Source organism: Oryctolagus cuniculus, chromosome X (genome assembly GCF_964237555.1).
Source record: "Oryctolagus cuniculus chromosome X, mOryCun1.1, whole genome shotgun sequence".
In the NCBI taxonomy this organism is placed as follows: domain Eukaryota; kingdom Metazoa; phylum Chordata; class Mammalia; order Lagomorpha; family Leporidae; genus Oryctolagus; species Oryctolagus cuniculus.
In genome coordinates, this window is record NC_091453.1 from 67,045,561 (window position 1) to 67,117,649 (window position 72,089).

Genomic DNA, 72,089 nt, shown 5'->3' on the forward strand with positions numbered 1-72,089 from the left:
TAACCCTACTAAACAGACAGGTTCTCTCCTTTTGAAATTGTTTGTGGGCGCCCTCCCCCTATAGACAAGTAAGTAGCAGGGATTTAAAGGAAATAGGCAGTCTTACCCTGAGACAACAGATGAAGGCTCTTGGTTCAGCCCTGACTTCCATCAGTCACTGGGTTAGGGAGCAACCAGGGCCTATGGTATGGCTGAAAGAGTGGAATGTGCAGCCCCTAAAGCCACTTTGGAGAGGTCCATTTATTGTTGTTCTGTCCATCCCTTCCATAGTCAGAGTGGCCGAAATAGCTCCCGGGATCCACCACAGCAAAATGAAGCTGGCAGCCTGAGACTTGGAGTGCATCTTCAATCCAGTGACACCATGCAAGCTGACCATCCGAAACAAGCAAGCCAGCCCTAAAGAGGTCACGAGGGATGGCAGCAGCAGAGAAATTCCAGCAGACAGCAGCCCTGTTGCAATCACTCTGGGGGCTGACTGATCTATGTCTTATGTACGGCTGAAGCTTGAGGAATCCCCTGCCTGATAAATTCAATGGACTGAGTATTATTAATTATTATTATTATTGCCTCTGGATGTTGGTTTTCTCTTGAAATGCACTGTAACCCCTTTTTCTCTCTTGATTGCAGTCTTAGACTTTGTTTTAGCAACAGTACTGGTGGCCACTGCTCCAGCTGATTGTGACTATGCTAAGTTTCTCTTAGCAGTTTTTACCTCTTGTGGACAGAAAGCCTTGTTGCCATTGGTTGTTTCTAATTTGGCTTCTTTTTATTCTGAGCCCCTCATCTCATGACTCGTGTATATACACAGGACCTGATCAGGCCAAGGTGTCACCACAACTCCACCATACCCATTTCTCCTGCAAGGGAATGATCTCAGGAACCTGTAAATATAATGATATTCTATCTGCCAACATGGAATCTGTCCACTTTTTTTGACCAGCAGTATTCCTCAAGTGAGGTGTGGCTAGAGGTCAGAAGTTGCAACAATAAAAGGCAGGGTGCAGGCAAAACTGCACTCCCTTCGAAAGGGCATTGCTACCTCAGAATGTCATTTGGGGTCCTGTAACCCAGTTAATTTCACCATCCTCAACCTGCGTGGGGAGATAATTGGCAAGTTGGGATGTATATTAATGGATAAGGCCAAGATCCTGGGGTCTTACTAGACTTCTAAGAGTTAAGGCCACTCACCAGGCCTCCTTCTCATGAGGTTTTTTGTTCCTTCTATGAAGAAATGAAAAAAAGATATCCCTCCCATAGCTGTCACCACAAAAAACCTGCTTCTGGCTCAATCACTAAATATCTCTTCTTGTTATGTCTTTTAGGGGACAAATATGGGAGACCAATCTCCCTGGGAAGCTAGAGAGCTAAACCCCCTCAAACTCTACTATGAGACAAAGTTTGCCTGCTCATCAAATGGTGTTTGGCTTCTAAAAAATCTCAATTATTGGAAGATACTGTCTTGCCTGATTAGGAGAATAGCTTAAAGTTCCAGTTGGAAATTTGGCATGTCTGGGGCAAAAGTTCTACGATGAAAGCTCTAGAGAGACTCAGTGGTGGAGGTCGCCAAATCACACAAAGCCTAAGCCCCACCCCTTGTCAAGCTTTCCCCATCTCCATCAAGCCTGAAATGATGTCACTGTTAACACTGAGTGGTGGGCCCCAGAAGGATTATAATGGATATGTGAGAGGACTCCTTAAATAAAACTGCTCCCACATTGGACCAGATCTTGTGTACTAGGGACTATTTGCCCCTGCTTTGTCCTACTCTCACTAGCTAAGAGAGAGCATTTGGGTGTCCTGGTATATGAGGACCAGGGAGACCAGAGAAAAAGACAAGCTGTACCCCTACAGATTGGTGACTGGAGTGATGATCAATGGTCCCCTGAAAGAATAATCCATTATTTTTTAAAAAAGATTTACTTAAAAAAGAAAATTACAGACCAAGAGGGGGAGAGACAGAGAGGTCTTCCATCTGTTGGTTCACTCCCCAACTGGCCACAATTCCTAGAGCTGAGCTGATCAGGAACCAGGAGCCAGGAGCTTCTTTTGGGTCTTCCATGTGGGTGCAGGGTCAAAGCAATTGGGCCATCTTCTACCGCTTTCCCAGGGCACAGTAGAGAGCTGGATCAGAAATGGAGCAGCTGGGACATGAACCAGTGCCCATATGGATGCTGGCACTGCAGGCGGCAGCTTTACCTGCCATAGCATTGGTCCCAAATAATCCATTATTATGGTCCTTCCATCTAGGCAGAATATGGGTCCTGGGGATATCGTGCTCCTATTTACATGTTAAATCATACCATTAGATTACAAGGTCTTGTTGAGATTATAACTAATAGAACTGCAAGGGCTCTCAGTATATCGGCCAAACAATATACTCAAATGTGCCATGCTATCTACCAAAACCATCTGGCCCTAGATTATTTACTTGCTTCAGAGGGTGGAGTTTGTAGAAAATTCAATCTAAGTAACTGTTGTTTACAAATAGATGATAAAGGAAAGGTCGTACATAAGATTACTGATCAAATGAAAAAGGTGACCCTTGTTCCAGTCCGAACCTGGAGAGGCTGGGAACCCAGAGATTTGTTTGGAGGATAGTTTTCAACTTTCGGTGGATTCAAATCCTTCATAGGTGTGGTGCTTGTAATGTTAGGGGAATGATTTTATCTTGTCTTTTGTCATTGTTTATAAAAACTATCTCTAGCCACATACAGACCCTACATGAGAGAAAAATTGCTGCCCATGTCATGATGCTGTGTAAATATAAGTTCTTAGACCAGGATGATGCTCTCTGATCCAGAGGGGTTCCAAGAATCAAAGCCAGGAAATGTGGCAGAGGCCTTTGTCTTGTAATTAAACTTGTTTCTACCTGATATGTGGTAGAAACCTTCTTAACGTTAGAAGAAAAAGGGTGGCATCTGTCCTGGGAATGATATGTGGCTGTTATCTGCTTGTCTATGAATGCTTCAACTGTAGTCCCTAACTACTTGTTAGTACAGAGCAATGATGTTAACCCTTGTCAGACAGGATACAGCTCAGTATATGTGTGGAGAAAAACATCATTAACAACTATGTACCCTTGTATAGTACTGTACTAATTCCTGCAGCTGCCATGTAACATTAGAGTATCTAATCAAATGTATGCATGTGACCATATAAGGGAGACAAAGAGGCTAAAGCCATATATAAGGGAAAGCCCTTCTTTGTTTGGGGCTCAGGATTTTGGATAAGAAATTCAGCCTGGGCCTTATGCCAGTATAATAAAAGACTACCTCCTGTTAAAAGGCCTTGGTGTCTTATCTCAGTACATGAATCCTGCTACAGGTTCACTCCCAAAATGGCTTCAACAATGAGGTCTGGTCTAGGCTGAAGCTAGAAGAGAGGAACTCCCTCTTTGTCACCAACATGAGTGGCAAAGGCCTAAGTACTTGGGTGATCTTGTGCTGCCTTCCCAGTCACATTCGTAGGAAGCTGGATGGGAAGCAAAACAGATGGGACTTGAGCCTATACTCCTATGTAGGATGCTGTCATTGTAAAGAGTGGCTTAGCAGGCGCTGTGGCTCAGTAGGCTAATCCTCTGCCTGCAGCACCGGCACCCCGGGGGTTCTAGTCCTGGTCGGGTCGCCGGATTCTGTCCCGGTTGCTCCTCTTCCAGTCCAGCTCTCTGCTATGGCCTGGGAGTGCAGTGGAGGATGGCCCAAGTCCTTGGGCTCTGCACCCGCATGGGAGACCAGGAGAGGCACCTGGCTCCTGGCTTCGGATCAGCGCGGTGCGCCGGCCGCAGTGTGTTGGCCGCAGTGGCCACTGGGGGGTGAACCAACTGTAAAGGAAGACCTTTCTCACTGTCTCTCTCTCTCACTGTCCACTCTGCCTGTAAAAAAAAAAATAAATAAAAAAATAGAGTGGCTTAACTTGCTGTGCCACAACACCAGCACCTGTATCATAATTTTTAAATAAGTCTTCTATTGGTGGTTATTTGGACTGTTTCTGATAATGTTTGACCTAATAAACTTTTTCTATTTTTCATATTGCCTGTGAATATATTTGTAGGATAAATCGCAGCAGTAAGCTTGCTGATTCCAAGGATGTAAGCATCTGTAATTTTAATAGGCATTGCTGAAGCGTCCTTTTTTGTAGATATACCAATTCCTATTCCCACCAACAGTGTATGAAAATGCCTGTACCCCAACAACTAACAATTTTTTGTGCTTTCAAACTTGGGATTTTTGTCAAAATTATTCTTTTTTTAAAATGGCATTTTGATGTAATTATAATTTGTACTTGTTTAATGAGTTACATCTTTCCATGTGTTACAAGGACATTCATATATTATTTTTGCAAACCATCTTTCCATATATTATGCTTATTTTCATTGTTATTGCCCTTCAGAAATCCATGCTTCAGAGCTCTTTCCTAGGTTGGCTTTTTAATTTTAATGTGTTGAATAATAATGATCTTTTCACAGTTTGGCAATTGTGATTTGACTCTACCACGTTTGAGAAGTATTTTTGCTTTACTTATTATATAATAATAATAAGTAAGCATATAAATTCCCAGAAAGCTTAAAAAATAGTACAGATATCTCATGTGACCTTCTCCTAGGTTTACCTAATGGTTACATCTTACTTAACTATGTTACAATATCAAAACTAGGAAACTTACATTGACACAATGTGTGTGGATAGTTCTGTGCAATTTTGTCACATTGTGTGGATTTATAAAATGGTGCCTCATTAATTCTGGTCAAGGGTGGTAGTTCATTCTCCCTATTAGACCTCCTCCCAACATTTTTATTTCTTTTTTCAAGCTGTATTGTTTGGGCTGTGTTATTGTCACTTTGCTAGGCAACCCTAGAAAACTCATAAAGGTTGACAGGGAGTAAGAGTACTGGTTATAGTTCAGCTTACAGTGGGTCTAATGGGTCTGCAAACCTACCTGGAGGCCATTTTATCAATCTCTGATATATAATTTCAAATCACATGCAGATGCTGTCCTGCTTATGATAGGATTATATTCTGATAAATCTACCATATACTAAAAACATGATAAACACAAAATGATGTGGGATAAACAAGCAGGCATCTATTTGGATCTGCAGAGCCAGACGTCATAAGCCATTACCCCCCTTACCCCATGTACCCCATTTATCAATCAAAAACATCCACCTTCTCACAATGTATCTGTTACTTCCGGGATGTGAGGGCATAGATGATAAAAGGAATTGGAACCTGGGAGAGTGCCCCCCTTTTTTCCATTGTGGACCGTGCTTGAAGGTACTGCACCCATCTTTTCAGTGATTGCACTGAGCATTTCCACTCTCTTGTCCTCCTCTTGTTAGACAGATCTTCCCTATCCCAGCCACCATTTTTGATTTCCCTTACCTCCTTAGTTTATGGGCTACTCTGACCCACTCATGTTGTGTATTTCTCTGTGAGGGGGACCCACACTTGCATGTGGATGTGTGTTTATTCTCCCACTGCCAAATAAACTGTTTCTATTTGTGCAGGATACCAATCTCTGCTTAGTATTTCTATCTCTGCAGGAGACAAGAGCCTGGATTAAAAATTAATAAATTCATTGCCCTCATCACAAATGCATTCAATATATCTGCAGGACATTATAGCTTAGCAACACAGTACACTGTAGAGTATTGGTTATTTACCCTTGTGACCACATGGTTGACTGGAAGAAGCAGCTAATTGCCAATGCCACTGCCTAACATCATGAGAGAGCATTCTACTGTATACCACTAGTCTGAAATAAGAACAACATTTAACATTTGAGACATGGGTTCTTATTGAGTATTGCTTTTGTACTATCCTAAAGTCAAATTACTGTGCAGTCCTTTGGACTTTACAGACTTTTCAGAGTCCAGAAACCCCTGAAACTTCCTCTCTCCCTTCTAGGAGAGAAACAAAAATATAATATAGCAGCCCTCGAGGTAGATGATGATTGTTTGTACCACCCTGAAAGATCTGAAGGATGTGGCGCTGACAATCCCATTCATATCTCTGCTTAATGTGCTGGTCTGATCACTGAAAACAAGTGGATGTGTCTTGGAGAATGGACTACAGACTACCATGAAGCCACCTACTTAGTAGCCACAACTGCAACTGTTGGGCTGGATTTTACATTATTGATTCATTAGACGATACACACACTGATCCGGATAGTGCTTTCTTTTCTATTCCAATCATAAAAGAGGAAGAGAAACAGTACACATTCACATAGGCAGAAAACAATATTCATTTGCAATTTTGATTTATGTTAATCCTCCTGCTTTCACAATGAAATCCAAAAATATATGGAATTCATAGGAACATGAGAAAAACAACTTGATCTATTTCATCAATGATATCACACTGATCAGGCAGGATAGTCAAAAGTTGACTTGTATGCTGGAAGGCCTTATTAAGACACATGCAGTACAGAGAGTAGAAGATAATCCCTAAAAAGATTCAGGAACTTTCAAATACAGTAAGATTTTAGGAGTCAAATAGGCAAGGTCATGTTGAGCTGATTGTCCCTTCTGAAGAAAACAAGAACTGCTACTGTATCTTGTATTCAGTACTACAGAGAAGGAAGCATAATGCCTGGTGCTTGTGTCATATAATCATACAGACACATTGTCATTTGTGGTTTCACTAGTGGGGAAAAGAAATATGGTGGAGATTATGGCAGACTTCAGTGTGAGCATCTTAATACAGGCTCCTGGGATTCTGAAGCAAGGCCATGCCATCCAATACAGAGAATTATGTGCCATTTGATAGACAACTCCTTACGTGACATGGGACATGCTAGAGAGACAAAATACTATATCATAGGACACCAAATGGCCATAATCCAGAGATGCCAATTGTAACCCAGGTTCTATTGGATCTACCAAGTCAAAACAATAAGACAGGCTCAGCAATTTTCCTTCACAAAACAGACACAATCATTCTGGGATCAAGTCCAAACAGTATTAGAGTAAATAAATAAGTTGCATAAGCATGCGGCACAGACCTCCATGTCATCTACCATACTTGCATCAGCGCCCCCCTTTAGCTTGTAGCTGTGACCATCAATGAGCAAAAGTATCTGATCTGGTTTATGAATACCAGTTCAACCTGAAAATGGATGGTACCTACATCACAGAAACACATGGGGGTGTCCTTGAAGGAGTATAGCATCTGACTAGGGGACCCACCTCACAGTAAAGGAGGTATGCGAGTGGATCTGCTACCATGAGATCCACTAGTTAGTCATATTACATACTGCACTGTCCAAAAGCATCTGACTTCATAGAAAACGTAAATGACTCACTGAAGGCACTGTTGACTTAAATGCTATGCTCTGCAAGATGGAGTGCTATCCTTTATGATTTGTTTCATGCATTAAATCAAAGATTCCTATATCATGTGTCCTCAATGGAAAAATACACATTTCAAAGAAGGTAGAATCAGATGACCACACTTGCCAGCACTCCCAATGACTCACGGTGGAGGGTAGGGCACATGTTTCATGTCATATCAGCTCTGGACTGCGGAAAGTTACAGGCTCTGTCTCAGAAGGGGAACATACACTTGTCAAGGAGCACAGAAACAGTCCCACTGAAATACAAGTTATAGGTGTAGGCACTGTGATTCAGTGGGCGAAGCCACCTCTTGGGATGCTTGCATTCCATATCAGAGAGCTGGTTTGAGTCCCAGCTCCGCTGCTTCTCATCCTGCTTCCTCGTAATGCATCCTGGGAGGCATCAGACATTGGACCAAGTGCTTGCACTCTTGAACCCACATGAGAGACCTAAATAGCTTTGAGAGCCTGGCTTTGTCTTGGCCCTGCCCTGATTGTTGTGGGCATGTGAAGGATGAGTCAGCAAATGAAAGATCTCTCTCTCTCTCTCTCTCAATCTCTCTCTAAACACACACACACACACACACACACACACACACACACACAGTTGTTCTGCCTTTCAAGTAGATTAAAATCAATAATTGTTTGAAAAACAAGTAGAAGTTGTGGCTGCTGCCAGGACACTTTAGACTCCATATGCCTGTTGTAACGTTGCCATCTCGACAAATGTAATTTAATCTGAGAAGGAGGAGGCAGATTTACTTTTCACAATGTGGGAATGAAGGAATATAGGTGGAAACTACAGGATCTACATAGGCATCTCTTGGTACCCCCTCGCACAATTTGAAATGTGAATGGAATATGAGAAGCATATACTTACTCTGGTCTCAGACTTCTCAGGAATAAATTCAGGGATCATACTACCAGGTAAGACACTAAGACTTGTAGAAGTGATAGGGCAGGATGAAGGGAATTTAGAATGGGCAGTGTAAGAGGAAACAGACTAATTGTGGTCCCAAGATTGACTGGGGTGATAAGGCAATAGTTTTTCTATCATATTTTCTTTTTTAATAAAAAATTTTAGTTATTACATAAAATTACACATATTTATGGGGTACCATTATCTTACCTGTTTCAGATTTCTCCTACAGAGGAGAAGTCCTTGGTACCTTTGCAGAAGTGAACCTGGAGAAGTGCATTTATGCTGTGACAGTCATGGGAGTGTCTACTTAGATCTCACTTCAAGAGAGTGCCTGCTATGAGGAGTGTAGTCAGCTGGTATCCTCTAGCTTCTGCTCATTTGAGGCTCACACATATTCAAGCTGAGACTATGTTTGCACTAGAATACTTTCAGTGATTGAGCACCTTGGGAGTCCATTTTAAAAGATAAATCTTTGGTTTGGGCTGCCTATAGACCAGGCTGAGATTTTCTATGAGCTTCAGTGTACCAGAGGATCTTCCTGTCCTGTCTTTTTATTCCTTTCTCTTTTCATAAGTGTCTGACCTGTGTGGAAGTCTAAAGACTCTGCCAACATACCCTTCACAAATGTTTACCTGAATAGGTATTTTCTTTATTTGTAATTATATCTTGTCTTTTGATTCTTGGAAGATGTTTGGTGTTTTAAGGGAGAAGGCCAGAGTAGCATTCAAGATTGGGGGTAAACAACATAGCTGCCATTGATCAACTATTTGGAAGACATTTTAGTATTTTAGCAATCATTACTGGCTGGATATCTGGATGGGGTATAAACATCATCTCTTTCCCTCATTGACTTGTTTCTCTCAACACTGTTTTTAGGTAATCACTTTTACTCTTTTATATTCTGAGTTCCTTTATGTACATACGGGCAAATGCTAGTATATATTCTCTTTTCTTTTAAAAACATTATAGTTAGTATAGCATATTACCCTCTTACACATTGTGATTTTTCCTTCACTTATTATTTTATTTTATTTATTTTATTTTTTTGGACAGGCAGAGTGGACAGTGAGAGAGAGACAGAGAGAAAGGTCTTCCTTTTGCCGTTGGTTCACCCTCCAATGGCCGCTGTGGCCGGCGCGCTGCGGCTGGCGCACCGCGCTGATCCAATGGCAGGAGCCAGGAGCCAGGTGCTTTTCCTGGTCTCCCATGGGGTGCAGGGCCCAAGCACTTAGGCCATCCTCCACTGCACTCCTAGGCCACAGCAGAGAGCTGGCCTGGAAGAGGGGCAACCGGGACAGAATCCGGCACCCCGACCGGGACTAGAACCTGGTGTGCCGGCGCCCCAAGGTGGAGGATTAGCCTATTGAGCCGCGGTGCTAGCTACACTTATTTTTTCTTTTTTAATTTGAGAGGTAGAGTTATAGACAGTGCGAGAGAGAGACAGAGAGAAAGTTCCTTCCTCCGTTGGCTCACTCCCCAAATGGTGGCCACAGCCAGCACTGCGCTGATCCGAAGCCAGGAGCCAGGTGCCTCCTTTTGGTCTCCCATGCAGATGCAGGGGCCCAAGGACCTGGGCCATCCTCCACTGCCCTCCCGGGCCACAGTACAGAGCTGGACTAGAAGAGGAACAATCGGAACCAGAACTGCTGCCCATATGGGATGCCGGCACCGCAGGCGGAGGATTAACTAAGTGAGCCCTGGCGCTGGCCCCTGATTTTTTCTTCACTAAAAATTTTTACTGGGGGGCTGACATTGTGCATAGCAGGTTACACCTCCGCCTGTGACACCAGCATCTCAGTTCGAGAACTGGTTGCTCAACTTCCAATCCAGCTCCCTGCTAATGTGTCTGGGATAGCAGCAGAAGATGGCCCAAGTGCTTGGGCCCATGCACCCACGTGGGAGACCAGTAGGTGGCTCTGGAATCCTGGCTCCAGCCTGGCCCAAGCCTGGCTGTTGTAGCCATTTGGGGAGTGAACCAGCAGATGGAAGACCTCTCTCTTTCTCTCTATATCTCTCTTTCTCCTCTCCCCCTCCTCCCATGCCTCCTCCTCTCTGATTTTCAAATAAAAAATAAATCTTTAAATAGTAAGTTTTTTTTTTATTTTTATTTTTTTATTTTTTGACAGGCAGAGTGGACAGTGAGAGAGAGAGACAGAGAGAAAGGTCTTCCTTTTGCCGTTGGTTCATCCTCCAATGGCCGCCGCGGCCGGCGCGCTGCAGCCGGCGCACCGCGCTGATCCGATGGCAGGAGCCAGGAGCCAGGTGCTTTTCCTGGTCTCCCATGGGGTGCAGGGCCCAAGCACCTGGGCCATCCTCCACTGCCTTCCCCGGCCACAGCAGAGAGCTGGCCTGGAAGAGGGGCAACTGGGACAGAATCCAGCGCCCCAACCAGGACTAGAACCCGGTGTGCCGGCGCCGCTAGGTGGAGGATTAGCCTAGTGAGCCACGGCGCCGGCCTTAAATAGTAAGTTTTTATTGAGGATCTTTCCATCTCACTGTATAGATTCTTTATTGTTTTCCACATGTACCATCATTCAATTGTATTGTAGTACTATTATATAGAAAACCAATCACTTATTTAAAGTTGGATTATTTCTAAGTGGCACCAATTTACACTGTTTGAATAAAAACCCTTTTGTGTGTCATTTAGATATGTGTATGAATATCATTTGACTTGGAAAAACAAAACCTCTAAGAATTGAGCCTAGAATCTAATCATTTATGAGAGGAAACTGAAGTGAAGATTATAAGAAAAAGGCAGAAACCAGACTGAGTGATGCCACTATTCTGTTCTCAAGAAAGAATGTGACAAGTATATTCATAGAAATATATAAAATAATTGATAAACTGTTATTCTCTTCCTGGCATTTGCAATTCATGAGTAAATAAAGAAATAAGCAAAAGGGGAAGGGTCTAAATGTAAATGATTATGTATAGAATTCTCAATGTGTGTGTAGGGAAAGCAGTGTTAAAGAAAAACTTATTAAATGACACTTGTTGACAATGTTAAACAGACTTTATTTTAAGGGGAACGAGGACCATAACAATGATATCCTTGCAATGGGTGGAGAGAGAGAGAGGGGTCCACTCTGATACAGCATGGGCAGGTGAGAATGCATAACCAAGGGGCAGGTTTCAATGGATCGATAATTGCTGAGCGGTCAGGAGTAAGAGGGGGGTAATTCTCACTACATTGACTTAAATGGAATTCTAGGGGTATCAGATATCACCTCTGAGGTGATGGAGGATAAAAAAACTGATCATGTAGAGAGGGTGATCAGATATCATGAGTGAGTATTTGAAGGCTGGCATTGTGATGGAGAGGATTAAGCCACTGCTTTCAATGTCAACATCCTATATTGTGGCGCTGGTTGGAGACTTGGCTATTCTAATCCAACTTCCTGCTAGTATGCCTAGGAAGGCAGCAGAAGCTGGCCCAAGTACTTGAGCCCTTGCTGCCCTAATGGGGATTCCTAGACCGAGATGGCTCCTGGTTTCTGCCTGGACCATTCCTGGCTGCTACAGTCATTTGGGGAGTGAAGCTGTGGATGCAAGATTCTCTCTCTCTCTCTCGCTCTCGCTCTTGCTCTTACTCTGTCTATCCCTCTCTCTCTGTCATTTTGCCTTTGAAATAAATGAACAAATAAATCTTTACAAATGTCAGAGTTGGGGCTGACACTGTAGTACAATGGGTAAAGCTGCTGTCTGCAGCACCAACTGGGATCGTGTCTCGACTGCTCTACTTCCTACCCAGTTCCCTGCTAAAGTGCCTGGGAGAGCAGTGGAGGATGACCCAAGTTCTTGGGTCCCTGCAGTTAAGAGACCTAGAAGAATTTCCTGGCTCCTGACTTTGGACTGGCCCAGCTCAGCCTGTTTCAGCCATTTGGGGAGTGAACCAGCTGATGGAAGATCTCTGTGTCTCTCCTCCATTCTCTCTGTAAATCTGCCTTTCAAATAATTATTCTTTTTTAAAGCCACAGTAGATATTCTTGCTAAACTGCAAAAACTGAATTTTATAAGTACCCAGCTAGGCCTAGGAGAAAGTTCAGGAGCCTGACTAAAATTTGATCAAGCAGACTCTTTGTGGAGGCTTACTATCTATACACAATTTTTTTTATTTTTTAAGGATGTGGATGATCCGGTTCCTTCCTTCCATTCTCTGTTTATATCTTTTGAATGCTAAATAAAAGAGAAGTTCAACTAAACATAATAAGGACATTCCAAGGAAGATTGCTACACTTCAACCAAAACTCAGAAATGGTTAAATAGAGTGAAACTTCAGAACATGAGATAAAATGCTAGATAATTTTGGTTTGAGTAGTTCAGACATATAATAAATAAAGAACAGATCTCTATAAATTATGTCTATAAGTACACAAAAAGAAGCTCATGATAGTCATGGAAGACTTGTTTTTATTCGTTACAGTTCCACAGAAGTTGAAATGTTCATTTGAGAGTGATTAGTGCTTACTGCGGTAAGGCCATTCTGTGAAACCAAGTGCTCGGTTGCCCTTTAGAGCAGCTTACGAATCCACTCTGCTTCAGGCTGAAAATGAAGTAAAAAATGAAAATTAGAAATAAAATTATTTGTTAATTATAGCAAATCCCTGGTGTGTTAAGGACCACATAAAAGCACAGATGTCATAGGTGGAAGAGAACTTGGGTATCATTTTTATTATTTCTTTTTTATAATGCAGGTCCTTGGAATCCACTCTACCCCAGAATTATCAATTCAAAGTCTCTGAAGATAGTGTCTATTAGTGTGTTTGCTCAGCAAGCTTCCTGGGTAATGTTAATGAACCCTGAAGGGGAAGAAGTACTGAAGTACTGAATGCTCACCCAGTCACCAGTGCTTGCAGAGGAATTGAGGGTCAGCAATCAGCAATATTGCATTATTAGTCTAGCTCTCATGAGCATTTTAATGGACTAGAGCTTTTAAAATTGAAAATGTAATGTAAGAACACAAATTGTATTAAAAATAACTGATAGTCATTCAAAATTCCACCACACTAATACAACTATTTTCACATTGGGATATTACTGTGTACTCTTTGTGAACCAACATGCAGATTTTTGTTTAGTTGCATCCCACACAATTTTTCTCTGCTTTTTTCTCTTGATATTGCAGTATTCACTTTGCTTTCTAATAATTTTTAAATATTTATTTATTAATTCACTTGAAAGGGAGGGAGAGAAGGAGAGAGGGAGAGAGGGAGAGAGGGAGAGAGGGAGAGAGGGAGAGAGGGAGAGAGAATCTCTCATCTACTAGCTTACTACTCAAATGATTGTAATAGTAGAGGCTAGGCCAGGCTGAAGCCAGGAGCCCATAATTCCTTATTTTGGGTATATCATGTGGGTGACAGGGACCAAAGCCACCATTTGCTGCCTCCATAGGTTCACATCAGCAAAAATCTGCAATTAAGTGTTTGTTTTTCAAAGAATGTTATAGCAATGCTTTTTTGCAACATTGTGATTAAAGACCAGACCATCACAAACAAGGAAAGCTACAAGAAATCACCTTGAGTCAGAGTTTCGACAAAAAATATATGAAGATGTATATTGCAAACATGAAGTACCCTCCTGCTTCTCTTTTCCATATCCTGTACACACCCCAAACTCTTGCTAGAAAATCCATGGTAAAATACTTCTTAAGGAGGCAGTTAACTATACCTTTCCTCTGTAACCTTTTCTTGTTACAAGTAAATTTTTTTTCTGAGTAATTCCTGCTTGAGTGTGATTATTCAGTGACATCTCAAGCAAAATGACCCCTTCATGTTCACTACAAACCCTGTTGACTACTTAGCAATTGACTCAACCCTGAAGGTGTGGAGAAGATATCCCATAGAACAAGGTGGATTTGAGTCTCACAGTGGACTTCTTAAATCTTCTGGGAGAAGAATGGCCTTGAAACCAAGTCTTTCTGAGAAAGATAAAATGTACTTCTTGTTTCAAAATTATTAACATTTGAAAAGTAAATGGAGATCTGTACATAAAATTTTATTATAAACTGTTTGCAGAAAAACCCTTAGAATGGAAGGTAAAGGAGTCCCAACTGATGAAGAAATAGAAGTGGAGGATTTGGAGGAGGAGGAGAAGGAAAAGTATAGAAAGGAGGCGATTAATGAAAATGAAAAGCTTAAGGTTACGACTTAGCCATAGCTATAGGTGCTCTATGCTTATCAGGATGAAGGACATTAGCCCTACCCTGCTGAGAACACACAATACAGTAAAAACAGAAGAAACACAAATTGATGCCCAGAAACCATGAAAATGAGTTTCACATCAAGCAAAGATCAAAGAGAGCCAGAAACGGAGAAGAACGTGTGGCATGGCAACTCTTCTGTCTATTTATGCTTCTCCTCAAAAAGTGATTATTTGGGGAATTAAGGTGAAAGGGGTGATATTTTGGAAGAGAAAAATTAAAACTTAATGGACAGAATATTGACAGAATATTTACTCTTTCAGAGAGGGAGTTAATGTGAGAGGGATTGTTAGAAACCAGAGGAGATCTAGTAATTTCTGGTAAATGAACAGTTTTTTTTTATATAAGTAAAAATAGACTCATAAAAATTTAACTCAGATATGGGTTAAATAACTTACTTCTTTGTACAACAAAATCTTGGTACATTATATTTCCATCTGCTAAGGCTGAATTTTCATTAATTGAGCTACTATTGTGTTAAGCAATTTCCCTAGAAACACCTTTATGTCTCAGTTAAATCTGCCCTGTAAAAGTTTTAGTCAATTTTTATTTTTGTTCTTTCCTAAGCATAGAAAAGTTAACAACTTTTGTAAAATGACCCTATTTACAAATACTTTAAAAAGTTTTCTGCTCTAGTCTAAGTAATATTTATTCTCATAATTTTTAAACATTTTTCTTGCAAATCTTTTGGTTCTTTTTGAAGTAGTATTCATTTTTCTCAAACCTACAACTATTATAGTAAAAGAGAACTATTCTTCAGGGAAAATATAAATTCAAACCTTTAATGTATTTTCCCTTTTAAAAATACAATTTGGCCTAAAAGTAAGACAAAAGTAAACATACCAAAGGAGCATATCTTGGTTTTGGTGGTGGAGGAGTTGTCTTGCACCGATAGAGACGTTTGACCTTAGGTGATGGCAGTAAAGGCTCACAAGGAGGAAGTGGTGGTCTTTGTCTTGATGGAGGCACTCTACCTGTACTTGTTTTTTTCCCCTTTTCTTTGAATGTTGTCTTTTTGGATGACATTCTGAATCCTTTCTTTGGTTCTCCTCCCTTCTTGGAATCTACAGATGTAGCATCTGATTCATCAGCTTTCTTTTTAGCTGCAGGTTTACCTAGTGAGTCTTCAGATTCGGCATCTGAACTTTTGGCCTTCTCACCCTTCTTAGGGCCTGCCTTGGAAGACGCATCAGATTCCATATCAGTAGACTCTGATTCCTTCTTTGCACCATCCTTCTTGGAATCTTTCTTTTCCTTCTTTGAAGGCTTCTTACCTTTCTTTGAATCCAAATCAGATTCAGTTTCAGTAGACTCTGCAGCCTTCTTTGCATCCTTTTTGTCCTCTTTCTTTGAACCTTTCTTCTTGTCATCTTTTTTACCCTTTTTTGAATCGCCTTCAGATTCAGAATCAGCATCAGTAGATTTGGAATCCAAAACGACCGACTTTCGTTTGCCATCTTTCTTTGAATCTTTCTTATCCTTCTTGTCATCTTTCTTGCCCTTTGCTTCTGCTTCAGATTCAGAATCAGTGGAGACTGCATCCTTCTTTGCATCCTTCTTCTTGTCGTCTTTCTTGGAAGCTTTCTTTGTGTCCTTCTTTGCATCTTTCTTCGCATCCTTTGAGTCTCCAGATTCAGCATCTGTAGACTCTGCATCCTTCTTCGAATCCTTCTTCTTGTCGTCTTTCTTGGAAGCTTTCTTTGTGTCCTTCTTTGCATCTTTCTTCGCATCCTTTGAGTCTCCAGATTCAGCATCAGTAGATTCTGCATCCTTCTTTGCATCCTTTTTCTTGTCATCTTTCTTGGTAGCTTTCTTTGTGTCCTTCTTTGCATCTTTTTTTGCATCCTTTGATTCTCCAGATTCAGCATCAGTAGACTCTGCATCCTTCTTTGCATCCTTCTTCTTGTCATCTTTCTTTGCATCCTTCTTTGCGTCCTTCTTTCCAGGTTTCTTTGAATTATTTTGTGAGTAATTCTTAAACCATGCTTCAAAATCCATAGCGTCACCACTAGATTCCTCTACAGGTATCAATAAACTAATATTTATACTATCGTTTGAGTAAGTCTGTAACTTGACATCACAATTGATATTTGAGCTCTTACTCTTTGTACTGTTCTTGGCACATATGGTTGAAATATCTGTCTCCTCACAATTCTTTGAATCTTTCCTATTGTTATTTTTATCCTTTTTTGAGAATATATTAGGCACTTTGGGCTCTTGGTTTGTTTCTGATTTGCACTCTGATTTCCCAAGTAGCTCATTTTCATGTGATGTTTTTGGTGATTTAAATGCTTTAGTTCTTCCTTTACGTTTCTCATCTTGCATTGTTTTCAGAGATTCTACATTTGTAGTATATAGGTCTGTTTTTCTCTTGAAATTTTTCTTCAAAGCTGTTCCTTTTGTGTCATCTCTGGACTTCTTAGTTTGTGCCTTTTTAGGAGGGGATTTGGGTGTATGCATGTATGGGAATGGAGCCTGTCTTCTGGTAGCTGAGTACAAAACTGGCCTTTGGAAACTTTTTCTTAAAGAATGCCTTATCCATTTATGAGTTGGCTTCTGACCTTCCTCTAATTTTCTTTTGTAATGCCTCTGAAAAGGTTTGTTAAAATAATGATAAGCTTTTGTGAATAAGTTATATCATTTTGTATTGTAACATGAAAAACAAAGATATCTTTTCACTTACCATTCATTTAAAATTGAAAAAAAAATATTTTTACCTTTCCAGGTTGAGTTTGTGTGTGTTGTGTGTTGCATGTGTGTTATAACATGATTATGGAAATAAGAAAACTTTAGATGAGAATTTAGGGCAAGATTTATGATTCAGATAATGGCTCATATTAGGAGTGGAATAGGCCCACAAAGAATTATCCATGATATTCTGTAGCTTATCTTCACAACCATGTAAAACCATTTATAGAAGAGATTTTGGGGTGGACAATTGCACACCCCTCATAGCCAGGTAAACTCAGCAAAAAGATCATCCTTTTAAAGTTTGTTATGAAAATTCTTGTGATAGTTGTAGTCTTCAGGATTAGTCTCATTCCTGCTCCTGTTTCAAATCTCAAGTCAAATTGAAAACCTGAGATCCCTACTGTTAAGTATCAAAAAGGAATCCAAGAATATAAAATGAAACAAACTTTTGAGTTACGTTAATTCGTGTAATAATGGTGTGGTTTATTTTCAAATTGGTTGTAATAAGTGACCACAGAGACTGATTTTAGATTTATTTCTTATATTCCTTCAAATCTGCTGTATAGGCAGCAATGAAGAGAAGCATGAAACTTGCATCACTAAGGATGTAATGAATAAGATATTACATGTTAATGGAAAGCTAAAATAAGCAGGTATAGTCATCCTAATACCAGATAAAATTGACTTTAACACAAAAAGCTGTTAAAGGATACAAAGAAAGGCATTAAGTATTTATTAAGAGATCAATTAATCAGGAAGATGTATAATAATTGTATATGCACCCAATGCCAGGGCACCTGGCTATTAAAAACAAATGTTAATGGATCTAAAGGGAGACATAGACTCCAATACAGCATAAATGGGGGACTTCAATATTCCAATTTCATCAATGGACAGATCAACTAGACAGAAAATTAACAAAGAAACGACAGAACTAAATGACACTATGGAACAAATGGACCTAACTAAATGACACTATGGAACAAATGGACCTAATCTACATAGCATTTCATCTTACAGTTGAAGACTGCTGATTCTTTTCATCAGTGCATGGAATTTTCTCTAGGATAGAACACTTGCTAAGCCATAAAGCAAGTCTCAGCAAATAAAAAAAAAATTGAAATCATACCATGTTTCTTTTCTGGCCACAATGGAATGAAGTAGTAAATTAACAAAAATTTCTGAAACATATGTAAACATATGGAGACTGAAAACATGCCACAAATGAATAGTAGGTGACAGAAGAAATCAAAAGGAAAGTTAAAAAATTCAGGAAACAAATGTAGATGACAATACAACATATCAACCTTATGGGATACAACAAAGCAGTGTTAAGAGGGAAGTTTAGAGCAATTAGTGCCTACATCAAGACATTGGAAAGGCATCAAGTAAATGAGCTATCAGTGCACCTCAAGGACCTAGGAAAACAAGAGCAAACCAGAGCAAAATTAGTGGGAAGAAAGAAGTAATTAAAAGTAGAGAACAAATAAAAAAAAAGACACCCCCCAAAATTCAAAAGATCAGTTAAATGAAAATCTGATTTTAGGAAAAAATAAAAAAATGATATACCATTGGCCAAAATAAATAAAAGAAATTAGGGAGAAGACCAGAATTAACAAAACCAGAAACAAAAAGGAGATGTAACAATGTATTACATAATAATAAAAGGAAACTTAAGGAATTACTAAAAACAGCTATAAGCCAATAAATTGGAAAATCTAGAAAAAAATGGATAGATTCCTGGACACATAAATCTACCAAACTTGAGTCATGAAAATATAGAAAAACTAAATAGACCAATAACCAAGAAGTAGATTGAATCAGTAATAAAGATCTTCCTAACAAAGAAAAGTCCAGGCTCAGGTGGGTTCACTGCTGAATTTTACCAAACTTTTAAGAGCAGAACTAGTTTCAGGGCTGAAGTTGTGGTGCAGCGGGGTTAAAACCCCTGCCTGCAGTGCTGGCTTCCCATACGGGCACCTGTTCGAGTCCTGGCTGTTCCACTTTCCAATCCAGCTCCCTGTTAAAGTGCCTGGGAAGGCGGCAGAAGATGGCCCAAGTCCTTGGGCCCCTGCACCTGGAAGAAGCTCCTGGCTCCTGGTTTCCTGGCTCAGCTCTGGCCATTGTGGTCATTTGCAGAATGAACCAGCAGCCAGAAGGCCTAATTCTGTCTCTACCACCCTCTGTAATTCTGTTTCAAATAAATAAAATAAATCTTTAAAAAAAGAATTAATTTTTATTTTTCTCAAACTATTCAAAACATCGAAATGGAGGGAATCTTCCTCTTCCCAAAGTCTTTCTATGAGGCCATCATACGTTAATTCCAAAGCCAGAAAAAGATACAATAGTGAATGGGAGCTAGAGACCAATATTACTGAGGAGCACAGTTTCAAAAATCCTCAAAAAAGGCCGGCGCCGCGGCTCACTAGGCTAATCCTCCGCCTAGCGGCGCCGGCACACCGGGTTCTAGTCCCGGTCGGGGCGCCGGATTCTGTCCCGGTTGCCCCTCTTCCAGGCCAGCTCTCTGCTGTGGCCAGGGAGTGCAGTGGAGGATGGCCCAGGTGCTTGGGCCCTGCACCCCATGGGAGACCAGGAAAAGCACCTGGCTCCTGGCTCCTGCCATCGGATCAGCGCGGTGCGCCGGCCGCAGCGCGCCGGCTGTGGCGGCCATTGGAGGGTGAACCAACGGCAAAGGAAGACCTTTCTCTCTGTCTCTCTCTCTCCCTGTCCACTCTGCCTGTCAAAAAAAAAATCCTCAAAAAATACTATCAAATAGAATCCTACAACATATTAAAAAGATCATTCACTCAGATCAAGTGGACCCTGACGTGCAGGGATGATTCAACACATAAAAATCAATAAATGTGATATATCAAATTAATAAACTAAAGAACAAAAAACATGATTCTCTCAATAGATGCAGAGAAAGCATTTGATAAAATACAACAACTTTTCTTCATAAAAACCTTAAGCAAATTGGGGACAGAAGAAACATTCCTCAACACAATCAAGGCAATATATAACAAACCCACAGCTAACATCATGTTGAATAGGGAAAAGTTGGAAGCATTCAAACTAAGATCTGGGACCAGACAAGGATGCCCACTTTCACCACTACTATTCAGTATAGTTCTGGAAGATTTATCCAGCACTATAAGGCAAGAAAAAAAAAATCAAGGGAATACAAATTGGAAAGGAGGAAGTCAAATTATCCTGGTTCACAGGTGACATGATTCTATTTATAGGGGAACAAAAAGACTGTATTAAGAGATTATTGGGGCTCATAAAAGAGTTTGGTAACGTTCCAGGGTATAAAATCAATACACAAAATATTAATAGCCTATGTATGGACAGAAAATGTCATGGCTGAGAAAGGACTTGTAAGATGACTCACATTAACAATAGCTATAAAAATTTAAATACATTGGAATAAATTTAACCAAGGAGGTGAAGGGCTCTACAATGAAAATTATAAAACATTGCAGAAAAAATAAAACAAGATAGAAAAACTGTGGAAGAATCTTCCATGTTCATGCATTGGAAGAATTAACACAATTGGAGGAGGGCAAGATGGCAGAATAGGAAGGGAGCACATTGGATAGTACTGGAAAAGACAGTTTAATAAAAGTGGAGATACTGCAGGTTCAAGGAAGAGTTAGGGAAGAAACAGCAGAGGAAACTCTTCTGGAACGACTGATTCACGGTGGACATATGTGGATGGCATGGCCACCCACAGCTCGGGACCCCAGCCATGGGATCTATGCACCAGCACTGGAAAGGGAGGTGAGGTGAAACCTCAGTAGCCTGAGACACTGGCGGGAAAGTGGAAGGAGGAGCCTAGAGGGAACGAGGCTTGAAGCCCCATGGGGGAAAGTTCACCAGGCTAACCAGAGGATAGAAGGAAAAAAAAGGGACCGGTACAGACACGAGTCTCTCTCTCCACTCACCTTTCAAAGGTGAGCAAGACAAAGAGCAGGCGCCATTTTGGACATACGTAAAAGCTGCGCCCACCATCAGCCAAGCAGAAAAACCTGACTCTTGGGGGGGGTGAAATAGCAGGAGGTTAGGACCTAGTGAATGTGTGGAGCTAATGAACTGAGACTGCGAAAAACTGAAAGTGTGGGAGAGAACTAATGGAGATGTGAGTACTCTCAGGAGAGTACATAAACTTGGTAACCTTGGCAACCCGATGGGAGACAGCAGAGAAATTTGAGCTTACACTGAGGACTGCATAGATCCTTTGGGTGGTCCTTGGATAAGAGCAGATGAATATTATACCCACAGGAGCCAGAGAACAGCAACTGACTGCCTTCAATAACACTCAGCTGTGTGGAATTACTTCCCTTATGAATCAAAAAAAAAAAAAAAAAAAGAGAGAGAGACAGAGAGATTTAACATGCCTAACCTGGGTGTGTCACCTTTGGCACACCCTTAACCCTGAAGAACTAAACAGATCTCTCTGGCCACACCTTTCAAAAGCCTCTAAGGATCCATCAAAAGCAGCAGTCCATAGTACAATGAGAAAAAACACCACATCAAAGGAAGAAGAAAACAAAAAATATCTCCACAATGGCAAGCAACATAGGCAGAAACTGAGGAAATAAAAACAAGGAAGACATTATGACACTCCCAAATGAACAAGACACCCCGATTCAAGATTATGAAGATGATGAGATAGAAGAAATGCAAGATACAGATTTCAAAAAATGTATAAGAACATTTAGAAGTTTTCAAAAACAAATGCTTGAGCTACAGAAATCCTTACTGGACAGGATAGAAAATCTCTCTCATGAAAATTTTTTTTTTTTTACTTTTTGACAGGCAGAGTGGACAGTGAGAGAGAGAGACAGAGAGAAAGGTCTTCCTTTTTGCCGTTGGTTCACCCTCCATTGGCCGCCACGGCCGGCCCACCGCGCTGATCCGAAGCCAGGAGCCAGGTGCTTCTCCTGGTCTCCCATGGGGTGCAGGGCCCAAGCACTTGGGCCATCCTCCACTGCACTCCCTGGCCACAGCAGAGAGCTGGCCTGGAAGAGGGGCAACCAGGACAGAATCCAGCGCCCCGTCCGGGACTAGAACCCGTGTGCCGGCGCCGCAAGGTGGAGGATTAGCCTAGTGAGCCGTGGTGCCGACCATGAGAGTATTACAGGCATCGAAAGCCAAAACACTCTGGCAAAAAAAAAAAAAAACAACAAAAAAAACAAAAAACAAAAACACAACCCTACATGAAAGTGAGATCCCAGTGAAAAGAACAGGTCATCAAAGAAGGAGGTACCTTTCTCTGAAGGGAGGAGAGAACTTCCACTTTGATTATGACCTTGTCTAAATATGATCAGAGTTGGTGAACTCAAAAGGCTTCCATAGCCTTGACAACTCATGACAAGAGCCTAGGGTGATTACTGATGCCATAAACAAGAGTGTCAATTTGTTAAGTCAACAACAGGAGTCACTGTGCACTTACTCCTCATGTAGGATCTCTGTCCTTAATGTGCTGTACATTGTGATTTAAAGCTATAACTAGTACTGAAACAGTATTTTTCACTTTGTGTTTCTGTGTGGGTGCAAACTGTTGAACTCTTTACTTAATGTATGCTAAACTGATCTTCTGTATATAAAGAGAATTGAAAATGAATCTTGATGTGAATGGAAGGGGGGAGGGAGCGGGAAAGGGGACAGTTGCGGGTGGGAGAGAAGTTATTGGGGGGGGGAAGCCATTGTAATCCATAAGCTGTACTTTGGAAATTTATATTCATTAAATAAAAGTTAAAAAAAACAGATAGTTAAAAAAAAAGAAAATGAAACCTTAAGGAGGAATCAAAATGAAATGCAGAAACTAGTAGAACAGGAAAGTGTGATAATGAAGAGAAATCAAAATAAAATGAAGAATTCAATAGATCAAATGACAAACACATTAGAGAGCCTTAAAAACAGAGTCAGTGAAGCAGAAGAGAGACTATCAGACTTAGAAGACAGAGCATAAAAAGTATACAGTCAAACCAAAGAAAAGAAGAGGAACTTAGAAATCAAAAAATATTGTTGGGAATCTACAGGATACTATTAAAAAACCCAACATTCGGGTTCTAGGAGTTCCTGAAGGTATGGAGAGGGAGAAAGGATTCAAAGGCTTTTTAGTGAGATAATAGCAGAAAATTTCCCAGGTTTGGTGAAGGACAGAGACAACCTATTACAGAAAGCTCATAGAACCCCTAATAAACATGACCAAAAGAGATCCTCACCACGACACGTTGTAATTAAACTCACCACAGTGAAACATAAAGAAAAGATCCTAAAATGTGCAAGAGAGAAACGTCAGATTACTCTCAGAGGATCTCCAATCAGACTCACAGCTGACTTCCCATCAGAAACCCTACAAGCTAGGAGGGAATGGTGAGATATAGCCCAGGTACTAAGAGAGAAAAACTGCCAGCCCAGAATATTATATCCTGCAAAGCTCTCATTTGTGAATGAAGGTGAAATAAAGACCTTTCATAGCAAACAGAAATTGAAAGAATTTGTCGCCACTCGTCCAGCCCTGCAAAAGATGCTAAAAGATGTGCTGCACACAGAAACACAGAAACACGGTCATCAATATGAAAGAAGTTAAAGGAAGAAAACCTCACAGAAAAGATCACACGAAGTTCAAAGCATATATTAGAAAATATTTTTGGGAAAGTGGCAGGGCAAAGTTACTACTTATCAATAGTCAGGTTAAAAGACACAGATTTGCTGATTGGGTTAAGGAACAAATCCCATCTATTTGCTGCTTACAAGAAACACATCTTTCCAACAAAGATATACACGCACACTGAATGTGAAAGGCTGGAAAAAGATATTCCATGCCAACAGAAATGAAGAAAGAGTGGGCGTAGTCATCTTAATATCAAACAAAATGAAATTTAACATGAAAACTGTTAAGAGAGACAAAGAGGGGCACTATATAATGATTAAGGGATCAATGCAACAGGAAGATATAACAATTATCAATGTATATGCACCTAATTACAGGGCACCGGTTTATTTAAAAGATATGTTAAGGGACTTAAAGGGAGACTTAGACTCCAATACAATAGTACTTGGGGACTTCAATACACCACTCTCAGAAATAGACAGATCAACTAGACAGAAGATCAACAAGGAAACAGTCGATTTAAATGACACTATAGCCCAAATGGATCTAACAGATATCTACAGAACTTTTCACCCTACACTTAAAGAATTTACATTCTTCTCAGCATTGCATGGAACCTACTGTAGGATTGACCACATTCTAGCCATCAAGCAAGTCTCAGCAAATCCAAAAAATTAGAATCATATGATGCAAATTCTCAGACCACAGTGGAATGAAGTTGGAAATTAGGAACTCAGGAATCTCTAGAACATATGTAAACACATGTTTGAAAAGAATCATCAGAAATTAGTGCAAGGAGTTTTATTCCAGCAAACAGGGAAATCTATCAGAAATGGATAGATTCCTGGACATATGCAACCTACCTAAACTGAACCATGAAGACATAGAAAACCTAAACAACCCATAACTGAGTCAGAAATTGAAATAGTAATAAAGGCCCTCCCAACAAAGAAAAGCCCAAGACCAGATGGATTCACTGCTGAATTCTACCAAACATTTAAAGAAGAACTAACTTCAATTCTTCTCAAACTATTCAGAACAATCGAAAAAGAGGGAATCCTCCCAAATTTGTTCTATGAAGCCACCATCACCTTAATTCATAAGACGGAGAATGATGCAGCATTCAAAGAAAATTACAGACCAATATCCCTGATGAACATAGATGCAAAAATCCTCTATAAAATTCTGGCCAATAAAATGCAACAATATATCAGAAAGATCATCCACCCAGACCAAGTGGGATTTATCCCTGGTAAGCAAGGATGGTTCAATGTTCACAAATCAAACAATGTGATGCACCACATTAACAAACAGCAGAAGAAAAATCATATGATGATCTCAATAGATGCAGAGAAAGGATTCGATAAAATACAACACCCTTTCATGATAAAAACTCTAAGCAAATTGGGTATAGAAGGAACATTCCTCAACAGAATCAAAGCAATTTATGAAAAAACCACCGCCAGCATCCTATTGAATGGGGAAAAGCTGGAAGCATTTCCACTGAGATCTGGTACCAGATAGGGATGCCCACTCTCACCACTGCAATTCAATATATTTCTGGAAGTTTTAGCCAGAGCTATTAGGCAAGAAAAAGAAATTAAAGGGTTACAAAGTCAAACTATCCCTCTTTGCAGATTATATGATTCTTTACTTAGGGGATCCAAAGAACTCTACTAAGAGACTATTGGAACTTATAGAAGAGTTTGCTAAAGTAGCAGGATATAAAATCAATGCACAAAAATCAACAGCCTTCGTATACACAGGCAATGCCACGGCTGAGAAAGAACTGCTAAGATCAATTCCACTCACAATAGCCACAAGAACAATCAAATACCTTGGAATAATCTTAACCAAGGACATTAAAGATCTCTAGGATGAGAATGAAAAAATCTTAAAGAAAATAATAGAAGAGGTTACCAAAAAATGGAAAAAATCTACCATGCTCATGGATTGGAAGAATCAATATCATCAAAATGGCCATTCTCCACAAAGCAATTTATAAATTCAATGCGATACCAATCAAAACGCCAAAGCCATTCTTCTCAGATCTGGAAAAAATGATGCTGAAATTCATATGGAGACACAGGAGACCTCGAATAGCTAAAGCAATCTTGTACAACAAAAACAAAGCTGGAGGCATCACAATACCCAATCTCAGGACATACTACAGGGCAGTTGTAATCAAAACAGCATGGTACTGGTACAGAAACAGATGGATAGACCAATGGAACAGAATAGAAACACCAGAAATCAATGCAAACATCTACAGCCAACTTATATTTGATCAAGGATCCAAAACCAATCCCTGGAGTAAGGACAGTCTATTCAATAAATGGTGCTGGGAAAACTGGATTTCCACGTGCAGAAGCATGAAGCAAGACCCTTACCTTTCACCTTACACAAAAATCTACTCAACATGGATTAGAGGCCTAAATCTACGACCCAACATCGTCAAATTACTAGAGAACGTTGGAGAAACCCTGCAAGATATAGGCACAGGCAAAGACTGCTTGGAAAACACCCTGGAAGCACAGGCAGTCAAAGCCAGAATTAACAATTGGGATTGCATCAAATTGAGAAGTTTCTGTACTTCAAAAGAAACAGTCAGGAAAGTGAAGAGACAACCAACAGAATGGGAAAAAATATTTGCAAACTATGCAGAAGATAAAGGCTTGATAACCAGAATTTACAAAGAGATCAAGAAACTCCACAACAAAACAAACAACTCACTCAAGAGATGGGCCAAAGACCTAAATGGACATTTTTCAAAAGAGGACATCCAAATGGCCAACAGACACATGAAAAAATGTTCAAGATCACTAGCAATCAGGGAAATGCAAATCAAAACCACAATGAGGTTTCACCTCACCCCGGTTAGAATGGCTCACATTCAGGAATCTACCAATAATAGGTGCTGGAGAGGATGTGGGGAAAAAGGGACACTAACCCACTGTTGGTGGGAATGAAAACTGGTCAAGCCACTATGGAAGTCAGTCTGGAGATTCCTCAGAAACCTGAATATAACCCTACCATACAACCCAGCCATCCCACTCCTTGGAATTTACCCAAGGGAAATTAAATTGGCAAATAAAAGAGCTGTCTGCACCTTAATGTTTATTGCAGCACAAGTCACAATAGCTAAGATCTGGAATCAACCTAAATGCCCATCAACAGTAGACTGGATATAGAAATCATGGTTCATGCACTCTGTAGAATACTATACAGCAGTATCTGACAGAATGGGAGAAAATATTTGCAAACTATGCAACTTATAAAGAATTAATATCAGAATGTAAAAAGAGCTCAAGATATTCAACAACAAAAGAAACAATCCAGTTTAATAAATGGGTAAAAGATATGGACAAGCAATTTTCAAAAGAGGAAATTCAAATGGCTAACAGACACATGAAAAACTGTCCAGGATCACTAGCCATCAGGGAAAGCAAATCAAAACCACTATGAGATTTCACCTCATCTCAAATTGAATGGTTCTCATACAGAAATCACCAGATAACAAATGCTGGCAAACATGTGGGAAAAAAGGGTACTCTAAGATGCTGTTGGTGGGAATGCAAACTAGTACAGTGATTGTGGAAGACAGTATGGAGATTCGTCAGAAATCTGAAAAGTGATATTTTCATATGACCCAGCCATTCCATCCCTGGGAATTTACTCAAATGGAAAGAAATCAGCAAATGAAAGAGTTATCTGTACCCCCATGTTTTTTGAACCTCAATTCACAATAGCTAAGTTATGGAATCAACCCAGATGTGAATCAACCAATGAGTAGATAAAGAAAGTGGTGTAGAAATATGCTATGGAATACTACTCAGCCATTAAAAAGAATGAAATTCTGTCTTTTGCAAGAAAATGGATGCAATTGGAAATCATCATACTTAGTGGAATAAGCCAGTTTCAAAAAGACAAATATCATATTTTCTCTCATCTGTGGTAACTAATAGAGTACCAAAAGTGTTTTTTCTTTTACTATTGGTTGAATTCCTTTTTGATTAAATGTATTGACTATAGTTTTGATTTGGGAAATGTTTTGAAAATATTTTTTCATAACAGTGGTTGATCCGTGTATGCTAGTTTTTGCTTTTGATAGTTGAGAGGATAACTCCACTTTATAGAAGCAGAAGAAAACTTGAATATACTAGTATAAATTATCCTGAATTCCAGATTCAAAGAAATGGGGAGTACTTGAGACCCATCAATGTTGCTCCTGCTTGAAGATTAAATTTAACATGTTTTGGAGCAGGTGAACATTTCCTGATAGATTTTGCCAGCTCCAGCATTATGTTTTTCAGCTTGCCTAGTGTTTTAGCTACTGTTCCTTTGATGTGGAGAGCCATGTGTAAATAAAAGTTTACTCTGAAACAGGTAGGGGACAATCTGTTCTGTTTCTTAAATTATAAATAAAAAATATTTCAACACATTATAAAATTCAAATTACTCATGTATGTTGTAGCAACTTGTATTTAGTTCTGAATACAAATTTCTCAATACTTACAGGAACTGTAATTTGTAGTTCTGAAGGTGTTGATTTCTCTTCTCTACCTGGCTGGGGTGGTTTGGGAAATGTCAAAGTGAGGTGTTCTTGATTCTTTGATTTTCTGCTAGATTTAATGACTAAAATGAGAGAGAGCAATAAATAATTTGGAGTTAATTGACATAGTTTCATCAACACTGAAATATTCTTGAGCGAGAAATAGATTATTTAAATTAACCTAATTTAGAACTCAAAATATAACTTTCCCCCTTTGGAATTTGCAGTTTATTGGCACAACAATCAGAGGAAATAAAAGCTGATTTCCTCATTTAGCACTGAATTATATTTTAAATGACATTTGTAATTTTATTTTCTGGATTAAACCGATTTTCACAGATAGTTACTTCAATCATCATGGTAAAATAATCAAGCAGTAGGAATTAAGATATACAGAAAGATTCAATGTTAACTTTCAAATGTCTTTATAAACTCTTCTATCTTGGTTTATTTTCTGTATGTCATTGTGGCTGTATTGCAAACAGTATGAATTCTCCTTCTACCATCCCCATAAGTAACTAGCCCAATGCTGAGCATAAAGTGGTCAGTAACATCCTGACTGATCAAATCTTTGCGTTTATTTTAGCACTCTTCTGACCTCAATAGCATTTCAAGGTACAGAAATCATGGCTGTAGACCCAAATAGTGTATTAAGTTTGGGTCACTCTACTTAAAGAGAAGTGTATACATACTTGAGGGCTTCCATAATAGAGTGATGAGGATCAAACTCTCAAAAATATGTCAGAAGGGGAACTGAAGGGGAAACTCAAGATTGCTCTTCTGGAGATGACCTGCTATATGGGAGAATAGTAGTGGAAATAATAGTAGAATTGCAACTGGTAACATGTATTCAGTGTGTTCTATGTGTCAGAATGGGTTCTAGGCATGTTATACATGTCAATTTATTTAATCTTTCTATCAACCCTTTGAATTGTATAATAGTGTATAAAGCTCAAAGACAGATTAAATTACTGACCCTAAATCATAAATTTAGTAGCAGAGTTAACATTCAAACACAGATATTTTTGTCCCAAATCTATGCTCTTAACCACAATGTTGACAACTTCTTTATATGTTTCTTGAGGGAAGAACTAGAACAAATTATGCAAAGAAACAACAGGATAGGCATATTTAAGCTCAATAAATTAATGAGAACTTGTCTAAATTTGATTGTTCAACAAATTCACTATTTATTAACTACTTTCATTTCTCCTGACTATATTTGCCTTCTCTGCTTCAGGCATTGTAATTGTGAATTATAAACACAAAAGAATCTCATGCAAGTAAGGTTGGTTTGTATTATGAGAAAGAACAAACTAAATAAGCTAGTACAAACCCTTATCAAGGTCAGAAATATCTTAAACATACTATACACACATTAATTGACAATCATGTACATACACACACACTTACATGCTTCTATCAAATTGTAGCAAATAAGATTTTTTTCCACTTCATTATATTTAATGGAGGATACTAGTCACTAGTCTTAAAATTAGTTTCAAATCTAAAAATATTAAACTTAAAATACTAGATACATACTTGGAATGACATTGTCATACATTGTGATGTTTCCTTCTTGTCTATTAAAAAAGAAAAAATCTTTAATTAAATTTGTACTATGGTTAATTATTTTTAATATTATCAATAAACTCTCAAGATTAACACTTTGGGAACTCTTATATACTCTCTGATCTCTATTATCTATGAACGTCTATATTTAATTCACATTATAGTTTCCCTTTCCTAGTCTAAATGTATTTTCACCAGAAACTTGAACAAAAATAGCAATATATCATGTACCAAAACCTGAAATAAAACATTAACTTGACAATTTTTAAAATAATAAGATATTTAATTATATACACAGTAAATCGAACCAATCACCCCCAAATATTTTAGTGGAACAGTCAAAATTCACATTTTTCTAAATTAACTAAATAAATTTGGAAAAGACACACTTTTAAATATTTTTAATAATATATGATAGGGTTTATATAAGTGTTGATCTAGATTTTGATATTTGGTAAGTGCCCATTTGATTTGGTTCTAATCTATTTTGTGCATTTTAATTGGGTATAATATGATATCTAAAATATATATACATTGTGTAATACTCAAATCACAGTTAACATAAATATCTCCTAAAGAGTTTGATTTTTAGACTGATCTAAATCAGTAAGTTCTTTAACACAAAACAAAATAAGTCAAAATAATCAAATATGTTTATATTGAAAGTAAAAACTATTTTCACTTAGAGTCACATTCTGTTATGCAGCACAAAGCCTAGCTCATTCTCAACACCAAATAACAAATGTACTTAAGAAAGATTTAGGAAATATTGAAGAATAAAATATCTAGTACAATTTTCTAGGTTGGAGGTAAACCTTAGATTTAATTTGGAATGTTTGAAAACATAAAACATGCCTGACAATTGCTCTCAGACCTGTGCATCAATATGTGAGTTTAGCTAAGTAAATCTATGTTTAAAAACTATTTCAGGTGATTTTGATACTCAGTTGTGGTTAAGAATCACTGACTTGAATGGCCTTAAAAAGGAAATTTCATGGTTTTCTGAAGTACTTCAAGGTTTTGCTTTTCCAAAGGCAGTTCAATAATTACTTGATTAGCTTGTGCTGAGAGCACATTAATGCAACACAAGTCAACCTTACTGACTGGATTGATGCTTTCATATTTTGGAAAAAAAATTTTCCAACTTCATTGATTTTGACTTCTCAGTCCACAGTAGTGTTTGGTAAACTTTGCTTAGCAAAGACTTTCAATAGTAAACAAGCTTATGCACATCAACTTCTTACATTTCTACATAATTCATGGCCTATTTTAAGGATACACATTATACTTCATACATTAAGATATAAAATAACCAGAAATAAAGAAAAATATATAAATTAAGTTACAATATCTTATTTGTGCACTTCGATGAACTTCCTGCACATGCATCTCATTTTTGAGAATATTAGAAAAGGCAACCAAAACACAATGAGAAAAGGAACGATTTAGCCAAATAATACCAAATATCTGCTTTGTATCAGCATAGTATCAGCATATTGGAAGTGCAAATAGAGTTAAACTTTTGAAACATTTTCTTTACTTCTAAGGTGTATTCTTAGTCTTTTCTGTATGTTATAAACTCATATACATCTACTCTTTAAATATATGGGTAATTATAATCTATATCTTGACATAAAAGAGAAAAAAAAGAAGCCAGAAAAACTAAAATAGCATTTTTAAAGCTATGAAAGGAAATAACTGCAGTTCAAGGTTTTAAAATGATTTAAAAACTCTCTGAGATGTAAATCTCTGTGCCTGTGACCATTGGAGCCATATTCCAGAGTCACCTGAGTTCAACCCTTGGGAACTGGGAAAGGGCCCCACCATATGCTACAACTCTGTGTCTATGACTGTAGTATCTTGATAAGTTACCCTCCAAGTACTGAAGCTCTGGAATTATGACTGTTGGAGCTATATTTCACAAAGTCACCCAATGGGACCTAGGGAGGGTCCTATCTGCATTCTATAAGTTCCAGACCCATGCCTTCCAATACATAATTTCAAGCATAATTTTTGCTCAAATTATGAAACCTGGCTAAGATTTAGATTTCACCCTGCAGCTCTCAGACTGTGACTGTTGGTTCTATAAGCCCCAGGAACAACTCACCATGTGCTTACCCTATGGGACCAGATAAAAGCCATATTGCCATTCTACAGCTGTAGACCCACAGCTGCCAGTACACAATCCCCAGAATAATCCATATTTTTCCTGTTGGAACTGTGAAAGTCACCCTTTCTGTCTTGAAGCCATGAGATTGTGACTGTTTGTACTATATTTCTCATAGTCACCTGAACCCATCTGTTGTGACATGGGGAATACCCTATCCACTTTCCATTGCTCCAGATACATACCTTTCAGTGCAAAGTCCACTGCATAAACTTTGTTTCCCCACAGGAGCTAGGCGAGGTCCACTTTATATAGCTTAATGCTGGGATTGAGGATTTCAATGTTATGTCTCAGTATTGCTCACATATACCCAATAGGATCTGGGGAAGAGCCCATCTACATCCCACAATTCTAGGGCCACAGATATTGGTAATAAAAACTCCAACATTTCCAGCCTCACCTAACTGGATGAGGGGATAGTAATCTGAATGTCTTGCAGTACTAGAAATGTGAATATTTTCATCACAAACCACAATGTGATTGAACATAACTTTCTGGGGCATGAAGATGGAAACATTTGCAAGACCATGTGCAGTTCAAAGTCACATGACTACCTCTAGAAAGTTTTGACACTCATAGACACTTCTGACATTGATTGCAATTAAAGAAATCACTCACAGTTTTCGTGCCTGGACTCAGGACAGAAGACAGAGCAACTACCCAAACAGCACTCTGTACCCCATCTGAATGCAAAAGTCTTTTGTGATAAAATTTACTCCATAAAGAAGAAACAATTAGACCAGAAATGTAGGTATCAACATGGGGACACAGGAAACATGAAGAAGTCAGAAAACATGATATGTCCAAAAGAACACAATAGTTCTCCAGAAAAGGGTCCTTATTTGAAAGAAATCTATTAAATGCCTGAAAATAATGACCTTAAGGAAACTCAATGAGAATGAGAATAAAGATAATCAGCTCAAAGGAATGGGAAAACAATTCATAATACGAATAAGAAACTAAACAAAGATGAATAACTCATTAAAAAGAAGCAATCCACATTTCCAGATTGAGAAACTTTGTTTAAAAAAAGATATCACTGAGAGTTTGAATTGAAGAAAGAATTTTTTATCATGAGTATAAAATATTTGAAATAACCCAGTCAGATAAAAATAATGGGAAATAACTTAAAAACAATCCAATGTTTGTATTATGGGGATGCCTGAAGGAGAAGAAAAATTCATTGAGGACCAATGTAATAAAATAATAGCTGCAAACTTCCCAAGTCTTGAAAGAGATATGAACATACAGATACATTAAGCTCAAAGGATCCCACTCACACTCAACCAAATAATATCATTTCTTACATATATTATAGTCAAATTGTCAAAAGTTAAGGACAAGGAGCGAATCCTAAAGATAATGGGAGAAAAGCATCAAGTTACATATAAATGAAAACCCATTAGACTAACAGCAGACTTCTCAGTAGAAATCCTACAGGCCAGAAAATAATGGAATGATATACTCAAAGTCTTGTAGGAAAACCTTTCAACAAAGCATAATATTTCCAGTGAAGTGAAGGAGAAACACATTTTTCCCCAGAGAAGCAAAAACTGAGGGAATTCATCACCACCAGACCAGTCCTACAAGAAATTCTGTAAATAATCCTACCTGGTAAGTAAAAGGTTCATAACAACCATCCTGAAAACACATGGCAACACAAAATTCTCTAATGGGACATACATGCACACATCTAAAACAAGAATGAGAAGAAAATAAAATCTTATGACAGAAAACCACCAAAACACAAAAGTAGAGAATAAAGGGGGCAGAAGCCAGAAAATCACCAAAACACAAAAGTAGAGAATAAAAGGAGCAGAAAGAAACAAAATATATATAAATCATTAAGCAATTAACAAAATGATGAGTTAGTTCTTATCAATATCAGTCTTGGATGTAAATGGATTATATCCTGAATTCAAAATGTATAGGTTGGCCAAACAGATGGAAAAAACATGACCTAACTATATTTTGCCTATCAGAAACTTTTTTCACAGGTGAAATGTATACATAAACTGAAAGTGAAGGGTTGGAAAAGGATATTCAATGCAAATATAAATCAAAGGCAAACAGAAATAGCTAATTTCATAATATTTAAAGTAGGTTTTATATAAAAAGCATACAAAGAAACAAAAACAAAGAATGACTTCATATATTGATACAAAGATTGATTCATCAAGAATATATAAATATTGTAAATATACATGCAACCAACATTGTATCAACCAAATATATAGAGGAAATAATATTAGATATAAAGGGATGGGATGGGGAGGGATTTGGTGTAGTGGTTATAAGACTGCTTTGGACATGACTGGGTTCATGTCTCAGCTTAACTTCTCATTTCCTCCTTCTGCTGATACACACCCTGTAAGGCAGTAAGCAATTGCTCAATTACTTGGGTCATTGCCAACCATATGGGAAACCCAGATTGAATTATAGGCTCCTGGCTTCAACGTGGACCAGTCTTGGTTTTTCTGGGCATTTGAGAAGTGAACCAATGGATGGAAGATTTCTCTTTCTATGTCCCTCTCTGTCTACAATTCAAATAAATGAATAAATAAATAAATAAGTACTTTTTAAAAAGATCTAAAGAGAGATGGGCCCCAATACAATACTAGTGGAGACATCAGTACACCATATCATATATGCACATATCACCCAGACAGGAAATAAACAAAGACAGATAAGTGCTTAATCTTTTGTACAGCAAATGGACCTAACAGAAGTTCTGTAACATTTTATCTAGCAGTTACAGAATTCACATTCTTTTCATCAGCACACAAGACATTTTCCAGGATAGATCATATCTTAGGCTACAAATCAAGTCAATATATTTTTAAAAATCCAAATTATAACATGTGTTTTCTCAGGACACAAAGGAATAAAACTAGAACTCAAACAAGAACAATGCAATGGGCCAGCGCTGTGGCATAGCGGGTAAATCTGTTGCCTGCAGTGCCGGCATCCCATATGGGCACTGGTTCAAGTCCCAGCTCTTCCAATCCAGCTCTCTGCTATGATCTGGGAAAGCAGTGGAAGGTGACCCAATTCCTTGGGCCCTTGCACCTGTGAGGGAGACCTGGAGGAAGCTCCTGGCTCCTGGCTTCGGGTCAGCGCAGCTCTGGCCGCTGCAGACAATTGTAGAGTGAACCAGTGGATGGAAGATTCTCTCTCTCTCTCTCTGCCTCTTCTTCTCTCTCTCTGTGTAACTCTGACTTTAAAATAAATAAGTCAATATTTTTTTTTTAAAAAGTACAATGCAAAATTTACAAATACATGGATCTTGAACACTATGTTTCAATATGACCAATGGATCATTGAAAAAAATTTCAAAATAAATTTAAAAATTCCTTGGCACAAATGAAAAAGAAAACATGATTGATCAAAGTCTGTGGGATATAGCAAAATCAGTAGTACGAAGACAATTTATAGCAACAACAAACACACTAAAAATTAAAATAAACCATATGATGATACACCTCAAGGACCTAGAAAAGCTATAACAAACCAATCCCCAAATTATCAAGAGGCAAGAAATATAAGGATCAGAGCAGAAATAAATGAAATTGAAACTAAAAAAATCAACAAAATAAAAATCAGGGTTCCTGAAAAGATAAGAAAGATATCAAATCAAGAATTGTGATAATAACAATATAATTGATATCACAGAAATTCAAAGAATGATAAGAAACTGAGATGAATAACTATACACTAACAATTTGGAAAAATCTGAAGAAATGCATAAATTCCTGGATACGTACAATTTACCAAGATTAAATTAAGAAGATATAGACAGGAGCTGGCACTGTGGTGTAGCAGGTAAAGATGTCGCCTGCAGTGCCAGCATCCCATATGTGCGCTGGTTCAAGTCCGGGCTGCTCGACTTCCTATCCAGCTCTCTGTTACGGCCTGGGAAGGAATCAGAAGATGGCCCAAGTCCTTGGGTCCCTGCACCCATTTGTGGGAGACCTGGAAGAAGCTCCTGGTTTCTGGCTATGGGTCAGCCCAGCTCCAGCCATTGTAGCCATTTGGAGAATGAACCAGCGGATGGAAGACCTCACTCTTTCTCTCTCTCTCTCTCTCTCTCTGCCTCTCCTTATCTCTCTGTGTAACTTTGACTTTCAAATAAGTAAATAAATAAATCTTACAAAAAAAAAGAACATATAGACAATTTAATAAGATTAGAAAGAAGTCACAAGACTAAATCAGTAATTAAAAGTCTCCTATCGAGAATGATCCAACATGGGAAGTGAGATACACAGCAGACCCATAGAATGGCAGATGTCCTAAACAGCACTCTGGCCTCAGAATCAGCCCTTAAGGCATGCGGATCCGGCTGAAAAGCCCACGAGAGTATTTCAGGCATGGAAAGCCAAGACACTCTGGCAAAAACAAACAAACAAACAAACAAACAAAAAAAAAAAACAAAAAAAAACACCTAAATGAAAAATCTCTGCAAGTGAGATCCCAGTGGAAAGAACAGGTCATCAAAGAAGGAGGTACCTTTCTCTGAAGGGAGGAGAGAACTTCCACTTTGAACATGGCCTTGTCTAAATATGATCAGAGTCAGTGATCTCAGGGGGCTTCCATAGCCTTGGCAGCTCATGACAAGAGCCTAGGGTGATTACTGATGCCATAAACAAGAGTGTCAATTTGTTAAGTCAACAACAGGAGTCACTGTGCACTTACTCCTCATGTAGGATCTTTGTCCTTAGTGTGCTGTACATTGAGATTTAATGCTATAACTAGTACTCAAACAATGTTTTTCATTTTATGTTTCTGTGTGGGAGCAAACTGTTGAAATCTTTACTTAATGTATGCTAAACTGATCTTCTGTATATAAAGAGAATCGAAAATGAATCTTGATGTGAATGGAAGGGGAGAGGGAGTGGGAAAGGGGAGGGTTGCTGGTGGGAGGGACGTTATGGGGGGGGGAAGCCATTGTAATCCATAAGCTGTACTTTGGAAATTTATATTCATTAAATAAAAGTTTGAAAGAAAAAAAAATAAATGAAACGGTCACTTTGGGATATGACTGTCATTTTTAGCTTGTGCTTATATGCTTGTGGAACTGTGGTCTTCATACATTTTGCTTCTTGAATGTTATGGTTAGTGGTGAATTAAGCCTGTGAATGTGGAGTGGATTAAAAATTATGTCTTTGCAAAAACTGATGTAGAAAGGGAAGGGAGGGAGGGGGATTTGAGGGGAGCATGGGAGGGAGGGAAGTGTGGTTGTCTTCTTGGAACTTTACCTATGGAATGCATAAAATCCATTCTCTTATTTTAATAAAATTTTTATAAAAAAGAAAAAAAGTCTCCTATCAAAAAAAAGACTATGACTAGAGGGCTTTATACCTGAATTTTATAAAACATTTCAGAAGTAACTCCAATACTTATCAAAGTATTTCAGAAAATTGAAAAGGATGAAAGTCTGCTGAACTTTTCTTTTGAGACTATCAATACCCTGATGAAAAAACCAAACACAGAAATAACACAGAAAACTATAGATCAATATTCTTGATGAATATTGATTCAGACATTTTCAACAAAATAGTAAACTAAATCTAACAGCACATTAATAAGTATAGTACATTAAAGAGATCTCACAACATGATCAAGTGGCATTTATCCCAGAAAAGCAATGCTGGTTCAACATTCATAAATCATTAAATGTCATAAATCACATTAGCAGAATGAAGAACAAAAAACATGATAACCTCAGTAGATGCAGAGAAAGCGTTTAATATGATTCAATATCTGTTCATGATAAGAAGTGCTCAAAAATTAGGTATCAAAGGATCATACCTCAAAATGATAAAGGCTGTATATAACAATCCAACAACCAATATCATACTTAATTGGGGGAGGGAGGCAAGCTGAAAGTATTACCACTCAAACCTGGAAAAAGACAAGGGTATCCACTTTTACTACTCTTAAAGGTCATAAAAACTGTAAAGGAGGAAGTCAAAATATCCATGCTTTCAGATGAAAAAAATTTATATGTGGAAAAACCTAAACACTCTAATGAAAAAACTGTTAGAACAGAGAAACCAATTTAATAAAGTCATGAGATACACAATCAACATATAAAAATGGTAGCATTTCAAATTCCAATAATGACCTTACCTGAAAGGGGTATTGAGAAGGCAATCTCATTCACAATATTTGTAAAAATAAATATTTAGGAATAAAGTTAACAAAAAAATTAAATTCTTTACAATGAAACTTGCAAAACACTGATGGAAGAGATCATAGAAGATATGAAAAATGGAAATATAGTCCATGTTTGTGTAATGGAAGAGTCAAGATTGTTAAAATGTCCATAGTAACTAAATCAATAGACACATTCGATGAAATCCTCATCAAAATACCAATGATATGCTTTATAGAATTACAAAAACAATCCTAAAGTTCATATGGAACCATTTAAGACCCAGAATGGCCAAAGGGATCTTGAGGGGAAAAAAGATAAGTGAAAAATAATGTTGGAGGCATCAGAATACCTGACTTTGATGTATACTGTGAAGCAATAGTAATTAAAACATTATGACACTGGCATAGTAACAGACATATAGATTAATAGAATACAATAGAGAACTCAGAAATTATTCCCACAAACATAAATCCAACTGATTTTTGAAAAGGTAACAAGAACATACATTGGATAGTGTTTTCAATAGCACTGTCAAAACTGAATACACGTATTTAGAAGAAAATAATTATTGAGGACAGTGCTGGCATCCCATATGGGCACCACTTTGAGTCCCTGCTACTCCACTTCCTATCCAGCTCTTTGCTAATTCACCAAGGAAATCAGTGGAAGATCACCTATGTACTTGGGTCCCTGCACCCAAGTGGGATACAAGGGAGAAGCTCCTGGCTCCTGGCTTTGGATCAGTCCATGTTAGGCTGTTGTGACCATTTGGGGAGTTAACCAGTGGATGGAAGACCTATCTCTTCCCTATTGTATTTCTGTAACTCTGCCTTTCAAATTAAATAAATTTTTAAAAAAGAAGAAAGCGATTATTTCCCTATCTCTCACCATATAATAAAAATCAACTCATGATGGATCAAAGATCTAACTGTGATGCCTGAAACTGAAATTACTAGAAGCAAACAGGGGAAACACTTCAAAACATTGATGTAAGTAATAGTTTTTTGGATGAGATCCACAAATTATTGGCAACAAAAGTGAAACTTAGACGAATGAGTTTATTTCAAACTCAGAAGCTCATGCACAGCAAAGGGAACAACTGATAGAGTGAAGACATATTTGTCAGCATGGGAGAAATTGTTTTCAAGCTTCGTATCTGACCTAAGATTAACATCCACAATACATAAGGGACTCACAAAACTCAAGAACAGCAACAATGACTACAACAACAAATAACCAATCCAGTGAACAAATAGGCATAGCACTTGAATAGGTATTTCTCAAAAGCAGAAATACATATAAAAATCCTCATTATCATTAGCCCTAAAGAAATGAGATATTTCATCCCTATCCCTGTTAGAATAGCTATTACCAGAAAGAGAGAAAGCAACAAATACTGGTAAAGATGTGCAGAAAGGGGCTTTTTTTTTTTAACATTGTTGGTTGAAATATAATCATGTACAGTAGTTAAGGCAAAGAGTATGGAGGTTCCTTGAAAAGCTAGAAATAAAGCTGCCATATGATCCAACACTGTCATTACTGGGTTTATATACAAATTATATGAAATCATTATATCCACAGAGGTCCCTAACCCACCATGTTTACTGAAGCATTGCTCACAATTGCCAAGATATGGAATCAATAAGTGTGTCCACATTCAGACAAATGGATAAAGAAAATGTGTTTCTTTATATATAGTATTACAGTATTATTTATAGTTTTATATATGTTTAGAGTATTATATATAAATATTTTTATATATTATATATAAATTATATATATTATTTATAGTATTGTATATATATATAATACTATTCAGCAGTTAAAAGAACGAAATCTCACATCTGCAGTAAACTGGATCAAACTGGAAGGCATTATGTTAAGTGGAATGAGCCTGACAAAGACAAGTACTACACATCCTCCTATATGTTAAAGCTAAAAAAGTTTCCATCTGTACACAAAAGTAATTAGTAGAGGCTTGGAGAATAAGGGAGACACAAGGAGTTTGGATAGTGAGTATAAAATCTGAGATTAAACAGACAACACAACATAATGGGAGTGATTATATAGTTCACAATAAGCTATTACATATTTTATTAGCAAATAGAAGAAAGGAATTAAAATTTACAAACAAAAATTAATGGCAAAGAAGGGAAAATATTGCTTACCCTGATTTGAACAGTAAACTTTTTATACAGGTATTGAAATGTCACACTGTAGTTCATGATTATGTACAATTACTATTAATTAAAATGTTTTTAAAAGAAGTGTGACAGTTAAAGGAAATACGGCATCCTGATTTGGATTCTGGAAAAAATTTTAAAAATGGTATGAATTGTAAATTTTTCAATATTATCAATTTACCAACATTGTTGATAAATGAACCAGACTACTGTAGCAATAATAATAATATGAGATGCTTACAATGGGGGAAACTGATAGATGCAAGATAACTCTATATCATCTCTAACTTTTATGTAAACAAAAGATTATTCCAAAATAAAAGATTTTATTAAAAATGAATATTGAAAGAACGTGTAACTTGTAGGATAACACAAGGCAAATGTAACAAGGATACTTTATTGATACAAAGGAAAGCAAGAAAAGCAAACTAGAGACTAAAATACTGGACAAATTATATACAAAATGTGAAATGTTAGATTTAACTCCAAAAATAAAAGTAACAAATTAAAAGTAAGTAGAATAAAATTGTTTTTATTTATTTATTTGAAAGTCAAAGTTACACAGAGAGAGGAGAGGCAGAGAGAGGGGTCTTCCATCCACTGGTTTACTCCCTAATTGGCCGTAATGGATGGAGTTGCTAGGCCAATCTGAAGCCAGGAGCCAGGAGCATATTCTGGTTCTCCCATGTGGGTGCAGGGACTCAAACACTTGGGCCATCCTCTACTGCTTTCCCAGGCCATAGCAGAGAGCTGGATTGAAAGTGGAGCAGCTGGGATTCCAACCAGTGCCCATATTGGATGCCGGCGCTGCAGGCAGCAGTTTTACCCGCTATGCCACAGTGCTGGCCCCATGAGTGGGCTAAATTTAAGATGAAATTGTTGGGTCTGACTTTGTGCTGTAGTGGGTTAAGCCGTATCCTGTGATGTCAGCATCAAAGATGGATGCTGGTTAGAGTCTTAGCTGCTCTACTTCCAATGCAGCTCCCTACTAATATGCCTGGGAAGGCAGCAGAAGATGGCCCAAGTGCTTGGACACCTGCCACCAATGTGGAAGATTCTGGATGGAGTTCCAGGCTGCTGGTTTTGGCCTGGCCCAGCCCCAGCCATTGAGGCCATTGACCAGCAGATGGACGATATCTCTGTTTCTCCCTCTCTGTCACTGTACCTTTCAAATGAATGAATGAATGAATCTTAAAAATAAAATGATATTGTTACAGTAAGTTAAAAAAAAAAAAAACCCTGTATGTATGATTTTAAGTGAGATATACCAAGGGGTGAAAAGATGGTGGATTAGGGAGTGGCATGCTTCGCTGAGCTAGGGATAAACAGTGAGGAGAAAAGTGTTGAAGGTGCACTCTCAACAGAGAATTGGAGAGAAAACTGCCCAGGATGCCCCATGGCAGGATACAAAAAGGAATGAACCTGAGCAGAGGGTACGGATGTGCAGCACGAGCCTGAGTGCAGTGGCAGCAGCGGAGAGTGGCAGTTTGGAGGTTGTGGTGAGGATGGACTGCGGCAACCTGTGGTGATAGAACTGGAGGAGGGAGAGTGTTTCAGGGGTCCGGGCTGGAGCCCTGGGGTCTGGCAGTAGCTGGCAGTTGCCCATGGACCCAGTGGAGGAGGATGGGGACATTTGATTCCCTTCAAAGTCTCCAAAACAGAGCCCACTGTACTGCTGAGAGAAGGTGGGCTACATTTTAGAAAAGGGCATCACCCAAAGAACCCCTTGAGTGCACACATAACAACTGACAGAGGTGGGCAGGTATTTGGTCAGTGTCTCGTGTGTGTGTGTGTGTGTGTGTGTGTGTGTGTGTGATTCAGAGATTCGAGCAGAGGAAATGGTCCACAGTCTCCGCTGACTTTAAGCCAGGCTGGGAGATTGCTAGGCATATATGTGAAACCTGTGCCTGTTACCTCCCAGAGTCAAAATGCTTAGGAGGAGTGGTCTGGGGAACACCCACCTCTCTGTTGATACAGACTGGCAAGGCTGAGGGAAACCTCTGAACCTGGAGACTGCAGGAGTCTTAAGTTCTGAGACATTGGGCACTCTGAGGTTACATGATAAGGGGCAGGATGTAGCTGGGTATTGAGTTCTATTGAGTTCCATCAAGCCCAACTTGGGTGTTACCTGGAAACTTGCCCCACCCTAGAGCATTTACCAGAACTACTTGGCTACACCCACCACACACCTCTTCATATTCCCTGAAAGTGCAGACATTCCACTAAGCCACAGAAGCATAACCCAAAGATAAAAGCCATCAGAAGTAAAAGATAAAAATTAAATCCACAAATGCCAAAAAATAAGTGCAGAAATTCAAGAAATAAGAATAAAGAAGACACTATGACCCCCACAAAAACCACAACATTTTAATATTAGAATGTGAAGATAAAGAGATTTAGAAAATTCCGGAAACAGAATTCAAAACATTAATCCTATGATTACTCTAAAGGAATCAGAAGCAAATACACGAACTAAAGAAAATTATACAAGATGGGCCAGCGCTGTGGCTTACTTGGTTAATCCTCTGCATGCGGCGTCGGCATCCATATGGGCACCGGGTTCTAGTCCCGGTTGCTCCTCTTCCAGTCCAGCTCTCTGCTGTGGCCCGGGAAGGCAGTGGAGGATGGCCCAAGTGCTTGGGCCCTGCACCCGCGTGGCAGACCAGGAGAAGCACCTGGCTCCTGGCTTTGGATTGGTGCAGCGCCAGCCATGGTGGCCATTTGGGGGGTAAACCAATGGAAGGAAGACCTTTCTCTCTGTCTCTCTCTCTCACTGTCTAACACTACCTGTTAAAAATAAAAATAAAAAAAAGAAAATTATACAAGACATGAATGAAAATTTTTTCCATGTAATTGATATTGTATAGAGAAATCAGAGTGAAGTATTAGAAATGAAGAACTCAATAGAACAAATAAAAGTGTAGTGGAAAGGTTGAGCTGGTGTTGCCATCCTAATTTCAGACAAAATAGACTTCAACATAAAATCTGTTAAAAGAGATGAAGGGCACTATGTAATGATTAAGAGATCAATTCAACAGGAAGATGTGACTATAATAAACGTATATGCACTCAATTACAAGGTACATGGCTATTTAAAAGAAATGTTAATAGACTTAAAAAGAGACAAGGACTCCCACACAATAGTAATGGGGGACTTCAATATCCTATTCTCAGCAATGAAGAAATCAACCGAATAGAATATCAGCAAGGAAACAAAAGAGTTAATTGACAAATAGACCAAATGGACCTAACAGATATCTACAGAACCTTCACCCCACAGTGGCAGAATACACATTCTTTTCATCAGTGCATGGAACATTCTCTAGGATAGACCATATAGTAGGCCACAAAGTAAGTAACAGTGAATTAAAAGAAAAGAGAAATCATTCCATGCATCTTCTCTGATCACAATGGAATGAAGCTGGAAATCAACTCAAGAATTTCTAGACCATATGCAAACACGTGGAGACTGAACAACATGCTCCTAAATAAACAGTGGGTCATAGAAGAAATCAAAAGAGATCTCAATAACTTTATGGAAACAAATGAAGATGACAATACATCATATCAAAACTTATGGGATACAGCAAAAGCAGTGTTAAGAGGGAAGTTTATAGCAATTGGTGCCTATGTGAAGAAACCATAAAGGTACCAAATAAATGAGCTATCAATACATCTCAAAGACCTAGAAAACCAACAACAAACAAAGCTCAAAATTAGAGGGAGGAAAGAAAAAATTAAAATTAGAGAAGAAATAAACAAAATCGAAATAAAAATACAAAAATTAGTAAAATGAAGAGCTGTTCTTAAAAAAATAAACAAAATTGGTGCACTATTGGGACAAATAAACAAAAAAAGAAGGAAAAACCCAAATCAATATTTTAGAGATGGTAAAGGAAATGTAGCACCAAATAGCACAGAAATAAAAAGAATCATCAGAAACTATTACAAAGAACTGTATGCCATGCCAACAAATTAGGAAACCTAAAAGAAATGGATCATTTCCTAGAAACGTACAAACTGCCAAAATTGAGTTGTGAAGATATAGAAACCCTAAACAGACCAATAACCGAGACAAAAATTGAATCACTAATAAAGACTCTCCAAAGAAAAGCCCAGAGCCAGATGGCTGTCCTGCAGAATTCTACCAGATACTTAAAGAAGAACTAATTCACACTCTTCTTAGGCTATTCAAAATAACTGAAAAGGATGAAATCCTCCAAAACTCTCTCTAAGAAGCCTGTATCACCTTAATACCTAAATCTGGAAAAGATGCAACAGAGAAAGAGAACTATCGATCAATATCTTTGATGAAGATAGATGCAAAAATCCTCAACAAAATATTAGCTAATTGAATACAACAGCACATCAAAAAGATTATTTACCCAGACCACATGGAATTTATCCTCAGTATGCAGGGATGGTTCAACATCAATTAATGTGATACATCACATTAACAAACTGAAGGACAAAAACCATATGATTATCTCAATAGATGTAAAGAAAGCATTTGATAAAATACAACACCCTTTCATGATGAAAACCATAAGCAAAATAAGTATAGAAGGAATAGTCCTCAGCACAATCAAGGCAATATACAAGAAGCCCACTACCAGCATCTTGTTGAATGGGAAAAGCTGGAAGCATCCATCCTAAGATCTGGAACCAGAAAAGGATGCCCACATTCACAGTTGCTATTTAATACATTCCTGGAAGTTTTAGCCAGAGCTGTTAGGCAAGAGAAAGGAATCAAAAGGATACAAATCGGAAAAGAGGAAGTCAAACTATCCATATTTTCAGATGACATGATCCTATAAATAGGGGATCTAAAAGACCCCACTGAGAGACTATTGGAACTCATAAAAGAGTTTGGTAAAGTGGCAGGATATAAAATCAACACACAAAATCAATAGCCTTTGTATAGACAGAAAATGTCACAGCAGAGAAAGAACTTCTAAGATCCCATTCACAATAACCCACAAAACAATAATATACCTTGAAATAAATTTAACTAAGAATGTCAAAGATCTCTATGATGAAAATTACAAAACATTAAAGAAAAAAATAGAGGAAGATATTAAAAGATGAAGAAATCTTCCATGTTCATCAACTAGAAGAATCAGCAATAGCAAAATGTCCATACAACCAAAAGCAATTTACGGATTTAAATGAGATCTTAATCAAAATACAAAGAACATTCTTTACTGATCTGGAGAAAACTATGCTGAAAATCATATGGAAATACAACAGACCCCAATAGCTAAAGTAATCTTATACAACAAAAACACAGCTGGAGATACAACATTGCCTGAATTCAAGACTTATTACACAGTAGTCATCATCAAAGCAGCCTGGTACTGGCACAAAAACAGACTTGTAGGTCAATGGAATAGAATAGAAACTCCAGAAATCACACCATACATCTTCAGCCAACTTATCTTTGATAAAAGAACTAAAATCAATCCACAGAGCAAGGACAGTCTCTTTAACAAATGGTGCTGGGGAAACTGGATCGCCACATGAAGAAGTATGAAACTAGACTCCTACCTTACACTCTACACTAAAATCCACTCAAAACAGATCAAAGGCCTAAATCTATGACCCAATACCATCATATCATTGGAGAACATGGGGGAAACTCTATAAGACATTGGCATAGGCAAGGACTTCTTGGAAAAGAACCCAGAAACACAGGCAATCAAAGCCAAAATTGACCAATGACACTACTTCAAGCTGAAGAACTTCTGTACTGAAAAGAAACACTCAGCAAAGTGAAGAGACAACCAACAGAATTGGAGAAAATATTTGCAAGCTATACAACTGATAATGGATTAGCATGCAGAATATATTAAGAGATCAAGAAAATCAACAACAACAAAACAATCCAGTGAAGAAATGGGCAAAGGATTTAAACAGATATTTTTCTTTTCTTAAAGATTTATTTATTTATTTGAAAGTCAGAGTTACATAGAGAGAGGAGAGGCAGAGAGAGAGAGAGAGAGGTCTTCCATCTGATGGTTCACTCCGCAATTGGCTGCAATGGCCAGAACAGCACCGATCTGAAACCAGGAGCCAGGAGCTTCTTCTGGGTCTCCCACACGGGAGCAGGGGCTCAAGGACTTGTGCTCTCATACAGAAATCAACAAACAACAAATGCTGGGGTGGATGTGGGGAAAAAGGTACCTGGTCCACTGTTGGTGGGAATGTAACCTGGTGCAACCACTGTGGAAGACAGTATGGAGATACCTCAGAAATCTGAATATACATGTATCTTGTGATCCAGCCATTCCACTCCTGGGAATTTACCCAAATCAAAATAAATCAGTATATGAAATAGTTATCTGTACCTTATATTCATTGCAGCACAATTCACAATAGCTAAGATATGGAGTCAACCCAGATGTCCAATCAACTGTTGACTGGATTAAGAAACTATACTATATATATATACATAACTAACCGAGCACTAAAAAGGAAACCTGTTGAAGTGAAATGGATACTTTGAGAAACAGTGACTTGATCAGCCATTGCCCTGACTGTTGATGAACAACTTAATACTTTATCCCTTTTAGTATTTTTTGTTCTACTTAATACTATTGGTTGAACTCTGTACTTAATACACAATTATTCTTAAGTGTTGAAATTTAACTGAAAAGTGATCCCTGTTAAATATAAGAGTGGGAATAAGAGAGGGAGGAGATGTACAATTTGGGACATGCTCAAGCTGACTTGCCCCAAATGGTAGGGTTAGAAACATGCCAAGGGATTCCAATTCAATCCCATCAAAGTGGCATGTACCAATGCCATATCACTAGTCCAAGTGATCAATTTCTGTTCACAATTGATCATAATGATAGGACTAAGAGTCAAAGGGATCACACAAACAAGTTTAGTGTCTGCAGATACTAACTGATAGAATAAAAAAGGAGAGAATGATCCAACATGGGAAGTGGGATACACAGCAGAGTCATAGAATGGCAGATGTCCTAAACAGCACTCTGGCCTCAGAATCAGCCCTTAAGGCATGCGGATCTGGCTGAAAAGCCCATGAGAGTATTTCAGGCATGGAAAGCCAAGACACTCTGGCAAAAAAAAATACAATACAACCTATATGAAAGGTCTCTGCGAGTGAGATCACAGTGGAAAGAACAGGTCATCAAAGAAGGAGGTAGTTTTCTCTGAAGGGAGGAGAGAACTTCCACTTTGACTATGACCTAAATAATATCAGAGTCAGCAAACTCAAAAGGCCTCCATAGCCTTGGCAACTCATGACAAGAGCCTAGGGAGATTACTGACGCCATAAACAAGAGGAGGAGAGAACTTCCACTTTGACCATGGCCTTGTCTAAAAATGATCATTGTCAGTGAACTCAGGGGGCTTCCATAGCCTTGGCAACTCATGACAAGAGCCTAGGGTGATTACTGATGCCATAAACAAGAGTGTCAATTTGTTAAATCAACAACAGGAGTCACTGTGCACTTACTCCTCATGTAGGATCTTTGTCCTTAGTGTGCTGTACATTGAGATCTAATGCTATAACTAGTACTCAAACAGTATTTTTCACTTTATGTTTCTGTGTGGGAGCAAACTGTTGAAATCTTTACTTAATGTATGCTCAACTGCTCTTCTGTATATAAAGAGAATCAAAAATGAATCTTGATTTGAATGGAAGGAGAGAGGGAGTGGATAAGGGGAGGGTTGCGGGTTGGAGGGACGTTATGGGGGGGAAGCCATTTTAATCAATATTCTGTACTTTGGAAATTTATATTCATTAAATAAAAGTAAAAAAAAAAAGAGTGTCAATTTGTTAAGACAACAACAGGAGTCACTGTGCACCTACTCCCCATGTTGGGTCTCTGTCCTAAACATCTGTACATTGTGATTTAATGCTATAACTAGTACTCAAACAGTATTTTTAGCTTTATGTTTCTGTGTGGGAGCAAACTGTTGAAATCTTTACTTAATGTATGCTAAACCTATCTTCAGTATATAAAGAGAATTGAAAATTAATCTTGATGTGAATGGAAGGGGCGAGGGAGTGGGAAAGGGGAGGGTTGCAGGTGGGAGGGACATTATGGGGGGGAAGCCATTGTAATCCATAAGCTGTACTTTGGAAATTTATAGTTATTAAATAAAAGTTAAAAAAATAATGTCATAAAACTTATAAAAACAAATATGTGAATCCATAAAGCCCAAACAACTCCAAACATATCAAATATAGATTGTCACCAGATGCATTTTGAAGGCTGTAAGAAAAAAGCAACTCATCTTAATATCCTCTGCTTAAGAATAGCAGCTCAACATTATCAGATCAATAAATGTCTCTAAAGAAGTGAAAAACAAATCACAATAAAAATTAGACAAAATTTTGAATATCCTAAATAAAATCATATTTTTATATTAGTGGGCTACAAATGTTTATTTGCAGGGAAATTTATAACTTTAAATTTGTATAGTAAAAAAAAGAAGTTGAAAATCTATGATCTGTATAACATGTTAAAGGAGTAGAAATACAACAACCAATTAAAACTCAAGTATGTATGATGGGAAAAAAGTAAAATAAGAAATGAAAGGGAAAACAAAAGCTTTATGCTCAATAATGTAGGAAGAAAAAATAACAAGGGTAAAATTAGAAATGAAAGTGAAAACAAAGGCTTTGTGCATATTAATTTGGAAGTCTAAATAAAACGGCCATTTTTTGGGCAAGAACACATATGAAAACTGAAATAAGTAGAATACAATATTTGAATTGCTTTTCTTATTCTAAAGGAGTTGATACAATAATTAAGAACTTACTGATGCAGAGAACTCCACATCTGGATGTTTTCTTTCTTTAATTCTCCCAGACACCTAAAAAAGAAATAACAGTTGTTTACAAACTCTTCAAAGAATGGGAAAAAGTAAACATTCACCTTTTTTTAAAAAAAGATTTGTTTTTGTTTATTTGAGAGGTAGAGTTACAGACAGAGAGAGGGAGAGACAGAGAGAAAGGTCTTCCATCCACTGGTTCACTCCCCAAATGGCTGCAACACCTGGAGCCGAGCCGATCCAAAACCAGGAGCCTGGAGATTCTTCAGGGTCTCCCACGTGGATACAGGAGCCCAAGGACTTGGGCCATCCTCTTTTGCTTTCCCAGGACATAGCAGAGAACTGGATCGGAAGTGGAGCAGCCGGGACTCAAACTAGCCCCCATATGGGCAGCGACTTTATAGCTAAGCCACAGCACTGACCTCAACATTTACTTTTCTTAATAAGAAAGTATAACTTGAATACCAAAAAGTAACAAATTTGTTAGTGGAAAAATTACATAGATGCCAAATGCCTTAGATATTTTTGGCAAATTCAATACATAGAGAGGACCAATACATATCAGGACCAAGTAGAATTTATTGCATGTTGGTTCATATTTGAAATTCAGTACATAAAAACATTAGAATAAAGGAGGTAAACTGTAATAATAATCTCAATATGTAGTAAAAATCATTTGATAAACCCAGTACTTATTCATGATAAAATTACTTTTTAAATTTTATTTAAGGTACACAAACTTCATGCATTTCAAATACACAATTTGGGGACATGGCGATTATTCCCATCCTATCCTCTCTCCCCACTGCCCTCCTAACCTTCTTGCTCCTTCCTCTCCTATTCCCATTCTTAATTTGTACAAAGATCTATTTTCAGGTTACCTTATACTCATGAAAATAACCCTACAGTAAGTAAAGAGTTTAACACATAGTATGAAGAAAAAAAAAAAAACTGCTTCTCAACTGAAGAGACAAGGGATATAAACAACCATTGAATCTCAAAATGTTAATTTTACCTGTACATAACATTTTAGAACTCTATTAGACCAATGATCAGGGAAAACATATGGTATTTGACTTTTTGGGATGTGCGAATTTCACTAAGCATAAAGATAAAATTCTTAACAAAGAAAGATTAGAAAGTATTTTTCCTTAATCAAATAAGGGAAATCTAAAGTAAACCTATAACAAATGTAATACTCAATCTTGAAAACTTGAACTCTTTCTTTGAAAGCAGGAACAACAACAGGATGTCTCCTGGAAGAACATTAATTTAACATTGCACGGGAGGATTTAGTCAAATCAATAAGACAGTACATGAAGAATTAAAAGTGTCAGAATAGAAAAAGAAGTGAAACCATCATCATTTAAAGTCATTTTAAAGATTTATTTATCTATTTGAAGACAGAGTTGCAGAAAGGCAGAGAAAGAGAAAGAGAGAGAGAGAAAGAGAGCGCTTCCATCTGCTGGTTCACTCCCCAGATGGCTGCAATGGCCAGAGTTGCACTGATCTGAAGCCAGGAGCCAAAAGCTTCTTCTGGGCCTCCCATGTGGTTCAGGGGTCCAAGCACTTGGGCCATCTTCTACTGCTTTCTCACGCCATAGCAGAGAGCTGGATCAGAATTAGAGCAGCCGGGGCCGGCGCCGCGGCTCACTAGGCTAATCCTCCGCCTAGCGGCGCCGGCACACCGGGTTCTAATCCCGGTCAGGGCGCCGGATTCTGTCCCGGTTGCCCTTCTTCCAGGCCAGCCCTCTGCTGTGGCCAGGGAGTGCAGTGGAGGATGGCCCAGGTGCTTGGGCCCTGCACCCCATGGGAGACCAGGAAAAGCACCTGGCTCCTGGCTCCTGCCATCGGATCAGCGCGGTGCGCCAGCCGCAGCGCGCCGGCCGCGGCGGCCATTGGAGGGTGAACCAACGGCAAAGGAAGACATTTCTCTCTGTCTCTCTCTCTCACTGTCCACTCTGCCTGTCAAAAAAAAAAAAAAAAAAAAAAAAAAAAAGAATTAGAGCAGCCGGGACTCGAACTTTACCTGCTAGGCCACAGCGCTGGCCCCAAGCTGTCATTATTAACAGGCAGCATGACTAATACTAAATGCAAAATATTTATAGACATACTACTAGAATTAATCAGTGCTAAGATTGTTAGACACAAATATGAAATGTAAAAAGCAATTACAGTGGCTGGCGCTGTGACATAGAGGGTAAAGCCACCTCCTGCAGTGCTGGCATCCTATATGGGTGCTGGTTCAAGTCTCGGCTGTTCCACTTCTGATCCAGCTTTCTGCTATGGCCTGCTAAAGCAATAGGAGATGACCCAAGTCCTTGGGCCCCTGGACCTGTGTGAGAGACCCAGAAGAGGCTCCTGGCTCCTGGCTTCAGATCAGCACAGCTCCAGCTGTTGCAGCCATCTGGGGAGTGAACTAGTGGATGAAAGACCTCTCTCTCTCTCTCTCTCTCTCTGCGCCTCTGTAACTCTGTCTTTCAAATAGTTAAATAAATCTTAAAAATAAAATTTAAAAATAAATTATATTTATATATCCTAGTGACAATTAGAAAATATTTTTAAAAATACCATCCCATCAAGGTGGCATGTACCAATGCCATCTCACTAGTCCCAGTGATCAATTTCTGTTCACAATTGATCATAATGATAGGACTAAGAACCAAAGGGATCACAGAAACAAGAATAGTGTCTGCAAATACTAGCTGATAGAATCAAAAAGGGAGAGAATGATCCAACATGGGAAGTGAGATACACAGCAGACCCATAGAATGGCAGATGTCCTAAACAGCACTCTGGCCTCAGAATCAGCCCTTAAGGCATGCAGATCCGGCTGAAAAGCCCATGAGAGTATTTCAAGCATGGAAAGCCAAGACTCTCTGGAAAAAAAAAAAAAAACCTAAATGAAAGATCTCTGCGAGTGAGATCCCAGTGGAAAGAACAGGTCATCAAAGAAGGAGGTACCTTTCTCTGAAGGGAGGAGAGAACTTCCACTTTGACCATGGCCTTGTGTAAATATGATCAGAGTCAGTGAGCTCAGGGGCTTCCATAGCCTTGGCAGCTCATGACAAGAGCCTAGGGTGATTTCTGATGCCATAAACAAGAGTGTCAATTTGTTAAATCAACAACAGGAGTCACTGTGCACTTACTCCTCATGTAGGATCTTTATCCTTAGTGTGCTGTACATTGAGATTTAATGCTATAACTAGTACTCAAACAGTATTTTTCACTTTATGTTTCTGTGTGGGAGCAAACTGTTGAAATCTTTCCTTAATATATGCTAAACTGATCTTCTGTATATAAAGAGAAAAGAAAATGAATCTTGATGTGAATGGAAGAGGAGAGGGAGTGGGAAAGGGGAGGGTTGCGGGTGGGAGGGACGTTATGGGAAAAAAAATACCATTTCTGTATCTCCTCAAAATACCAAACATGTGGGAATAAATCTTAATACATGTGTGATATCTTTACACTGTGAAGCAGAAAGCAACATTAATATAAATTTAAGAAACCTAAATAAATGCACGTATTTACCATTTTCAGAGACAGGAAGATTTAGTCATATAAATATAGAAATTCTCCCTAAATTGATATATTTAATTTAATCTCAATAAATTTTTTCTTTTTATTTTGATATTGGACTTGTTGGTTATAAATTGGATATGGAAATGAAATGGTTAAATATGCAAGACTATTTGGGAGAAAATAACAAATGTGAAAGAAATACAATACCAAATATTAATATATCCAATTATTTTAAGATGATAGTAATTAATACAATGTAACACTGACACAAAGACAATCAATCAATGGAATAGAATAGGGAGTACAAAAAAGAGACCTGTTTAAGTACAGTCAAGTGAATTATCTCTGCATTCTTATCCACTAGGAAAGGATAGTATTTTCAATAATCGGTAATCTCATATGGTTCCAATTAATACACATGGGTATTAGCTGATAGTTCCAAGTTAACATGACCTGAACTGTCTTAATTTTTTTTTTTACTTTCAACAATATACTTTAAGAGATCAGCTTGTAAAATAACAACCAGAACTGAAGGACTGCAGTAGTACTGCTGTTTAATTCCATGTGAATAATATTTTGTCTTCCACTTATTGTTCCTTTAAAAGATAAACTCACTAAAGCCACCATCTTGACATGTGTGTTTAGCCACCCGTGATGCTGGCATCCCATATCGTCACTGGTTCAAGTCCAGGCTGCTCCATTTCCGATGCCACTCCCTGGTAATGCACCTGGGAAAGCATTGGAAGATGTCCCAAGTACTTGGGCCCCTGTCACCCGCATGGGAGACCTGGGTGGAGTTCCTTGTTCCTGGCTTTGGATTGGTTCAGCTCTGGCCATTGTAGCCACTTGGGGAGTGAACCAGCAGATGGATACTCTGTCTCTTCCTCCCTCTTTGTAATCCTTCCCTTCAAAATCAATTTTTTTAAAAAAAAGAGTTTATGTTAAAGATTATGTATTTATTTGAAAGGCAGGATTACAGAGAGAGAGAGAGAGAGAGAGAGAGAGAGAGATGGAGATACAGAGAAAGCCAAAGAGATCCTATCCATTGGTTCACTCCCCAAATGGCCACAATGGCTGGAGCTGAGGCAATCTGAAGCCAGGAGCAAGGAACTCCATCCAGGTTTCCCATGTAGGTAGCAGGGGCCCAAGTACTTGGGACATCTCTCACTGCTTTCCCAGGTGCATTACCAGGGAGTTGAATTGGAAGCAGAGCAGTGGAATTTGAACTGATTCTCATAAGGGATGCCATCTTTTCAGGAGGTAACAACCCACTGTGCCACAACACCACTGTGCCCCTACTGTCTTCCATTTTATCTGAATAAAATGATCTAACGTTACCTACACATTAAGTTAAGTACACTGAACTAATACATTGAAGTCTTACTAATTTTTACTCTGATTTACATTTTAAAATGTCTTTATGTACATTAGTTTCTTCCATTCTCCCTAAAATAAGAAACAGATAAATATAAATAAACAGATAAATAAGAAACATAAGAAACAGACTCAGAAAGGTAAAATGGTCAAAGTCATTCAGTTATTTTGCAAAAGAGCCTGAAATAACTAAATGTCAAAAGCCAAACACCCAAGATATTGATGGTAGTTTCATATCTTTGTTTAAAATACATCTTTCATTCTAAAAATAAAGTAACCATGAAAGAAATGTTCTTTATACTTAATTATATATAAATGTAACCCAATTAAGCATATTAGTTATCAAAAAACTGTAAAAAATCTTTAAAAAAGGACTTACAACCTTGGAAGAGACATTTCCCCTGCCTATATGTTGCCAGGACTTCAGCACTGTGTGTTCAAACTGGTTATATTGGGTGGTGACATCATAAAGAGATTATGACTAGGAGAAATTTAAAGGGAAAGCGCAGAGTAGTTATATCTTACAGTGCACAATTTTTAAAGCTTAGACTGACAAATTAGTTTTTTCATTTATTTAATTGAATTAATCTATCTGGTTTAATAATGAATTATTTGATATTTTATTTTAACAAGTTTTGTATGTGAATGTGTGCACACAGGACAGAGAGCGTGTGAGTGTATGTGTGAGCATCAAAGAGTTATAGGGGTAGAAAGGAACTTTGAAGAATATAAACATTCCTCTATAAAAACAGCTGTAATCTGGGATATAATCTTCATATTCTGGCTTTTTTATTTATATAAAAGTTTTATGTTCACAGTTTTATTTTTCTAAAAAATAATGTGTGTTCTTAAATATGTAAGTTTAGTCAAAGTACAATCATTAAAATTATATTGAAAAGTTTGAAAGATAATGTTGCCCCCCAAAACTGAAAACAAATTTTATGTACATAACTGAATTAGAATAAGGTTCTTGGAAGGAAATTTGTAAATGTGAATTTTTCCTCATAAAAACAAAATAATTGGTGGAGGTAGGATTCTGTTTGGGGGAAATTATCTTCATATGTATGCTATTTGCATCTTTTTAAAATTTTATTTAAGTTATACAAGTTTCATGTATTTCATATGTACAGATTTAGGAACATAGTGACACTTTTCACCCTACCCTCCCTCCCGCCCACACTCCAATCTTTCTTCCTCCTCCTTATCCCATTCCCAAAGATCTACTTTCAGTTTAGTTAATGATTATTAAAGTTAACCATACACTAAATAAAATAGTTCAACAAAGAGTATTAAGAAAAAAAACCACTGTTCCTCAACTGAGGAGACAAGGACTATAAACAATCATCAAATTCAAAATGTTCATACAATTTTTATAGGTGCATCTTTAGGAATATAGTGGTTCTTCCCCCCAGTACCCGCCCTCCCACCCCCACTCCCGTCCCACTTGCTACTCCCTCTCCCATCCCATTCTTCATTAAAATTCATTTTTAATTAACTTTATATACAGAAGGCCAGCTCTATACTAAATAAAGATTTCAACAATTTGCACCCACATACCCACAAAGTATATAGGTACTGTTTGAGAACAAGTTTTATAGTTAATTCTCAGTACAACTCATTAAGGACAGAGGTCCTATAGGAAGAGTAAGTATACCGTGACTCCAGTTGTTAATTTAACAATTAACACTTTCTTATGATGTCAGTGATCACCTGAGGCTCTTGACATCAGCTGCCAAGGCTATGGAAATCTTCTGAGTCCACAAACTCCATCAGTATTTCTACAGGGACATAAACAAAGTGGAAGTTCTCTCCTCCATTCAAAAAAAAAAAAGTACATCCTTTCTTGATAGCCCCTTCTTTCCACTGGGGTCTCACTCACAGAGATCCTTCATGCACAACATTTTTTGGTCACCGTGTCTTGGCTTTTCATGCCAGAAGTGCTCTCATGGGGTTTTCAGCCAGATCTGAATGTATTAAGGGATAATTCTAAGGTTGAGTGCTGTTTAGGGCATTTGTCATTTTATGAGTCTGCTGTGTGGACTGCTTCCCATGTTGTAATATTTTCTCCTTTTAAATTTTATCTATTGTTATTACTAGACACTGGTTTTATTTATGTGATCCCCTTTACATGTAATCATATCTATATGATCAGTTACACACTTAATATGATCACTTTATCATGTAAGATGGCATTAGTACCACTTAACTTAATGGGATTTGGAGTCCCCTTAGCTTTACCCTTGGGTTAAGTTCATGGGACTGTGTGCTGCACTGTACAACTCCTCCCTGTCTTATTCCCATTTTATTTTTAACTGGGATCTATTATCAATTGACTTAATACACTTATGATTATTTCTTTGTTAAATAAAGAGTTAAGCCAATGGTATTAAGTAGAAAAAAATAATAATAATAAAAACCTGTTCCTTGACAGTCAAGACAAAGCCTGTTCAAGTCATTGCTTCTCGTAGTGTCAATTTCACTTCTACAGGTTTCCTTCTAGGTGCTCTGTTAATTTTCACAGATAAGGGAAAACATATGGTATCTGTCTCTTTGGGACTGGCTTATTTCACTAAGTATGATGTTTTCCAGATTCATCCATTTTGTAGCAAATGACTGGATTTTTTTAACCACTGTGTAATGTTCCATAGAGTACATATCCCATAGTTTCTTTATCCAGTCTTCCATTGTGTCTTAGCTATTGTGAATTGAGTTGCAATAAACATGGAGGTTCAGATAACTCTTTTTTGCAGATGTCATTTCCCTTGCATAAATTCCAAGTAGTAGGATGACTTGGTTGTATGATAGGAGTATATTCAGATTTCAGAGGTATCTCCAAACTGTTTTACCAGTTTTCATTCCCACCAAGAGTGGATTAGGGTAACTTTTTCCACACATCCTCGCCAGCATTTGCTGTTTGTTGATTTCTGTATGAAAGCCATTCTAACTGGGGTGAGGTGATGCCTCATTGTGGTTTTGATTTGCATCCCCCTGATGGCTATTGATCCTGAGCATTTTTTCATGTGTCTGTTGGCCATTTGGAGTTCCTCTTTTGAGAAATGTCTGCTTAAGTCATTTGCTCATTTCTTGATGGGGTTGTTAATTTTATTGTGGAGGTTATTGATTACTTTATATGTTCTGGTTATTAATCTTTTATCAGTTAAATGGTTTGCAAATAATTTCTCCCAATGTGTTGGTTGCCTTTTTACTTTCCTGACTGTTTCTTTTGCTGTACAGAAGCTTCTCAATTTGATGAAATCCCATTTGTTAATTTTGGCTTTTATTGCCTGTACCTCTGGGGTCTTTTCCAGGAACTCTTTGCCTGTGCCAATGTCTTCCAGGGTTTCCCCAATGCTCTCTAGTAATTTGATGGTATCAGGTCATGGATTTAGGTCTTTAATCCATTTTGGATGGATTATTTTGTAAGGTGTAAGGTAGGGGTCCTGCTTCAAATTGCTGCATGTGGAAATTCAGTTATCCCAGCACCATTTGTTGAAGAGACTGCCCTTGCTCCAGGTAATGGTTTTAGCTCCTTGGTCAAATATAAGTTGGTTGTAGATGCTTGGATTGATTTCTGTGTTTCTTTTCTGTTCCATTGCTCTATCCATCTGTTTTTGTACCAGTTCCAGGCTGTTTTGATTATAACTGCCTTGTAGTATGTCTTGAAATCTGGTATTGCGATGTCCACAACTTTTTTTGTTGTTGTTGTATAAGATTGCTTTAGCTATTCGAGGTCTCCTGTGTTTCCCAGTGAATTTAAGCATCATTTTTTCTATATCTGAGAAGAATGTCTTTGGTATTTTGATTGGCATTGCATTGAATTTGTAAATTATTTTTGGAAGAATGGACATTTTATTTATACTGATTCGTCCAAACTATGAACATGAAGTTTTTTTTTTCCATTTTTTGATATCTTCTTCTATTTCTTAAGTTTCATAATTCTTATCATAGAGATCTTTGACATCCTTCGTTAAATTTATTACAAGGATTTTGAATGTTTTTGTTACTATTGTGAATGGGATTGATCTTAGAAGTCCTTTCTCAGCCATGGCATTGTCTCTGTATATAAAGACTGTTTTTTTTTGTGTGTATGTTGATTTTATATCCTGCTACTTTACCAATCTCTTCTATGAGTTCTAGTAGTCTCTTAGTGGAGTCCTTTCGATTCCCTATATATAGTATCAAATCATCTGCAAACAGGGATAATTTGACTTCATATTTACCAATTTGAATTACTTTGATTTCTTTTTCTTGACTGATGGCTCTGGCTAAATCTTCCAGGACTCTATTGAATAGCAATGTGAGAGTGGGGATCCTTGTCTGGTTCTGGATCTCAGTGGTAATGCTTCCAACTTTTCCCCATTCATAAGGATGCTGGCCATGGTTTTGTCATAAATTTCCTTGATTGCATTGAGGAATGTTTCTTCTAACTCAATTTGCTTAGAGTTTTCATCATGAAAGGGTGTTGTATTTTGTCAAATGCTTTCTCTGCATCTATTGAAATAATCATATGGTTTTTGTGCTTCAGTTTGTGAATGTGATGTATCATATTGATGGATTTGTGAATGCTGAACCATCCCTGTATATCAGGGATAAATCCCATTTGTTCTGGGTGAATTATCTTCCTGATGTGTTGTTGGATTCAATTGACCAGAATTTTATTGAGGATTTTTGTGTCTATGTTCATCAAGGAAATTGCTCTGTAGTTGTGTTTCTCTGTTGCATCTTTTCCAGATTTAGGAATTAAGTAATGCTGGCTTTATAGAAAGAATTTGGGAGGATTCCTTCCCTTTATTTTTTGAAGCTTGAAGAGAATTGGAATTAGTTCTTCTTTAAGTGTCTGGTAGAATTTAGCAGTGAAACCATCTAGTGTTGGACATTTCTTTGTTGGGAGGGTCTTTATTACTTCTTCAATTTCTGTCTTGGTTATGGATTTCTTAGGTAGGTTGTGTTTGTCCAGGAATCTATCGATTTCTTCTAGGTTTCCCAGTTTGTTGGCATATAGCTCTTTGTTGTAATATCTGATGATTCTTTTTATTTCTGTAGTGTCTGTTGTTAACATTTCATTTTTCATCTCTAATTTTATTTATTTGGGTCTTCTCTATTCTGGTATTCTCTTTTCATTTTTTGGTTAGTTGTCCAATGGTGTGTCAATTTTTTTTTTATAAACAGCTTTTCATTTTATGATCTTTTGTATTTGTTTTTTGTTTAAATTTTGTTGATTTCTTCTCTTATTTTAATTATTTCTTTTCTTCTACTCACTTTGGGTTTGGTTTGCTGCTGTTTTCTAGATCCTTGAAGGGCATAGATTGTTTACTTATTTGGTGAATTTTCAGTTTATTGATATAGGCACAATTGCTATAAACTTTCCTCTTAGCACTGCTTTTGCTGTATTTCACAAATTTTGATATGTTGTTTTGTCATCTTCATTTGTTTCCAGAATTTTTTATTTTTCTTTTGATTTCTTCTATGACTGACTGTTCATTCAGAAACATTTTTTCATTCTCCATGTGTTTTCATATGATGTAGAGATTCTTGAGTTGTCGATTTCCAGTTTCAATGCATTATGGTCTGAGAAGATGCATGGTACGATATCAATTTTTTTGAATTTGCTGAGATTTGTTTTATGGCATTGCAAATGGTCAATCCTAGAGAATGTTCCATGTACCAGAGACAAAATTGTGTGCTCTGTGGTTGTAGGGTGGAAGGCTCTGTACATATCTGCAAGGTCTATTTGGTCTTTGGTGTTGATTAACTCTGTTGTTTTCTTGTTGACTTTCTGTCTGGTTGATCTGTCCATTGCTGAAAGTGGGGTACTGAGGTCCCCCATTACTATTGTGTTTGAGTTTATATGTCCCTTTAAGTCCCTTAACATTTCTTTTAAAAAGCCTGGTGCCCTGTAATTAGGTGCATATACATTTATAATAGTCACATCTTCCTGTTGAATAGATCCTTTAATCATTGTATAGTGTCCTTCTTTGTCTATTTCAATAGTTTTTGTGTTAAAGTCTATTTTGTCTGATGGCCACATCAGTTCTTTTTGGTTTCTGTTAGCATAGATTATATTTTTCCATCCTTTCACTTTCAGTTTGCATGCATCTTTGTTGGTACAATGTGTTTCTTGTAGGCGGCAAACAGATGGGTTTTCTTTTTTAATCCATTAAGCCAGTCTGTGTCTTTTAACTGGGGAGTTGAGACTATTTACATGCAGCATGAGTACTGTTAAGTGCCGTCTTTGCCCTGACATGTTTCCATAAATAGTTCTGTTTATTTATTTTGGATTTCACTTGTACTTTTGCTGGGTCATTTTTTGAGTTCATCTACTTTTGTAATGATGTTCCTGTTTCTGTGCTTCTGTGTGTAGCACATCCTTGAGCATCCTTTGTAGGGCTGGGCAAGTAGTTACGATTTCTGTCAATTTCTGTTTGTTGTGGAAGATCCTTATTTCTCCTTCATTCATAAATGAGAGCTTTGCAGGGTATGGTATTCTGGGTTGACCATTTTTCTCTTAGGACTTGGAGTCTGTCTTGCCATCCTTTCCTTGCCTACTTTAGGGTTTGTGATGAGACGTCCGGGGTAAGTCTAATTGGGTTTCCTCTGAATGTTGTCGTTTCTCTTGTGCACTTTAAAAAAAAAAGATTTTTATTTATTTATTTGAAAGTCAGAGTTACACAGAAAGAGGAGAGGCAGAGAGAGAGAGAGAGAGAGAGAGAGAGAGAGAGAGGTCTCTTGTCTGATGGTTCACTCCCCAATTGGCCACAATGGCTGTAGTTGTGCTTATCCGAAGCCCGGAGCCAGGAGCTTCCTCTGGGTCTCCCATGTGGGTGCAGGTGCCCAAGGACTTGGGCTATCCTCCACTGCCTTCCCAGGCCATAGCGAGAGCTGGATCGGAAGTGGTGCAGCTGGGTCTCAAACTGGTGTCCACATATGATACTGGCGCTTCAGGCATTAACCCACTGTGCCACAGTGCCGGCCCCTCATGCACTTTTAAAGATCTTTTCTTTATGTGTTACTAAGGTGAGCTTTGCTACATGTGTTGAGGTATGTTGCAAGTAGAAGCCCGCAGCCTCACCCCTGCGAGTCCTGTTCACTTCTTGATCATGGTGGGGGCAGGTGTGAGAGCTCTGGTGCTCTATGGCCCGCCTACTGGTGCCAGGCTTGCTTCTCACTGGTGCATGAAACAAGCTTGATATTTTGATATTTGGAACTTCTCCTTGTTTAGCACTTGCATAGTAGGGGGTAATTACTCTGAAATGTTGTGATCCTTATTTCCAGGTGAGGGTGCTGTGAAGTGGCCTCTGCAATTCATGGGAGGCAAATGAGGTAGCCCCCTGCTTACTTTTGAATTGTAAGCAAACAATATGGCTTCTCCCAGCTGGTTGCAGGTCCAGTTGGTGGGAGGAGGGATACATAGCTGGACAGGGGTGTGCTCTACCTCTCTGTTTATTCTCCTATTCTTCCCACTTGAAACTTCAAATGTAGTTTGCCAGCCTCCCCTGCAAGCTGTTATCAGCAGCTCTGTGGAATTGTGACCTTGAGTCTCACCTGGTACTCTGGGGGTGGGGGAGTGGCATCAGTCTCCCATTTGACTTCCCCACTGAGCCCGCACTGCACCTCAGCCACTTCCCTTTCTTTTTTGTTCCCTCAGTGTGGACCTCTCCAGTCTCTGTTGGGCTCCTGGGCTTCTCTGCAGGAAATTCTCATGGCTCTGTCACCAGCTCATATCCCCTTTCCTTATTAACTATCTATTTTTCCCTGTGTTAATCAGAATGTCCTGTTGCTATACCACCATCTTGGCCACCTTTCCAATACATGATATTTTATGTACTCTATTGTAAGTTACCTTGGATCAGGGAAAACATATATTATCTGTCTTTTTGGGACTAGCTTATTTTACTAAGTATAGTGGTTTCCACTTGCAACTATCTTGTTGCAAAAGAAAGAATTTGATTTTTTTATAGCTGAGTAGTACTTCATAGTGTCTATATATCATACTTTCTTTTTCTAGTCAACAGTTGATGAACATCTGGGTTGATTCCATATCTTAGCTATTGTGAATTTTGCTGCAATGAAAATGAGGCTACAAGGCCGGCGCCCTGGCTCACTAGGCTAATCCTCTGCCTTGCGGCACCAGCACACCGGGTTCTAGTCCCGGTCGGGGTGCCGGATTCTGTCCCGGTTGCCCCCCTTCCAGGCCAGCTCTCTGCTGTGGCCAGGGAGTGCAGTGGAGGATGGCCCAAGTGCTTGGGCCCTGCACCCCATGGGAGACCAGGATAAGTACCTGGCTCCTGCCATCGGATCAGCGTGGTGTGCCGGCCGCGGCAGCCATTGGAGGGTGAACCAACAGCAAAGGAAGACCTTTCTCTCTGTCTCTCTCTCTCTCTCACTGTCCACTCTGCCTATCACAAAAATAAATAAATAAATAAAAATTAAAAAAAAAAAAGAAAATGAGGATACAGATAACTCTTTCATTTGCTGATTGGTTTTGGTTTGGGAAAATTCCCTGGAGTGGGATGGTTTGATCATATAGTAGGCCTATTTACAGATTTTTGAGGTATCTCCATATTTTCTTCCACAGTGGCAGCACCAGTTTACATTCCCACCAATAGTGGGTTAGGATACCTTTTCCTCATATCCTCACCAGCATTTATTGTTGATTTCTGTATGAGAGCCATTGTAACTGGAGTGAGGTGAAACCTCATTATGGTTTTGATTTGCATTTCCCTGATGGCTAGTTATCCTGAGCATTTTTTCATGTGTCTATTGGCCATTTGAATTTCCTCACTTAAAAAAATGCATGTTCAATTCTTTACCCATTTCTTAACTGGATTGTTTTGTTCTTGTTGAACTTTTTGAGCTCTTTTTAGTTACTGGATATTAACCATTTATCAGTTGTATACTTTGAAAATATTTTCTCCCATTCTTTTTTTGTCTCTTCACTGTGCTGAATGTTCCAATTGCAGTACAGAAGTTTCTAAGGTTGATATAATCCCATTTGCCACTTTTGGCTTTGATTGCCTGTGTTTCTTGCATCTTTTCTAAGTAGTTTTTGCCTATGCCAATGTCTTGCAGTTTCCCCAATGTTCTCTATAAATGTGATAGTTTCTGGTTGTAGATTTAGTTTTTTTTTTTTATCCATTTTGAGTGAATTTTTGTGTAAGGTGTAAGGTAAGGGTCTTGTTTCATACATCTGCAGGTGGAGATCTAGTTATCCCAGTACCATTTGTTGAAGAGACTGTCCTCACTTCAGGGATTGATTTTAGCTCTTTTGTCAAAGATAAGTTGGTTGTAGATGCGTGGATTGATCTCCAGAGTTTCTATTCTGTTCTATTGGGCTACAAGTCTGCTTTTGAGCCAGTACCAGGCTGTTTCAATTATAAGTGCCCTATAGAAAATCTTAAAATCTGGTATTGTTATGTTCCCATTTTATTTATTTATTTATTTGTTTGTTTATGATTGCTTAAGCTATTCAGGGTCTTCTGTGATTCCATAGAATTTTAGCATCATTTTTTTTCTAGATCTACTAAGAATGTCTTTGGTGTTTTGACTGAGACTTTATTGAATATGTAAATTTATTTTGGTAGAATGTGCATTTTGATGATATGATTCTTCCCAACCATTACATGGAAGATTTTTTCATATTTGTGTCTTCTATTTAGTTCTCTAATATTTTGTAATTCTCATCATAGAGATCTTTGACATCCTTGGTTAAATTTATTCCAAGGTATTTAATCTTTTTGGTAGCTATTGTGAATGGGATTTTTGTTAGGAGTTCTTTCTCAGCCATGACATTGTTTGCACAAAGGCTATTGATTTTTCTGTGTTGATTTCATATCTTACTACTCTACCAAACTCTTCTTTGAGTTCCAATAGTCTCTTGTTGGAGTCCTTTGATTCTCCTATACATATAATCTTGTCATCTGCAAATAGGGATATGTTGATTTCTTCCTTTCCAATTTGTATCCCTTTGATAACTTTTTTATGCCTAATTGCTCTGGATAAAACTTCCAAGACTATATTGAATAGCAATGGTGAGAGTGGGCATCTTTATCTGGTTCTGGATCTTAGGGAGAATGCTTCCAGCTTTTCCCCATTTAATAAGACACTGGCCATGGGTTTGTCATAAATAGACTTGATTGTGTTGAGGAGTTTTTCTTCTAGACCCAATTTGCTTAAGGTTTTCATCATGAAAGGATGTTGTATTTTATCAAATAATTTCTCTCTTCATCTATTAAGATATCTCCATGGTTTTTGTTCTTCAGTTTGTTAATGTGATATATGACATTCATTGATTTGTGAATATTGAAACATCCCTGCATACCAGGGATAAATCCCACTTGGTCCGGGTGAATGATCTTTTTGATATTTTGTTGTATTTGATTAGCTAGTATTTTGTTGATGATTTTTGCATATATGTTCATCATGGATATTTATCTATTACTCTCTTTCTTTCTTGTTTCTTTTTCTGGTTTAATAGTTTAGGTGATGCAGGCTTCATAGAAGAAATTTGGGAGGATTATTTTACTTTCAATTGTTTTGAATAGCTAGAGAATTGGAGTTAGTTCTTTTTTTAAATGTCTGGTAGTATTCAGCAGTGAGTCCATCCAGTCCTGGGCTTTTCTTTATTGGCAGGGTCTTTATTACAGATTCCATTTCCATATTTGTTATTGGTCTGTTTACGTCTGCTGTGTCATCATGACTCAATTTTGGTAGATTGTGTGTGTCCAGGAATCAGAGAACATTTTTTTAAAAGATTTATTCATTTATTTATTTATTTGGAAGGCAGAAAGAGAGAGAGAGAGAGAGAGAGAGAAACACACAGAAAGAAATATCTTCCATTTGTAGGTTCACTCCCCCATATGGCTGTAAATGCCAGAGATGGGGCAGGCTGAAACCAGAAGCCAGGAGCTTCTTCCAGATCTCTTATATGGATTTAGGGTCCCAAGCATGTGGAGTACCTTCTGCTGCTCTCGAATCAGTACCCATATGGGATGCTGGCATTGCAGGTGATAGCTTAATCTGATTTGCCACAATACCTGTCCATAGATAATCTTTTCTTTTTAACTTATTTTTTAAGGAATACAATTTCACGCATTTAATATATACAGATTTGGGAACGTGATGCTTCTCTGACTTCAGGAGAAGAAGCAATTCGTTAGTTATTCTCAGTTGTTCAAATATTTGTTTTATTTTTATTTGAAAGGTAGAGTGATGGAGAAATGGAGAGATAGAGACAGATCTATTGATTGATTCACTCCCCAATGTGGTTGCAACAGGTGGGTCTGTGCTAGGCTGAACAAAGGAAGTGGGAGCCCATCTGGTTCTCCCAGGTGGATGGCAGGGGGCAAAACACTTAGGCCGTCTTCCAGTGTTTTCTCAGGGGCATTATCACAGAGCTGGATTGGAAGTTGAGCAGCTGGGACCTGAACTGGTGCTCATGTAGATGCTGGCATCTCAGGCAGCTGCTTAACCTGCTGTGCTACAACAGTAGCTAGCCCCAGTTATTCTGTTTTACACCTCATTTTGTCATTGAATTTTTATTTTTTTTAATTTAATATTTCTTAACTGTCTACATGTCATTTTAGAAAACTGAAGGATGAAGGAAAACATGACACAAGACACACCAAGATAGTTTCTTTCTTTTTTTTTTTTTTGCTTTCAAACTTTTATTTAATGAATATAAATTTGCAAAGTACAGCTTATGGATTACAATGGCTGCCCCCCCCCCATAACGTCCCTCCCACCCGCAACCCTCCCCTTATCCACTCCCTCTCCCCTTCCATTCACATCAAGATTAATTTTCAATTCTCTTTATATACTGAAGATCAATTTAGCATACATTAAGTAAAGATTTCAACAGTTTGCTCCCACACAGAAACATAAAGTGAAAAATACTGTTTGAGTACTAATTATAGCATTAAATCTCAATGTACAGCACACTAAGGACAAAGATCCTACATGAGGAGCAAGTGCACAGTGATTCCTGTTGTTGACTTAACAAATTGACACTCTTGTTTATGGCATCAGTAATCACCCTAGGCTCTTGCCATGAGCTGCCAAGGCTATGGAAGCCCCCTGAGTTCACCGACTCTGATCATATTTAGACAAGGCCATGGTCAAAGTGGAAGTTGTCTCCTCCCTTCAGAGGAAGGTACCTCCTTCTTTGATGACCCGTTCTTTCCACTGGGATCTCACTCGCAGAGATCTTTCATTTAGGTCCCCCCCCACCCCCCAGAGTGTCTTGGCTTTCCATACCTGAAATACTCTCATGGGCTTTTCAGCCAGATCTGCATGCCTTAAGGGCTGATTCTGAGGCCAGAGTGCTGTTTAGGACATCTGCTATTCTATGGGTCTGCTGTGTATCTCGCTTCCCATGTTGGATTGTTCTCTCCCTTTTTGATTCTATCAGCTAGTATTTTCAGACACTATTCTTGTTTCTGTGATCCATTTGGTTCTTAGTCCTATCATTATGATCAATTGTGAACAGAAATTGATCTCTTGGACTAGTGAGATGGCATTGGTACATGCCACCTTGATGGGATTGAATTGGAATCCCCTGGTATGTGATAGTTTCTATTCAGCTAGTGTAATGCAGCATGATATCTTAGAATCCTCAACTGTCCCACTTCTGAAAATATAAACCAAGGAAGTGGAGTCAGTATATGCACTCCTATGTTTTTTGTTTTTTAGAGTTTTGAGCCCATTTTAATTACAGTGATTGGTAAAAACGTATAAGCACCTTCTGTTAATTCAAACAAGTGAGACAGATAATTGTCCTGATTCGCCTATTTGTTAGCATGTTGATCAATCAATTGAACTGGAGATAAAAAGATAATCAGGCCCAGCCCTGGACCTTGGTGGCCATTTGGGGAGTGAACAAGTGGATGCAAGATTTAGCTTCCCCCCCCCCAACCAAAACTCTGCCTTTCAAATAAATAAAAAATAAATCTTAATAAAGATAATCAAGGAGCTACAAAAACTGCCTGCAGTTTTCAAGATCCCCAGAACCATTCTAAAGGCCTTGGATACTCAGTTAACTACACAGATTTACTGAAACAAATCCAAAAGTCTCTGTCCTCATTTAACAATATCATCATACTTTTTTAGGTGTGCAAAGATCACCAGAATGATGTGTATCACAGCTAAATCAAAATCTGATTTACAGAAATGATTTTTATCTGGGCAAAAATGAAGTATCTCTGTAGGAGTTTTATAATTAAATACTATTTGTACCAAGTTCAAACATGCACCAATATTACTAGATATCAATTGTGCAGGTATTGATTGACCAGTTACAGGAGTCATGGAATGTCTACCAAGGGTGGGATGTTTGGTACAGTGTTTAAGAAGCCTTTTGGAACACCCATAACCCATGCCAACATGCCTGGTTCTGAGTCCTGGCTCCACTCCAATTCTAGCTTCCCACTATTGATCACCCTGAGGGGCGGAGGGTGATGGCTCAAGTAATTGAGTCCCAGCTACCATTTGGGATACCTGGATTATTTTCCTGACTCCTGACCTCAGCTTGGTCCAGGCCCAGATGTTGCAGGCATGGGAAGTAAGCCAAGGAAATGGGAGCTCTGTCTGTATCCATCTCTCTTTTTTTTTTTTTAAATAAGCTAAGAAATAAGAGTCTACCAGTGTGTCAAATCCAGCCCATCACCTATTTTTGTAAATACAATTTTATGGGAATTCACAGTGCCCATTTGATTGTCCACCAGCTACTTTTGCTTTATAATGTGCAATCTCATGTTTCAGAAGCACTATTCACAATAACACAGAAATGAAATCAATCTAGATGTCCATCAATGGATCAATGGCTACATATAATGTATGTATACACAATGGAATATTACTCAGCCTTAAAAAATGAAATCCTCATATTTGCAACATAGTGGATGAAATTGGAGATCATTATGTCAAATGAAATAACCAAGACAAGGAAGACAAATACTTCATGTTTTCTCTCATATATGGAAATCAATATATAAAATGTGTATGGTGTATTATTTTTACATTGACATTTATAAATGTTGTCATCACTGAATTATACCCCTTACATAATAGCCTGCCCTTTTCCCCACTTTATGAAGTTAATATCCTCCCTACTTTACTTGTATTTTTATTTCTTTTGTGTGTATTTAATTCTCAAGTTTTACAGATCAGTTTTTAGATCTTTCATGTATAGCATACAGTTGAGCTCGATATGTGACCCATTCTGAAAACCATTTGATCTTAATAAATATTTATGTTTTAAAACATAGTATTTATTATTTATTTTATTTTTATTAATTTTAAAGGAGAAGATATATATATATATATATATATATATAGAGAGAGAGAGAGAGAGAGATTAAGACTTTCATCCACTGGTTCACTCCCCAAAAGGCTGCAATGACCAGGCCTGGGCTAAGGATGAAGCCAAGAGCCAGCAGGTTCTTCCGTGTCTCCCATGTGGGTGCAGAGGCCCAAACACTTGGGCCATCTTCCACTGCTTTTTCAGGCCATAGCTGAGATCTAGATCAGAAGTGGAGCAGCTGGAACTTGAACCAGAAACCATATGAGATGCTGACATTATAGGTGGTGGCTTAACCCATTATGTCACACCTGGCCCATGAGTCTCTGGATTTTTCTAAGGATGACCTTCAACTTCAAAGAAGGAAAATAAATGCCATTCCTCTTTTTAGTCACCAAAAAGTTCAGTCTTTAATAACCTTCCCAGGTAGGCTAACAGATCATACCTTCAATTGAATCTAAAACCTTTATCCCACTTTTTCTCCATCCTGCCCCTCTTTGTCACCCTGATCTTCTTTAATTTCACTCCATATTATTACTTTCTATTACAATTTATTTGTTATTATCACCCACTACTAGAATAAGGTACCTGAAGGTAGATATTTTTATCTCTCTTCTTTGTCACTTTATCCCCAGCATCTAGAATAGTTTCTGATAAATAGAAGTTGCTCAGAGATACTTACTTAATGAACAAATGCATGACTTAAAATATTATTATTATATTGTGAAATGTTGGCTATTTTGGGTATTTTTCTTCACTAATGATGCATCATTAATGTCTGTAGCCACTCAAAAACTAAAATTGTAGTTGTCAATGTTCTGTCACTTACTATGTGTGGGACTATGTTTACCATTAAATTTGAGCCAAGATTTAGGAGTATGTTCTGCTTACATTTTGCACAAGATCCCACAAATTACTTGGCTACTCCTTGTAATGAAGTTGAGAGAGTTTTTAAGGATATATACATAGGAGTAAAAAGCATAGTGAGCGGGGATTCAAGAAATAAATGCTCAAATATCAGCTTTGAGGGGTGGGCATTTGACCTAGTGTTTAAGGTGCCAGTTGGGATGCCTGCATCCCATATTGGAGTGCTTAGGATTGAATCATAACTCTGGTTTCCAATCTTAGCTCTTTGGTAATACAGACACTGAGAATAAGCATTGAAATTTCAAGTAAATGGCTTCATGCCACCCACATGGGCAATCTGGATTGAGATCCTGGCTCTTGGCTTTGGTCCAACCCAGCTCCAGCCATGTGGCCATTTGAGGAATGAACCAGTGAAGAAGAGTTTTTTTTTTTTAATTGAAACTGAATCTTGATGTGAATGGAATGGGAGAGGGAGCGGGAGAGGGGAGTGTTGCGGGTGGGAGGGAAGTTACGGGGGGGAGGAAGCCACTGTAATCCACACTGTAATCCAAAAGCTGTACTTTGGAAATTTATATTTATTAACTAAAAGTTTAAAAACAAAGAAGAAAAAGAAGAGTTCTTTTCTCTCTCTTTCTCTGAAATAAACAAATACAAATTTTGGCCTTGTCATTAAAAATTTTTCTCTGAAAAGCCAATTAAATTTTCCTTAGTGTTTCAATGTGTAATAAGGACTAGATAACTGTTTTTTTCTGGTGGAACATAGACTGCTGAGGATCCAGTAGGGTAATAATAGTTGATCTAGAGGTATACTCCACATTTCAAAATAGTAATTACTATAGAGATTAGCTGCATTCATAAATGGTAATTGTTTTGCATGAAATGAATTGATGTGGTAACCTAATACTGCTGTTTCACGTTAATTAGATGTTCTGATTGGCAATTATATGTTATGAGAACAATTATTAATACAAAAATTTTATTGAAGTCAGAGTTTAAGGTAAAATATAATATATGAAATGGTCCTTCTACGCCTATTCCCATCATTCCTTAGTAATCGCAGTAGGTATAAAGACTCTGCGATATTTCCATCCAGTTAGAACAATGATTTTCAACTTCATTTTATCTTTAAATTATAGTAAAATTACCTAACATGAGATATATCCTCCAAAGATATTTTATGTGCATAACATGGCATTTTAAAACACAAGTAAAATTTATAGCAAATCTAAGAAATTGTTCATCTGGCATAACTGAAGTTTCATACATTTTAACACCAGTCCCTGATTTTCTCTTCTTCAAGTCTCTGGCAACCGATATTCTACTCTTTGTTTCTGTGAGTTGCAGTAATTAAGATAACTCATATAAGTGGAATCATGCAGCATTTTCACATCGATGACTGGATTATTTCACATAGCATAATGTCCTCTAGATTCATTCTTTCCTTTGCAAGTGGCAGCACTTTCTTTTTTAAAAAGGGGAATGAATACTATTGCATTATATGTATATGTCGCGTTATCTTTATCAGTTCATCCATTGATGTATATTTAGGATTTGTTTACTTATTTGAAAGAAACAATTATAAACAGAGGGGGGAGAGAGAGAGAGAGAGAGAGAGAGAGAGAGAGAGGTCTTCTATCTACTGGTTCACTGCGCAAATGGCCACAATGGCCGGAATTGGGCTGATCTGAAGCCAGGAGCCAGGAGTTTCTTCTGGGTCTCCCACATGGGTGCTAGGGCAAAGCATGTGGGCCAACATCTACTGCTTTCCCAGGTTGTTGTGCAAGAGCTAGATAGGAAGAGGAGCAGCTAGGGCATGAATCAGTGCCCATATGGATTGCAGGTGCTGCAGGCAGTGGCTTAACCTACTTTGCCATAGAACCAGGCTCTTAATGTAAACATTTTAACAATAGCAAGTCTTCCATTAAATGAAAACAAGATTTTTTCTTTAATTTCTTCCATGAACATTTCCTGACTTTTGGTGTACAGATCCTTCAATACTTTGGTTAAATGTCTTCCTAAGTATTATATTCTTTTCAGATAATTTAGTTATAAATTGATAGTTCATAATCATATATGTTTACAGGATACAAAGTTATATTATTCTTTATGAACACAATATGGAATAATTGAATTAAGCTGATTGATATGTTCATCATCTAGATAATTTTTTTGTGGTGAGAACTTTTGAAATTTATTCTCTATGATTTTGAAATACAATATACAATAATGTTAAATATATTCATCACACTGTGCAATAGACTTCCAAATAAATGTATTCATCTTCTTTGAGACTTTATATACTTTTGTCACTATATATGCATTCTCTCATCCACTAGTCTCTGTAATCACCATTCTACACTCTGCTTACTTGAGTTTGAATCCATATATACATGACAACATGAAGTTTTGTCTTTCTTTGCCTGACATTTCACATAACGTGATGTTCTTCAATTCATCCATGTTGCAAATGTTTTATTGTTTATTTTAAAAACAATAATATTTCATTGCATGTATATACCACATTTCTTTCATCCATTCATCTGTAGAAGGAAATTCAGGTTGATTTCATAGTTTGGTCATGAATACTGTGGCTTTAAAAGAGAAGCACAGATATTTCTTTTTATTTTAAAATTTTATTTAAGGAATACAAATGTCATACACAATTTAGGTACATAGTGATTCTTCCCACCCTACTATCCCTCCCTCCCATCCTCTAATCGTTCTTTCACCTCCATTTCCTATTGCCATTTTATTTTCTATAGAGATATAATTTCACTTAATTTTATACTCATAACATTTACCCTAAACTAAGTAAACAT

The 72,089-nt window shown here is 38.0% G+C and overlaps 1 protein-coding gene across 2 annotated transcripts; it reads right to left on the bottom strand.

Annotated features, from left to right (window-relative positions):
• Window positions 1-12,650: 12,650 nt before the first annotated feature.
• Window positions 12,651-54,574, bottom strand: CYLC1 (cylicin 1). Of its 2 annotated transcripts, none has more exons than XM_008272981.3 (6): window positions 54,493-54,574; window positions 49,203-49,256; window positions 29,870-29,910; window positions 28,292-28,410; window positions 15,303-17,048; window positions 12,651-12,803 (listed from the first exon to the last, which is right to left on the bottom strand). In XM_008272981.3, the coding sequence occupies exons 1-6, from the start codon at window positions 54,504-54,506 to the stop codon at window positions 12,771-12,773; spliced, it is 2,007 nt and encodes a 668-aa protein (XP_008271203.3). In that variant the 5' UTR covers window positions 54,507-54,574; the 3' UTR covers window positions 12,651-12,770. The 2 variants fall into 2 exon arrangements, with proteins under 2 accessions (XP_008271203.3, XP_008271202.3); XM_008272980.3 differs by having other exon boundaries at window positions 54,490-54,560.
• Window positions 54,575-72,089: the final 17,515 nt, after the last annotated feature.

What these genes read in the sequence shown, in the direction of transcription:
- CYLC1 (XM_008272980.3), bottom strand. An exon ending in GTATGACAATGTCATTCCAA is followed by an intron (nt 28,411 to 29,869) that starts GTATGTATCTAG and finishes CTCTCATTTTAG; the next exon opens with TCATTAAATCTAGCAGAAAA. An exon ending in AACTACAAATTACAGTTCCT is followed by an intron (nt 17,049 to 28,291) that starts GTAAGTATTGAG and finishes AAACCTTTTCAG; the next exon opens with AGGCATTACAAAAGAAAATT.